Source organism: Tachysurus fulvidraco, chromosome 6 (assembly GCF_022655615.1).
Source record: "Tachysurus fulvidraco isolate hzauxx_2018 chromosome 6, HZAU_PFXX_2.0, whole genome shotgun sequence".
NCBI lineage: Eukaryota > Metazoa > Chordata > Actinopteri > Siluriformes > Bagridae > Tachysurus > Tachysurus fulvidraco.
The window spans coordinates 112,153-182,500 of NC_062523.1; the positions used below are offsets into that span (position 1 = coordinate 112,153).

The 70,348-nt window shown below is 39.9% G+C and overlaps 4 protein-coding genes across 7 annotated transcripts in view; 2 read left to right on the forward strand and 2 right to left on the reverse strand.

Moving 5' to 3' along the window:
• The first annotated feature begins 2,542 nt into the window (after nt 1-2,542).
• On the forward strand, nt 2,543-32,068 carry LOC125141367. 2 transcript variants are annotated; one of them, XM_047814526.1, is made up of 6 exons: nt 2,543-2,674; nt 3,323-3,433; nt 3,587-3,701; nt 6,524-6,628; nt 7,022-7,109; nt 30,289-32,068. In XM_047814526.1, the coding sequence occupies exons 2-6, from the start codon at nt 3,364-3,366 to the stop codon at nt 30,325-30,327; spliced, it is 417 nt and encodes a 138-aa protein (XP_047670482.1). In that variant the 5' UTR covers nt 2,543-2,674; nt 3,323-3,363; the 3' UTR covers nt 30,328-32,068. The 2 variants fall into 2 exon arrangements, with proteins under 2 accessions (XP_047670482.1, XP_047670481.1); XM_047814525.1 differs by lacking the exon at nt 30,289-32,068 and adding an exon at nt 20,256-26,956.
• Nucleotides 32,069-48,392: 16,324 nt separating this feature from the next.
• LOC113636607 lies at nt 48,393-52,467 on the forward strand. Its single transcript, XM_027136808.2, has 9 exons — nt 48,393-48,465; nt 48,616-48,689; nt 48,777-48,808; nt 48,967-49,085; nt 49,181-49,217; nt 49,469-49,662; nt 49,972-51,625; nt 51,804-51,870; nt 52,153-52,467. The coding sequence occupies exons 2-9, from the start codon at nt 48,644-48,646 to the stop codon at nt 52,248-52,250; spliced, it is 2,247 nt and encodes a 748-aa protein (XP_026992609.2). The 5' UTR covers nt 48,393-48,465; nt 48,616-48,643; the 3' UTR covers nt 52,251-52,467.
• Nucleotides 52,468-59,621: 7,154 nt separating this feature from the next.
• On the reverse strand, nt 59,622-65,567 carry LOC113636611 (hatching enzyme 1.2-like). The gene is made up of 6 exons (XM_047815201.1): nt 63,660-65,567; nt 63,254-63,403; nt 63,029-63,146; nt 62,664-62,842; nt 60,958-61,039; nt 59,622-59,863 (listed from the first exon to the last, which is right to left on the reverse strand). Exons 1-6 carry the CDS (start codon nt 63,724-63,726, stop codon nt 59,734-59,736), a joined length of 726 nt encoding a protein of 241 aa, XP_047671157.1. The 5' UTR covers nt 63,727-65,567; the 3' UTR covers nt 59,622-59,733.
• Nucleotides 65,568-66,946: 1,379 nt separating this feature from the next.
• Nucleotides 66,947-70,348, reverse strand: part of glb1l (galactosidase, beta 1-like) — a 12,567-nt gene continuing 9,165 nt past the window's right edge. For all 3 annotated transcript variants that reach the window (XM_047815221.1, XM_047815219.1, XM_047815220.1), the window contains 2 exons: nt 69,391-69,606; nt 66,947-67,450 (listed from right to left, as the gene is read on the reverse strand). In XM_047815221.1, coding sequence (XP_047671177.1) covers nt 67,253-67,450; nt 69,391-69,606 — 414 coding nt within the window. In that variant the 3' untranslated portion in view covers nt 66,947-67,252. The remainder of the gene's footprint in view (nt 67,451-69,390; nt 69,607-70,348) is intronic.

Sequence of the window (70,348 nt, forward strand, 5' to 3'; positions counted from 1 at the left end):
ATTTAGCGGGTATTCTGGTCACTTCACGTGATGTCAAGTGACGTCACATGAAAATTAAAAATTTGCACAACATGGACATGTGACATATCAAAACACTCAGCACATTGAGGGGAACTGCCCCACGGGTATTCTGGTCACGTCACGTGACGTCAGGTGAAAATTAAAAATTTGCACAACATGGACATGTGACATATCAAAACACTCAGCACAATGAGGGGAACTACCTCACAGGTATTCGTATCACATCACATGCTCATGTCCGCTCACCTCCAAAAGTACTGGCACCCTAGCGGTCCAGTAGCTTTCACAATCTTTTTGTCCACTCGCCTCCAAAATGCACCGGCCTTTGCGAATACATGCACCATCAAAGCCAACATCAAAGTTTGTCACAACGAACTTTACAAATCTAGTTATTATTATTATTATTATTATTATTATTATTATTATTATTATTGCTATTACTGTTGATATTGTCACCTTCCTCATACCTCATTTCCCATTTTTTTTCCTTTTCTGGTTAAATTTATTTTATGTATTTTTTTGTTTTGTGTGATGCTACTGTATTACTTTGTATCTTCATCATTATTATTGTAATGAATATTATTTAAATTAATATATTTTCCTCTTTGATATATATATATATATATATATATATATATATATATATATATATATATATATATATATATATATATATATATAATATCTGTTGTACTTCCCTACATGCTCCTTCATTCATATATATCCACTCCCACACACACACGTTTTGTTTTGTTGGTCTTTGTATTTGTATTTTGCATCTAATTTCACTTCTGTAAATATTGTAATTGTTTGTTTGCATAATAACAAAAAAAGACTTTTCTGGTGACAGCAAGTTACTTATGATAACAAACCCTCACTCCAAATTACTGAGTTTAAATATCGATCTTTTTATATGAGACTCGATACTAGAGCAGGAGACGTTGGGATTGTAAATATCGATACTTTAGTATCGATCTGCACATCACTACTAATTATTAGGTTACTTCCAAGGGTCGCAGCAAGATATTATTAACTGAATGTTATTTATCACAGGTTAGCTTCATTTAAACCAATTTATACACCACTGACCTGCAATCCTGTAAAACTCATCTTTGATGACTCTCACTGGTTGGTGCACAGGAAACAACACAAAAATGGTCAGAAATCGCTTGAGTGAGGCACACTTTCCTGACCACTCTGCAAACAGTAGCCTTACTAATTTGTTCTGCATCCCCGATGTTATACACAAAACTACCATTTGCAAAGAAGCATAAGGCAACGCAAAGCATCTGCTCGGATGTAAGAGCACGGCTGCGATGGCTGAAGTTTTTGATGTATGGATGGATGAGGTTATGAATGTATCTAATTGACTGTAAAGAAAAACTGTACAGCTAAAATAAAAATGTATAGGGATATGACAAAACATCCAGTCTGGGCCTCAAAATTCTATCTCGATATAAACGTAACTCCCTACGATTTAATAAAGCCTCTTCATTAACAATATCATCAATAAAAGAACACACCATTTCATTCCCTTTTGTGCTCTCTGTGTAACTGAAATGTGTCCAATGAATGAGGTGTTTAAACATTGCTTCCTCTTTAAAAAGGGAAGGAGACCGACAGAAACTCTGGGTTTACCGAAGAAAACCTGCCCCCGACCAGGTTAGGTTCACAGAGTAAGTTACTATGGTAACTGACTCTGAGTATAAGTTACCTCTCCTTCAGAAACGTGCTTAACTTAACCTGCTTTCTTGGGTTTAACATACCTTCCTTTCTGAAACTGAAAACCCAGAGTTTCCCTCATTTCAGGGTTAACATACTCAGAGTTTTCACTTAACCTCCTTTCTGAAACAGGCCCTTAAATATATATTTGAGGTTAAATCCACTATTGTTTTATACAACAGTGTTGCTTTTTTTTTAAATAGCACTTCCAGTTCTGCTTGTGAGAAATATACAGACTTTTTTTTTTGTCTGACACTGTTGCCATGGTGACTCGTTATATCTGCGCTCCATTGATAATGGCTTTTTCTAGTGCACACGCTTAACTCAGAGTCAGTCAATTTAGAGTTGATAAAACTAACTCATTTCAGCTGTTCTGTAACCGAAATCTCAGGGTTTGTAAACTCAGAGTTCAAGTTTAAACTCAGAGTTGGTTGAACCACCTTTCTGAAACAGGCCCCAGAAACAAAAACTGCCAAAATGTCCCCCTAGTGTCTAGATAGGGAATAGTCCCAGCCATTCCTGATATATACAAACTTTAAAAATTCTGTTCATGGTCCACAATCATCACCAGACTCCCAGATTTGTGATGTACTTATTTTTTTTAAATGATTAAATCAGAAGTTTAGGTCAATATGAAAGCATGTAGCACATGCAAACTACAGTATTTCAGTGTGTGGGGCAGTTTGTTGATTCATCCCGAAATGATTTGGACAATGTCCAGTGAACAAACATGTATACTGAGATAGGGTTAAGTTTAAACTGAATTTCAAGTATAGCTAAGGTCATTAAACTGTATGATCCTGAAAGTGCATCTACAGTATTTTATTAACCCACATTGATCTGTCTGTATACAGCTGGACAGAGACAAAGAGAGAGAGAGAGAGAAATCTTGGTGTAAACATTTCACTGCAGTTCTGTGTTATTCACCCAGGTATGTCCTTAATGCCTCTTATTAGTGAACAGTTTTCATGTTTATCTGTTTTTATATTTAAAGCTTATCTAAAAAAAGATTAAAATGCTGTTGACAATGTAAACCTACCTTAAATATAAGAACTTTCATTAAACTAGGTCAAAATGTTTATTAGGCATGTATATTGTAAATATTAATATATCTATTAATAATTGTCATATATAGTAAAATATAAATCAATACAACAGCCAAATCTGTTTATTTGTTATGTAATGTAGTTTTGGATATGTAGAAATTTGCAGTTTTTTTCAAACAATCCCTAGAGACTGAACACCTGAAACAAAATTTTGTTCAAGAAATCAGAAAAATAAACAACATGCACAGAAAACTAACAGACGTTTCTATATGTGTCATATAAGCAAACTGCTTTTGATTCTTTTACACAAGCTTGTCCTATAATGTTATTTTTGTTAATGTTAACTTTGTTGTCGTTGTGCAGTGTTCAGCTAACAATGAAATGCAGCTACATTTAATTCTAATATCAGCAACATTCAACTTCTGTCATGGCATCAAACTATGAAAGTTTTTCTGCATTCTACACTGATGTGATGGAACAAAGTGTATGAAAATGACTTTATTATTAATAAACATTTGTTGCACTGTCAATAGTTTGAACCAAAGGAAAATCAGGTAACGTAGAAGAAGTGATCATGGCTGCAGTGTGTGGACACCTGTGGGTGGCACTCTGGCTTTGTCTTATTGGCCATATAGCAACTTTCGGTAAGACTGGACTACAGGCAAATAGCGCACACTAATTACATTTAATTTGTGACATTTTCTTAGACAGAACAAATTTAAAACAATGTGTTGCTTTATACATTTTCAGAAAGTAGAGAATAATATTAATAATAATAATTCACTCCATGTCAACAGAGTTGGAAGAGCAGGACTGGGAGTATCTGGGGTCTGATGTGGTCTCACTGCACAGACTGAAGGGACTAGCTCATCGCTTCCAACACCAAACTGTAAAGGTTCAGCATGATCACAGGTATGTACAGTATGTCTCTAAACCAGTGGGGCAGGTGGATGAAATCAGTATGAGATATTATTTGAGATATATGAGTATATAGTATGAATATAGTATAGTATCAGTATGAGATATATATTATTTATTATTGTATTATTGAATGTTATCATGTCATTGAAAACTGAATCTAAACAAGAAACTGCTTCAAATGTCTGTAAAGCTCAATACAGTTGTGTGGACAGGTTAGATAGGTTACACATGTTAGTATATCACTGCAAGCAGCTCTGTGCAAAATTCTGCATATAGAAACCTAAATTTGTTTATTTAACTCTGAAAGGTTGAGAAAATCAGCTGGGAAACAACTGGACTTCGCAGTTTCCATTAAACACTATTACACAATTACACAACTGTTTTCCCCTAATATGGTTTCATGTTAAGGATCAATGACAGTTCCATATCAGGAAACTATAAATAACTGTCTAAATTAATGAAGTCAAGATATTGGATGGTGGAAGATATTTTCAAATTCTAACTCAGGTGTATTACTGCATTACATATAATGCACATATGAAAGGATCACTAAAAAAGACCAATAACTCAAAGTGAACAAAATCAGTCACAGAAATCAGTCATTAACAAGCATCACAAGATGACTTTGTACTTTATCTGTCAAGAAAAAGGTACCTCACAAAAGGTAGGAGAACATGCACAAAGAACATTGAAAATAATAATAATAATAATAATAATAATAATAATAATAATAATAATAATAATAATAATAGCAGCACTACAATAGGCTTAGTTTTTATTAGTTTGATTAGTTTAGCCTAAGGTTTGCAACTAGTTTTGCTTTAGTGTCAGTGGTGGACCTGGCCTCTTACCTAGGGGTGTCTAAACAATCAAAACTCCTACATGCTGCAAAGTAGGTGTGGGGCACAACCTTATCTGTTCTCAAACCAAATGAGCAAGGGTGAACAGGAGAAGGTAACAAGAATTTTGGGTGCTGTTTATAAACAGTTGGCTTCACCCCTTGTTTGAAAGAGAGAAAGAAAGACATGCAAACACAACTTTGCAGACACAAACATATGTGAAATGAAATACAACCCCAATGCATGATCGATCCACTCCCATGCTTAACAGTCAGTGTTATTTTCATGAAAATCTGTGCCCTTTGTTCTCCAAACATACCTTTGCTCATTGCAGCCAAAGAGTTCCATTTTAATCTCAATATTTAACTTCAGTCAACAGGAATTTTTTCAACCGCATCAGGCTTGTGTAACACAGAGTACACAAGGGTTATACATGCAGAAATATAACAATGCATATATTTATATATATAAATGCTTTGGAGTTTAAATTATAATGTAAATAAGTTAAAACTAGTAATTAGTAAAGTTCATAAACTGTCCCTTGTATGGTGTTCGGGTCTGTGGGACCAATTTTCTTTTTTTTATGAACATAAAAATTATATTATCAATTTTTTTTAGACTCGGACTCATTGGCCTTGGCTCATTTTCTGTGAAGAACATATATCAGAACATATTTTCAATGACCACACACTGTACACCCCACCAACATGGATGTGTCATATTTCAAAACACTCAGCACAATGAGGAGAACTGCCTCACGTGTATCATGGTCACGTCACGTGAAAAATCAAAAATTTTTTTTCATTTACATTTACAGCATTTGGCAGACGCCCTTATCCACGAGCGACCTACATAAGTGCTTAAATCTCTAACACTGAATACATTAATGCTGGTTCACTAGGTTACATACTTAAGATACCATTCGCATTTACTTCAGGAAATGTACATTCTAGTTAATTGTGTTTGCAAAGCAACATTTTTATTATCCTGCATACTTATTATTATTAATGGTGCTTGCAAAGCAACATTCTTACTATTGTGCATACTCTTCCGGACAAAACTTCGGCACGTAACGTCCCAAATCGACCGGGTCATTGAGGACAGGTGTGTTATGACTTTTATAAGCGATCGGAATTCTGGAATTCCCAGTACGGAAGCTCAAAGGGGTTTTTTTTCCTATAGACTTGAATGAGGAATTCTTAAAATTCTTCTTTTTTCTATGTATATGTAAAGGAAACTCTCAATACATGTAACTATCAACTCCACATTATCAATCCAATGATTCCAAAATTATTGGCCCCCAGTCAATACATTTACCACACCTCTATCTATCTATCTATCTATCTATCTATCTATCTATCTATCTATCTATCTATCTATCTATCTATCTATCTATCTATCTATCACATGAATTCACATGAAATGTCCAAACCCTAAGTAGCCACTTTTCGGCAAAAGTATTGGCACCCGACCGGGTATTCTGCTGACGGCACTCAACACCACGTCACGTGTAGCCCCGCCCCCAAAATAAGCGAAATCATAAATTTTGCACAACATGAACGTGTCATACATCAAAACACTCAGCCCAATGAGGGGAAGTGCCTCACGTGTGTTCTGATGACGTCACGTGAAAATAAAAAAATTGCACAACATGGACATGTGACATATTAAAACACTCAGCACAATGAGGGAAACTGCCTCACAATGTCAGGTGAAAATAAAAAGTTTGCACAACATGGTAAAGTGACAAAACACTCAGCCCAATGAGGGGAACTTCCTCAAGAGTATTCAGATGAAGTCACATGGTTGTCTCCACTAGCCTCCTAATGTTTTGGCACCCTAGCTTTCTGTCCACTTGCCTCCAAAAGTGACACCCAAAACACCCTGGCAACCGAGTGCTGAGATTTGCCACATGCAAGCACCATTCACATTTTCTTCAAGAAATGTACATTCTAGTTTATTTCACTCTGAAAGGTTGCGGACTCCAAGGGATTCACCTGGCCATTATGAAAACTTCAAGGCAATCAATGAATGGAATAAAGGGACAATCAAGTATTCTAAAACAACCAACCATTCCAGGTAAACACTACTACATGAGTTTTCCACTAATCTGTTTTCATTTTAAGGATCAATGACAGGTCCAGATCAATAAAATCTAAATATTTCAGAAGAATGTAATGTGACTGAGAGCTAAATCAAGATATTGGATGGTAGAAGAAAACTCAAGCTTGTTACTGCACTATGCATACTGCACATATGAAAAGATCACAATTCACTAAAGCTAACAAAATCAGTCACAAAAAACAGAGTCATTAACAACCATCACAAGAAGACTTTAGCTGTCCTTTATTGTTACACTGATGAAAGCATGTTCTCTGAATCAGGATAAATCATTTATGTGAATCATTTTAAAATCATCACATATTTCTTGTGTAATGGATGAAATTTACTGCTTTTTTTTTCCCTGTACAGCCTTGAATGGAACAGCATGGCTAAAGCTATATTTGCAGATCTTAAAAATTGCCTGGATATTGCCAAGTGCATATTACAGAAGCAACAGGTAGGGGGAACACATTAATTCCTTTATATATGGTAATCACTACACTCTCCAGGGAGTTTTTCCACACCAGCCTTGCCTCAGGCTTGTACATTAGGGATAGATATAAATGTATAACTGAATATAAATTAGGGATAGATATAAATGTATAACTGAAATTTGTTGCCTTGGAGTGACTCGACATGTCAGACAGTAAATCACTGTAAGTTAGCTTGAAAGTAAATCATCTACATCACATTTTCTCCAGCTCCTTTGTCTTCAGGAAGCGCTGTGTGTATGTTTGTGTTGATTGTCTGTCCTGTCTGTCTAGTGCAGGAAATAAAAACAAACATACATTATATTATAAATATATATAGAGGGAGAAATATGTTGCCATTAAAGCATTTTAAGAGGTATATCATGGGGACGAGACACACTCTCTCTGCGTTGTTGGTTTGGGAGAAGAGCAATGCCTGGTTGGCTCGTGAGGGAGGCATTGCAAATTCCCAGTATTTGTATTTTCAGTTCCGGCTGCACCTCGTGGTCCGTCGAGGCAGCGCGGCAGCTTAGATCATGAGTATTTTCCTTTCTCTTGACCTCTCCCCCGACACTGTTCACTGCAGAACTTGCACTGTGATTTCTCCCAACACAGAAGAGAGCATGCTGCTTTCCGTGTCAGGCTGTGAGGGGCTTCCCCCCTCTGATCTCCCAAAGTAATCAGTGGCGTCTTCGAGGTGGTGACATGCTGTGTCTGAGTTGAGATTTAGATTGGCCTGAAGAGGAAGTTAATGGTGTCCATTCGAAGCTAGATGACTGCTTTTGACTTCAGGCCACTGGCCGACTTCATGCAGGCGGCTGACATTTTTCCCAGACCTCCTTGACAAGGTGTCAAGATTTTGGGGGATCTTGGGGAAATCCCTTTTCAGCGCGTCTTTTTCCCCCTGCCACGTCTGACTTTTCAGCCATTATAGGGCTTGAAATTCATGGGTATGGGGCGATGCCTGGGATTGAAGAAACGCTTGTGAGCTATCTCTCAACTACAACGCCCACATGGAGGAAGCCTGCCCTTCCACCCAAGCCTTGTAGAGCTACATCAACCCTTGTTGGTAAGGCCTATACGGCCGCAGGCCAAGCAGTTTTGCAGGCCTACCAGGCTGACCTGCTGACAGAGCTCGGCGGCGATGAGGGGTTGGACCCTCAGGTGGTAGCTGAGCTCCTCCGAGCAACGGACCTCACGCTCCATAGGCCTTTCAATGGCTGCCCTGCTTGCCATGGAGAGGCATCTCTGGCTCAACTTAACATGTACTAAAGATAAGGATAAGTCCTTTTTCCTGGACACCACGATTTCACCTCAGGGCTTGTTCGGTGATGCAGTGAGTACTGTTGTGAACAGGCACCAGGAGGTGAAACGCCAGTCAGATGGCTTTAGGGCGTTTCTCCTTCGCCTCAGCGAGCAGCCTGGGCCATCTTTCAGCCACACCCAACTCCCTCCTAGCTCACTCAGAACAGTAAAACAGGTAAATGTGGTGGCCTGTGCCCCCCATCTGCCCCCATCTAAAACTATGGAGGCCGGTCAGTGAGCCCAGATCCATCATACGAGAGGAAACCTTAAGTCCGTCATCTCGGAAAGCCTTGCTAAGAAGGAGTCCTGACGCCCAAGTGCTGAGATTCTTAGGAGCCTCTTTTTCAGGAAGGCTCCCTCTACTGCCTGTCCTGCCGCCTCTGACGTTTTGGGGAGCAGTAGTGTCTATGCCTGCTCTTCTTCCTTGCACTGTCATGTTTTCACAAGACATTTTGAGAACACATCATCTAATGTAGTTTTTTTTTTTTTGTAATCATGTGAAAATCATCCTGCTTGCTCATTCACATTAAACAATACATTGATTTAAAATGTAAAAGACACTTTCTACTTTGAAAGGCCATATACGAAGAGGCATCGACATGCTGTGACTGACAGCTTTGTAGACAATGGGTCGCATAATGAGTTGTGGATTACAGAATGAGCTGTGGATCACTGAGCCAGGATCTGAGTGAGAAGTACAGTGCTACAAGAAAGACTGTGTTTCCTTTGTGGTTTATTTAAAATACACATTAGCAAGGACAGCATTAAAAAGGGAATTGTGTAACAATAAAACAATACAGTACAGTATGTATAAAAATAAAAAAAAGGAGTACAACAAAAACACAATACACTAGAGTAGGGTTCCTCAAATCCTAGCCTGTAGGGCTACAATACTATGCATTAAATAAATTATCTGTATTATTTATGTTTACATTTACAGCATGTGACAGACGCCCTTATCCAGAGCGATGTACATAAGTGCTTAAATCTCTAACATTGAATACATTAATGCTGTTTCACTAGGTTACATACTTAAGATACCATGAGTAAGATACCAGTGTGCTTTAACTCTCTACATTTGATTATATTGTCTTCTGGTAAAGTAGGTTCCTGTCTTTTGTATACTATCTGCTTAACTCACTTTGTTCTAGAGTAGTGTGATTTGAATCGTGTTATATTCTATAGCATTGTTGATTTTTATAGTGTTGGTTTTTGTTGTTCTCTCAGCTGATTAATCAGGAGTAGTTTCAGTCTCCCTTAAGGTGTGAATTGGGGGCAGGGCTTACCTATTTAAATTGAAGGTTTGTTAGTAGCTCTCTCTCTCTCTAACATTAGTGTCTAGTACTGTCTTGATATATTCTACCATACCTTAATTCTCACTCTTGTTTGACTACAAATATGTGCCTTAAACCCATCTCTGTACTCAAGGCCTACTCTCGCAGACGCTCTCATCCACAAAGCAGAGGTCACAATCCCAATAACCTCATCTACCCTCCTCTGTTGTGTAAGTCTCAAACAGTAGTGGTAGGTGGGCTCTGGAATTGTCAGTCTGCGGTAAAGAAAGCTGATTTTATCTCTGCTTTAACTTCCCATTACTCCTTTGATTTTCTTGCTCTAACAGAAACCTGGACGTCCCCACAGAACACCGCTACACCAGCTGCTTTATCCTCTGCCTATGCTTTCTCTCACTCACCACGAGAAACAGGCAGGGGTGGTGGTACAGGTTTATTGTTGTCAAAGAAATGGTGCTTTAAACCTCTACTCTTCTCTAATTTAACCATCTCTTCTTTTGAATTTCATGCCATTTCAGTTACCTCTCCTATCAACCTTGTTATCATTGTTGTCTACCGCCCTCCTGGTCCCCTAGGAAACTTCCTGGAAGAAATGGACTCACTGCTTAGTGCTTTCCCTTCCGATAGCTCCCCCCTGACAGTGCTTGGCGACTTCAACCTCCCCTCTGACAAGCTACATTCTTCTTCCCTCCTGTCTCTTCTCGACTCTTTCTCCCTCACACTCAACAGCTACATCCCCACACACAAAGGAGGCAATGTCCTGGACCTGGTTTTCACCCGTCCTTCTCCAGCTACAGATGTGACTGCTACCCCACTCCACGTCTCTGATCATCACCTGGTATCCTTCACCATCACTCTACCTATCTTACCTAAAACTACCTCTCACCCCCTTGCTCTTACTCGCCGCAACCTTCACTCTGTCTCACCTTCATCTGTAGCTTCTGGCACTCTTTCTTCCCTTCCTGATGCTAAGTCTTTTTCCTCACTACCCTTAGACTCAGCCACAGATACTTTCCTCTCATCTCTTTCCTCAACTATGGACTCCCTCTGCCCTATGTTCACTAAACCCAAGAAAACTTCTTCTTCTGCTCCTTGGCTTTCAGATGTGCTGCGCAACAATCGAAGAGAGCTAAGATCATCAGAGAGAAAGTGGAAGAAATCACAACTTGATGCAGATCTTGATTTTTACAGAACACTTCTTGTCAAGTTCTCCTCAGATGTGACTTCTGCCAAGACTTCCTTCTACAAGGAAAAGCTTGAAGCTTCCTCACATGACCCTCGGAAATTCCACATCATCATCTCTTCTCTGCTCAACCCCCCAGCTCCACCTTCTTCATCCTCCCTGACTGCAGAAGACTTTGCTTCTTTCTACCAGGAGAAGATTGAGGAAATCTGCCGGACCTTCACTTCAGCCCCGACTGCACTTACATCTCAGAGTATGGATTCCCCTACACCTTCGTTGTCACATTTTTCAACTGTGGCAGCAGAAGAGATTTTACAACTCATCCAGTCCTGCAATCCTACCACCTGCCCACTGGATCCACTCCCTACCACTATGCTCCAGACCATCTCACAAGACCTCTTGCCCTTCATTTCCACTATCGTCAATAGATCCATAGCATCTGGTCAGGTACCAACTACTTTCAAGAGAGCAAGGGTTATTCCCATCCTAAAGAAACCTGCTCTGGATCCATCAGACATCAGTAACTACAGACCGGTATCACTTCTCTCATTTCTTTCAAAAATTCTTGAACGCATTGTCTATAATCGACTGTCTGTCTATCTCTCACAGAACAACCTCCAAGATCCCAAACAGTCTGGCTTTAAAGCAGCTCACTCTACAGAGACAGCCCTTTTGGATGTCTCTGAGAAGCTACATACTGCTAGATCAGCCAAACTATCATCCGTCCTTATCCTCCTTGACCTTTCAGCAGCGTTTAATACGGTCAACCACAAGACTCTCTTATCCTCCCTCAAGAGTCTTGGGATTTGCGGATCAGCTTGGGAATGGTTTGCCTCCTACCTGGAAGGACGCTCATATCAAGTAACATGGAGGGAAGTGACATCTGCTCCACGCAGACTCTCCACTGGCGTCCCACAGGGCTCAGTACTTGGTCCTCTTCTTTTCTCCTTGTATACTCACTCTCTTGGTGAAGTTATTTCATCACATGGGTTCTCTTACCACTGCTATGCTGATGATACACAACTTATCTTCTCTTTCCCACCCTCAGATGCCACAGCTTCTGACCGGATCTCAGCATGTCTGGCAGAAATTTCATCATGGATGACTGCTCATCAGTTAAAGCTCAATCCTAGCAAAACTGAACTGCTGTTCATCCCAGGTCACGATCTTGCTATATCCTTGCACAACGATCTGATCTCCCCTTCAGCCACAGCTCGCAACCTTGGGGTAACCATGGACAATCAACTGTCCTTTTCCTCTCATGTTGCAAATGTGACTCGCTCATGTCGGTTTCTTCTCTACAACATTAGAAGGATTCGGCCATTTTTGTCCACACAGACTGCCCAGGTACTTGTTCAGTCTCTTGTCATTTCTAGACTGGATTACTGCAATGCACTGCTGGCAGGTCTACCTATGAACGCAATCCGTCCTCTGCAAATGATCCAAAATGCAGCTGCCCGGCTTGTTTTCAACCTGCCAAAGTTCTCGCATACCACCCCGCTGCTGCGATCCCTCCACTGGCTTCCGGTAGCAGCACGCATCCGGTTCAAAACACTGATGCTGGCCTACAAAGCCAAAAATGGACCAGCCCCCTCTTACCTCAAAGCCCTCATCATTCCTCGCACTGCACCCCGTAACCTCCGATCTACCAGCACTGCTCGACTGGTTCCACCATCTCTCAGGGTAAGAGGCAAGTATACTACAAGACTCTTCTCTGTACTGGCACCAAGGTGGTGGAATGAACTTCCCATAGAGGTCCGGACAGCCGAGTCACTGGCTATTTTCAAGCGGCGGTTGAAGACCTACTTATTCAGGAAGCACTTCAACTAGCACTTCTTTCCTTATCCTTTGCATTTAAAAAAAAAAAAAAAAAAAAAAAAAACCTTTGACACTTTTTCATTGTAACTTTGAACAAATGTTTTAAACTCATGGTATCTTAAGTATATAACCTAGTGAACCAGCATTAATGTATTCAGTGTTAGAGATTTAAGCACTTATGTACGTCGCTCTGGATAAGGGCGTCTGCCAAATGCTGTAAATGTAAATGTAAAATGTAAAGTTTAAAACATTTGTTCAAAGTTACAATGAAAAAGTGTCAAAGGTTGTATTTTTTTAATGCAAAAGATAAGGAAAGAAGTGCTAGTTGAAGTGTTTCCTGAATAAGTAGGTCTTCAACCGCTGCTTGAAAATAGCCAGTGACTCAGCTGTCCGAACCTCTAGGGGAAGTTCATTCCACCACCTTGGTGCCAGAACAGAGAAGAGTCTTGTAATATACTTGCCTCTTACCCTGGCGTGTCGCAGCTCATTATCAAATAATGACCTGGGGTCTCATTTATAAAGCGTGCGTACGCACAAAACGGGGCTGGAAACGTGCGTATGCCAGTTCCCACGCAAAGGTTGTGATCTATAAAAAGCAAACTTGACGGGAGAATTTGCGCACCTTTAAGCGCAATGGTGAGGTTGTGAACTGAAGTTAGATTGTTTAAAATATATGAGAGAAGAACGATTATAAGAATTATTAATTCATTCATTCATTTTCTACCGCTTATCCGAACTTCTCGGGTCACGGGGAGCCTGTGCCTATCTCAGGCATCATCGGGCATCGAGGCAGGATACACCCTGGACGGAGTGCCAACCCATCACAGATTATAAGAATTAATGACATTTAATTTTCACTCCATTTCATACGTTATATCCACATTATCATAAAGATTAAATCCAACAGTGTTATTTGTGCCGATCGTTTTAGATTATACACATCTAATAAAATCCAAACGCAATTCAACATGTATTAAAAATAAAATAATAATAATAATAATCAGCGCTGCCTTACAGCCACATTGTCCACAACGGGAGCGCAGGAGGAGATGGCGTGACTACATGTGATACAGAATAGCATGAAATACCCTTTTATTAGAGAACTGCAGAACACAGTGTACAAACTAAATACATTCCTTAATGTACATATATCATAAAATGTCAAAGTCTGCAAATACAGTCATGAAGCACAATCACAGTCCTAACTATTACGGTGTTCATTACAAAACCGTCATGAAGAAGTATGTGTTCACTGTAACATTTTCATCTTAAATTTTCGCCCACAAATTAATTGCTAGAAACATATAAATCCTCCGGTGACCCTGGTATGTAATGCTTCATGATGGCACTGCTGGCACTGTTGGAGGATTACGCCAATGGGAGAATAAGGAGAGAACGAGTTTTCAGGGACCATGATGATGACTGGCTAATAGATTCCCTAGATTCTAGATTCCCTAGATTCGTGCTCTTGGATCTATGTACTGAATTGGGTCCAGTATTAGAAGGCAACACTCTGGAACCATGCCATCCCAGTCCAAATACAAGTCCTCACCACTCTGGGGTTATTGGCAACCGGCTGTTTCCAGCGGGAATTGGCAGACAGGTAAATTTATTTATATAAAAAAAACTATAAGTAATCCTCAACTTTGCGTCTAAAACCTTTTCGTATATGAAATAATTATATTGGAATCTATCATCTCACCCTATAGGTCTGGTATATCACAGCCATCTCTGAGTGCCATAATATCTGTCGTTTTGAATGGTATACTTAATATGGGTAGTCGATACATCAGGTTCCCCTACACTGTGCGAGAACAGGCCGAAATTAAAATGCAATTTGCAGCAATGTCTGGTTTCCCAAATGTAATCGGCGCAATTGACTGCACTCATATTGCTATAAGGGCACCATCTGAAAATGAATTTGCTTATGTTTAACAATATTAAAAAGTAGAAACTGTAAAAATTATAATATAATTGTTATAATTATAACAATGTTGCTTTCAATATGATTATAACCTGCAGGCGACAGTGGCTACTCCCTGAGACGCTGACTCCTCACCCCATTTTTAAACCTGCAGAGCACAGAGGAAACTCGTTATAAGGAGGTACACTCTTGTGCCCACGCAGTTGTGGAGCGTGTCATGGGCATGTAAAAATGGGCATATACAGGGCAGGATATGAGGCTGGTTCAAGTACACACATCTGCGGGAACATTGATTACAGGTGTGCGTACGCATGGTTTTATAAATCGGAATTTTTTTTGGCGTACGCCATTTTTGGCTTTTGGGCGTGCGTAAACTTTTAGTAGGGATCCTACACACAGATTTATAAATGAGACCCCTGAGCTGCAAATTCTGTGCCTCTAATTGGTTTCACATGATTTATATTCATTGGAATATGTATTTTATTTCACCGGCTTATTCTAAAACTACATACTTTAAGCTGTCGAAATATATTTTTTATTTCTGTGTGTCAGATATTGGCCGAGTTTCAGCGCTTTTTAATGACGTGTTTCTAAACGAAGATCACGCAGACAAAGGGGACAGATGACGCACCCTGATTATTTTATTCATTTAAAAAAAAAAACTTTTTGTTTATAGAGAGCATACACAAATGAAAGTAGACCCTTTACAGATTTAAATGATGTATTACTTTTTACATGTTTGATCAAATATGACGGAGCAGTTTAAGCTCTTTTTGCTGGCATCTAAAAAAAAAAAAGCATGTTTGGGTGCCGGTGACAAATCAGACTCTAGAGGGTTAAAGTAAGTTGCTTAGGTTCGTTGGCGGCAACACGTACCAGTATTGCGTTCCTCCTTTTGGCCTAGCGCTTTCTCTGTGCACATTTACAAAGTATATGGACACTGCCCTGGCACCGTTACATTTCCAGGACACCGATGTACTAAATTACCTGGACGACTGGTTCATTCTGACCCAGCTGAAGGCTATGGCAGCCAGTCATCAAGATGTTGTGCTTGCCCATTTGAGGTCTCTAGGTCTCAGGTTGAACCCGGAAAAGTGTGTGCTTTCTCCTTCTAAAAGAACCACCTTTTTGGGGGTAGTTTGGGACTCCACCACAATGCGAGCACATCGGTCTCCCTCTCGGATCGCTTCAATCTTGTCAACAGTGAAAGCTATTCAGCTATGCTAAGACCTCTCTGTTCAGGCACAAAGGCACAGAGGGAGCTTGGCCTCATGTCAACAGCAGCCAATGTTGTGGTTTTCCCTCTCTCATCCAGCCCCTTTGGGCCTGGATGCCTTTGTTATGGATGTGGCTGAGGCCCCGTCTGTACGCCTTTCCCCTGGTAGCTCTGCTCCTGCAAATCCTAGCCAGAGTGCACCACAACTGAGTCAAGAGACCTAGTTGCTCCTCGTTGGCCCTCTTGAGTTTGGTTCATGGACCTAGTCTTCCTCCTGAACAACACTCCATAGGAGGTTCCTGTCAGGAAGGTCCTCCTCCCTCAGGCAAAGGGGGCCCGAGGGGGACCAGTTCCTAGAGGCAGGCCTCTCATCCGAAGTGACAGAGACTCCACTGAGTCCTAGGGCTCCCTCCACTAGGAAGCTGTATGCTCTGAAGTGGAGGCTTTTTCACATTCTATTCAATTCAATTCAAGTTTATTTGTATAGTGCTTTTTACAATAGACATTGTCTCAAAGCAGCTTTACAGAACATAAACATAGAGCAGAAGGGAAACATAATTAATGATAAAGGAAATAACGAATAATAAAAGTAAAAGAATTGACAGAATAAAAAATTCTAGATTATTATTAGATATATAGTTCACAATGTGTATGTATTTATTCCCCTATGAGCAAGTCTGAGGTGACAGCAGTGGCAAGGAAAAACTCCCTTAAATTGATAAAGGAAGAAACCTTGAGAGGAACCGGACTCAAGGGGGAACCCATCCTCATATGGGTGACACTGGGGGTGTGATTGTAATATACAGTCAGATAAATGTTGTATTGGTGTAAGGATCATGGACTTCAGATCTCCTTAGTATCACAGAGTCTAACTGGAGATGTCTCAGGATTCTTAGAGTCGGCCTCGGCTCAGTGGACGTCCAAAGGCTTCGTCCCACAGAGGACGTTGGGAGCTGGTACAGTGTCTGGATGCCTCAGGATGTGTACAAAGAGAGAAGCAGTAGAAAGGGATTAACATATCTGCTGTTCATAAAAATGTGCAGGTCTGATGTACTGGTGCATGATACTATAGGATGTATTATGTGTACACCTGACTACAGAGATGAGTTTTTAATCTACATTTAAACTGGGAAAGTGTGTCTGAGCCCCGAACAATATCAGGAAGACTATTCCAAAGTTTGGGAGCTAGATAAAAAAACGCTCTACCACCTTTAGTAGACTTAGATATTCTGGGAACTAGCAGAAGTCCTGAGTTTTGTGATCTCAGAGAGCGTGAAGGATTGTAACGTGTTAGAAGACTAGTTAGATACATGGGAGCTAAACCATTAAGAGCCTTGTACGTAAGTAGCAGCAGTTTGTAGTCAATTCTATACTTAACAGGTAGCCAGTGTAGAGATGATAAAATTGGGGTTATATGGTCATACTTTCTTGTCCTAGTGAGAACTCTGGCAGCTGCATTTTGGACTAACTGTAACCTATTTATTAAAGATGCAGGACAACCACCTAGTAATGCATTACAATAGTCCAGTCTAGAGGTCATGAAGGCATGAACTAGCTTCTCAGCATCAGATACAGACAGGATGTTTCTCAGCTTGGTGATATTTCTAAGGTGGAAGAAGGCTGTTTTGGTAGTATGAGCGATATGATTTTTAAAAGACAAGTTGCTGTCTAATATAACACAGAGGTCTTTCACTGTCGAGCTACTAGTAACAGTACATCTCTCTAAATGGAAGTTAAGTTGTGAGAGTTTCTGTGCACTGGTTTTTGGACCTATAAGTAGTATTTGTCTTATTGGAGTTTAACAATAGAAAGTTGCAGCTCATCCAGTCTTTTATCTCTCTAAGGCACTGAGTTAATTTGGACACTGTGGCTATTTCATCTGGTTTTGATGAGATATATAACTGTGTTGTCAGCATAACAATGGAAACTAATCCCATGTCTTCTAATAATGTTCCCTAATGGAAGCATGTATATAGAGAAAAGCAGAGGTCCTAGAACTGATCCTTGAGGGACCCCATAATTAACTGGTAATAAACTGGAGGATTCACCATTTAATTCTACAAAATGGTAACGGTCTGACAGGTAGGATCTAAACCAACTTAAAGCCTGACCATGAATACCTGTGTAATTTTGTAAGCGATCTAGAAGAATGTTGTGGTCTATAGTGTCAAATGCAGCACTAAGGTCAAGTAGAACTAATAAGGACATACAGTCTTGGTCCGAAGCTAAGAACAAGTCATTTGTAACTTTAACAAGTGCAGTTTCTGTGCTATGATGGGGCCTGAAACCTGACTGAAACTCTTCAAGGATGTTGCTCTCCTGTAAGAAGGAGCTCAGTTGAAGAGACACAACCTTTTCAAGTATTTTAGACATAAACGGAAGGTGTGAGATAGGTCTGTAATTTGATAGTTCATTAGGATCTAAGTTAGCTTTTTTGATGAGTGGCCTAATAACTGCCAACTTAAAAGACTTCGGGACGTAACCTAAAGATAATGAGGAGTTAATGATATTAAGAAAATTCATATGTCTGTGAAATGAAAATGTGGAAGATGCGAGAGCTTGTATTAGCGGTAGCCGTGCTAACAGGCTAGTTATGCTAGCTGGCTAAAAGCGGACGCTGCGGGACAAGTAAATACGATGTCAAGAATTAAGGTATAAGTAGGTTAAAGTGTAAACTCAAGATAACTCGGAATTGAATAAAAAAAATACTCAGCCAGGCATATAAATTGGAAGATGCGAGAGCTCCAAGTCTGCTGCTTCCTGTGTGCTCAATAAGCTTTTTGTAAGTTGATGGATTAGTTTATTAACTTTATATCTTTAAGACATGTAAAACATCCACGTTTGCACATAAATGCCTGTACTTGGTGTTTTAGTTGCAAAACCTAAATGTAAGAAACATATTCAACTAAAGTTATGATTACAAAGAACTTTTTAAACACATCTGGTGCAATGAACGCTGTCGGGATATCTTGGGACCTGTCCCCATCTACTTTAATGGTGTATGTGGCCACCATCGCTGCGAGCCATGAACCTGTTCTCAGGGCTTTCATGGGATGACACCCTCTGGTGTCAGGCAGCTGAGGCCGTCCTGTAAACCACACCTTCCTTCCTAGTATGGAGTGGCTGCTGGAAGCTCCCTCTGAGCCCATGGAGTCAGCCTCTGAGAAGTTTATGATCCTGAAGATGGCTCTGCTCCTAGCCTTGGCCTCTCTTAAAAGAGTGGGAGATTTGCTGACCCCGATGATCGTCCCTGCCTGCCCGTGAATTTGCCCCTGGCATGTCCAAGGCTATTCTGCACCCCAGGGTGGGATATGTCCCTAAGGTGCTCAGGATGGTGGGTTGTCCAGTCATCCTGCAGGCCTACTGTCCCCCACCCCATGAGACAGTGGAACAGGAGAGGCTGCATTGGCTTTACCCAGTAAAAGCCTTGAGGACTTATGTCAACTGCTTAAGCTTGTGGCATAACTCCTCCTTTTTTGTCTGTTTTGTGAGCTGGAACAGGGGTAATCTGGTTTCCAAACAGCACCTGGCACACTGGTTAGTCGAGGCCATTACTTAGGCTTATAAGGCATGCCTCTTGGAGGGGAGGACTTATGTTTACTGCTTGAGCTTGTGGCATAACTCCTCCTTTTTTGTTTGTTTTTTGAGCTGTAACAGGGGTAATCTGGTTTCCAAACAGCACCTGGCACACTGGGTAATGGAGGCCATTACTTGGGCTTATGAGGCATGCCTCTCTGCATCAGTGCTCAGGATGAGCACTGGTATAGCCTCATCCAGTGCCCTAGCCAGGGGTGTCCCCCTTGAAGATATGTGTGCTGGTTCAGGTTCTATAACCTAGACCCACTCCAGGGTCCCAGGTCCTGCAGGGCTATTGATGTTCTGTTCTCAGTCTGCTTGTGCTCTCTCGGTCATTGACTGGTGTGTGGCGGCATTGGTAATGGCGTTCCAAAAGCGTCAGCACTGATGCAGCGACCAGGTTACGTATTTTACCCGGTTCCCTGAGAAGGGAACGAGATGCTGTCTCGCTGGCCACGTCCCAGGCATCCGCTCGCACTTTCAGACAAATAGAAGCTGGAGTGATGTGATGTAGATGCCCTTATAGGTACTTACTGGCACATAATCACTTTGTCATGTGTCCTTCTCAAGCCATGAAATTGGTGTGTGCGCGCACACAGAGCCTCAGACAAAACCTCCTCACAGAAGCATTCCCATAGCATCCGCTCTGACGCAGCTTCTTGTTCCCTTCTCAGGGAAGTGGGTTAAACACTTAACCTGGTGTAGTTATTTGGATTTCATTATCTACATTTGCTGATATAATGTCTATAATACCATTTGTTAATTTGTTAAAATGTGTCTAATTACAAATATTAAGTGAAAATTATTTATTGTTTTAAGGAACTGAACATGTTTCTGGAGACGATTGAGAAGAAAAAAACTCATGAACCATTACTTGTTGCATCTGAAGTATTATACAGTTACACGAATAAAGTCATCCTCATTATGGATAATGACCCTGAGACCCTTAGGAAAGCTGATGATGAATACAGTGAAGACCCTTACTATTCGATCAGGGCTGATATGACCTGTTTGTACTCTGACTTATGTTTATCAATGGTTACTACTGGCACGGTTTTAAGGATAATTGGCAGCAACTCAGAAGATGGAAACACACTATCTGGCTACACTGGAAATTCTCTGGCATCTTTGATGACAAAACTTCAAAAAGCTTCACTTTACTCCGTCACTGGAAGCGTCAGCAGTACATTTAGAAATAACTTCTTAAGGGGTTTAACAGACATACTTAACAGCAATGTTGTCTTGGAAACCACCATCCAGAATGAGCATGTCTACCAAATTCTGGATGACACTGGTGCCACTGTTGAATATAAGGTCCCAAAAAGACCTGTGGACCAAACCACCCAGTATGACACACAACATATTCTCATCATGCAGGATGATCCTGTTGTTCGAGATGCTGCCAGATGTCTGTATGAAAAACATCCAACAGTAAGTTCTGTGTACATACTGGAGAATGAGAGACCCAAACTAATCAAAGGAGACCCTGTACCACTTACTGAAAAAAGCCGGCTGGTGCTTGTAGGTCACGGAAGAAGAAACACTGATGGAAAAATGGAACTAGCAGGCTATAATGCTGAGAAGGTGGCAGACATCATTGGACACGTGAACTTAGAAGGAAACCAGATCAAAACTACCAGTGTGGTGGCCTGTGAAGTTGGGTCAGATGAAACCTTCAGAAACACTCTAATCAAGGAGCTTCATGCCAGATCCATAGAAACAGAACTTCACCTGAGGAATTCTTTGCTCCATGTCTCCCACTCTGCACAGAAATACACTGGAGAAATTACACCAAATGGACTGGTCTGGAAACACAATGATGACAGTAAGAAAACAGTAGTAAAGATGGACAGAAATGGTGACGTTGTCACTCAAATTAAGACTAGAAACCATGCAGAAGTTGTTTTTTTGAATGAAAGGGACATTTTGGGGGAAACTTTTATAGATTCCTGGCCAGAAGTGCCAAATAAATTTGTATCTATGGACTTACGTGAAGTCAACACTGATGCACTTGAAGGTTTAACTTGGGCTTTTTTCAAACATCGGAAAAATTCTGAAAAGGAATTGGTGAAAAAAATGAATCCAGATCGGGAAAATAATGATGATTACACAATAATGAAATTAGATTTGAACAGTCGGTCCCAAAATACAAATGGTCATACATGGTATACTCCTGAAAATATTGATAATTTTTTTGAAAAGTTATATGAAATAAAATCTGGTGAAGACATCCTGAATTTGATTACACACTATGCAGCTGTTGGGGAAGAAGAACCCACATATTTAATGCTAAATGACTGGATTTATAAAATCTCAGAAAAGAATCTGTATATATTTCCAGTTGGAAAAAGGCTTCTTGAGGGAGAGGAAACAGTAAATTATATTCAGGAGATTATTATAGGGCAGATTGGTAAACACAACTATCCTGACATTCATAAAGGAATAAAAAATTGTTTAGGAAATGAACATGAATATGCAATATATGCCAAAGCATCTTTACAAGGTGCATATAAAAGATCTAATTTTAATCCACCTTTGAGTCTTGAAAAAGAAGCATGGTATAGCACACTGTTCTTGGCTTTAGTGATTCCTGAGTCTGCAAGAAATTTCAGATCATTTCCCATCACACTGATGGCTATGGACATAGCTCAAAGCCAAAACACTGAAACAGCAAAGGAAGGTCTTTCTTTTTTATGGAAACATCCGATGCAGGGTAGTGGAACCTGGACAAACTCACAACAACGGGGATTTTTTGGGTCAAGCATGGAGTTGATTGTGGATAATAATTCTGTAAGAAATGAAAAGAAAAAAATACAATTTAAAAATAAAAAATTAAAAGAGCTAATACAGAAAGAGAATGCAATTGTAATGCGATGGCTAAAAACCTTTGGAAATGATCATACACAAATTGATACAGAAAACTTAAAAAGCATTCTAAGGTTGGTGTATGGTCAGGACTACTTGAATACACAGAAGTCCTTAATAGAGAATTTTGAGAACTCCTATAAATATTTTATGAAAGAAATACAGTCTCCTCCCCTGACCCCTGGATATTTAGGAGGATCATATGATGGGGCAGCTAAACTACAGGATGTGCATTCAACTGCTGATGTGGAGAGTTCATTAAAACTTTCTTCATATTACTCCAGATCATCTGTCATACTTGCAGAACACATTCAAAGTGAACTGCAGAGAACATTTGGTGAGAAGGTGCAGGAGCTTCATGTGAAATCTGACAGTGTCATGATTCAGGATGGAGAATTCCACTGTGAGCTGGTATTTGGTGAAAAAACAGATGAAAGTACAAAGTGGAAGCTGCAATTGCCAGAAGAAAGTAAAATTCAAATGAAAAAAATGTGGAAAAGCATGAAGAAGGTTTCTGATACGACTACACCACACACAGTGTCTGGTCATTTAGAGAGAGCAGGAATGGCACTAGGAATTTTAGGACTGATGTTGGGGTCACAGGGAGCGGCCCATGCATTTGAACAGGGAGACACAAAAACAGGAATCATAACCAGTCTACAGACATTCAATGGAGTCACAGGAATGACACTGGCAGCAGTTGGAAAAAAGGTTTCTGTTTCTGCAGAAAACAAAGTAGTACAGGCCGTATCAAAGGTTTTAAAAACCCCTGTAGCTAAACGAGCCCTTGCAGCCTTTCCTATTGTTGGAATTGGATTTGGTATTTACAACATTGAAGAGGACCTCAAAAGAGGTGATGCACTGGGTGTGATTGATGCTACTTTTGACACTTTAATGGTTGGATTGGATGTTGTAGAAATTGCACAACCAGAACTAACACCTATCATTATACCATTAAACCTTGCACTAAATGGAATTCGCTTGGTTTTTGATGACTTCTACCTCGACACCCAGGCTGAGTTAAATAAGCTTCCATCAGGTGCTTCAGTTCTTGACAAGATTGGAGCATTTGTCACAGGTCTAGAAAAAGGCATTTTTCACTTTATGTGTGCTGTAGAAAGTTTTTTTGTCACCATTCCTTATCGTGAGATTGAGAATGGGTATAGGCTTGTAGAAGAAATTTCTGATTACCATAAATATTATTCCCAAAGAGAAGTAGAGGCTGGGAGAAAAGCCATTGATTTTACAGCAGGTGATAGTTCCTGGAATGGGGGTAGCATCACATTTTGTCTTTCTGATGACAGATATTCAGAAATGTGTATGTATTATTTTGTGTCTGCTGATGAACAACCTCAGAAAAAGTGCTGGTGTATTGACACTAATGAGACAAATGACATAGTTTTGGGTATTGGGGAGTCACACCAATTAGCACACAGCACTGTACAAATAAAGATCTTTCTGTTTATACCAGTTGGATCAGTAAGTGTAGTGTCTGGTTATGAAGCTCTGACCAATTCCAGATATGGAAAATACAGTGGAAATTCTAAAAAAAACAATTTTTTTGCTGTTCAGACAAATAAGAACAATGATAAAATGGAATTTATGCTAGGCTATTACTATGAGCTTTATGGGAAAGCAGGTGCTGACACATTCTACTTAGGACCTCAGACAAGCTATGTGGAAGGGCAAGGTGACAACGACATTTACATTATTCCAAAAGATGGAGGCAACACGGTCATTAACAACTATGATCCTCACAAAGCAGCAGATCAGCTCATTCTCGGCATAAACTATGATCAAATATCAGTGACCAGATCTGGAAATGATGTTGTTTTACAATTTACTAATGACCATTGTGTAAGGATAAAAGAATGGTTTACTAGTGAGACATACCGTCATATAAACATGATGTCAGCAGATGGAATACTGTTTGATATTTCTACAGCTGTAATTTCCTCTGTGAAGCTTGTTGCCAGAGGAGTGAACATGATGTCAAAGCCTGCAGGCCAGAAAGTGGACACAACTGAGCCCCTTCTTCTCAGTGTAATAAACATCATTGGGTCTCCTTATAATGATCGCCTGATAGGAAATGCACAGAAAAATATGATTAATGGAGGAGGAGGCCAGGACTATATGAAGGGCGGAGAGGAAGAGGATGTTTATGTTGTGAATGAGAAGGAAAATTCTAGCGTGCACATTGAAAACTATTCCAGGGATAAAAAAATGGACATAACAATAATAGAGGCAAATCTCCATGCCATTAAAACTGAAGTACAAGGAAACAATTTAATACTGATACCATTTAGTGATGACAGTCCTATTGTGCTGATAAACTGGTTCCGTTCAGAAGAAGATAGACACTTGCTTGTTGTCACAAAAGATTTAATCACTTTTAGTCTATCTGCAGACAGAACTTTCTGCAGTCAGTCAGATCCAATCCACAGTAAGTGTATCTTGAGCCAAAGCATAGATTACAGTGAGTCCACACTTCCTTTGGTGATCGACCTAGAAACAGACAAGGCTTATCTAAATGTTACTTATTTGCATGGCTCAATTCTAAATGATGATATTAAAGCTAATGCACAAGAGAACACGATAATTCCAGGAAATGGTACAGATTTTCTCCAGGGCCGTGGAGGACAGGACTTGTATGTTGTGACACCAGGTTATGGACTTAAAACCATTGACAACTTTTCACCAGACCTGGCTCTTGATACGCTGTTCATAAAAGAAGATTATAAGTTAATTGCAGTCAAATGTTCTGGTACAAACCTTAAATTATTAATAAATGAACGTGAAGAAGTTCAATTAAAGGACTGGTTTAAGTCAAAGATGTCACAACACCTAGAGGTTCGTACAGCAGATGGAATCATTTTCAATTTGCAATCAAATGTAAACAAATGCATGGATATAAAGCTTCCAAAGTCTGTTGATTACAGAAATAGGATACCAGGACAGATAATGCTGATGAATCTCGGAGAATTTGTTTCTGTGGAGAAAATGTATGGTTCTCCTGGTTTTGACAACATGACAGGGAATGATAAAGGCAACTGGCTGGACCCCTTCACTGGGGGAGGGATAATGATAGGTGGAGAAGGGAATGATACTTATGTTGTAAAGCCAGAATATGGAACTCGTATAGAGATTGATAACTTTGCAAATGATGAAAAGGAAGACACTGTGCTGTTTCAGGCAGAATTTCTGAGCACTCCATTCTTAGTTGAAGGGGAAAATGATGATGTTATAATTTCAGCTAAAAATAAAGGGCAAAACATGATGGTCAGGCTTCATAATTACAGAGCAGGACAAAAACACCAGCACTTAAGCTTCCAGAGTGCTGATGGAGTGCATTTCTGGGTGAGATCTCCGATTACTAATCAGTCTGGAGTCCTTATGGATCCTTGGATTGAGGCTTACAAAGTGATTCTAAAAAACAAACAGTTGGACTGCTGTATAGATTTGAGTTCTCAGAAAAACCTATCTACTGTCTACACAGTTCAGGGTTGCTCTTATCAGTCCAATCACATTCAAGGAAATGATGAGGACAATGCCCTGTTTGGTGGGATGCTGCATGATATTCTGGATGGAGGTGATGGGCATGACATTCTGATTGGTGGACAGGGAAATGACATCTTGCTTGGGAACTCAGGAAATGACACACTGTATGGAGAAGATGGAGATGACACGATGCTGGGAGGTTCAGGCTGGGACAGTTTTATTCCAGGCCCAGGAGCAGACATGATAGATGGAGGCCCAGGGCGAGACACTGTGCTCTATCAGGGGGATCATAAAACAGGTGAAGGTGTTTACGTCAATCTTCTGAGTGGAGAAGGCCACCAGGCCGACGCTGAGGGAGATGTATTGAAAGACTTGGAAAATGTCATTGGCACTATTTACTCTGACATCCTGGTCTCTGGCTATGAACCTGCTATTCTTAAAGGTTCAGATGGAGATGATGTTCTTGTGTCTGTGGCAGAAGGGGACTACCTGATTGGAGGAGAGGGAAGAGATATTTACTTTGTGGTTCCCCACCGTGGCTTGATCACTATTGACAACTGTGCAGAGGACAATGCCATGGACATCTTATACCTGCCTTCTGTGACATATGGTTCCCCTGAGTCCAAAGAGTCTTCTACAGGCATGCACCTGATATTCCCCTTGTTTGATAGCACTTTCATGGATATATTCATTAAAGACTGGATTAGTGATGGCCACAAATGTGGCCATCTAACAGTAATCATGCCTGAGCATGTGATAGTGGAGGAAAAAAAGGGGGAGTACTCAGCAACTAAAAACAGATGTGCTGGATAAAATGTAGATAGCACAAATACAAAATAACAGTAAATTGAGTTTTTATATTGATACATTGATGATTGCATTTTAAAAGATATTTAACACAGAAATAACCATCATAATGTTTATAATATAGTTTAGAGCTTAAAATGACATCATTGTGACATACTTGTCAAAAAGGCTGGACTCACTTTTGTGTCTGGCTCCTCTCAAGATTTGTCTTAGTAAGTTTTTACTCACCACCCTCACCTCTGACTTGCTTGTTCAAGGTAAATTGAAATCTAATACTGACAATACTGGCAACAGAAACAGTTTCTTCATCATGCCCATCCTGTAAAGATAATAAAGTACACTTTATAATACTATTTGTCATAATTTATGGTGTATTGAGTTGGCTACTGTCGGAACTCAGAGAGCCCGCCTCCAAGTGGACATATCGCAGGGTGAAATACACTCTTAGATTTTTAGCCGAATATTAACTATTTAAAGTAAACTTTACTGATAACACTATAATTGATACAAATAAACAATGGGAAGATTTTCCAGACCTGGATGAGAATGAGCAAACTCCTTTATTGCAGTCAATCAGCCAACAGGTCCATTGAGCTCAAGGAGAAATCTCTAAGTCTAAAGCAATCAAATAAAAAAAAAAAAAAAGGCCTGTAACCCAAAAAGGTCTACCTAGTTCAAAAAATTCTAAAAGTTCTCCCTCTCCCCAGAATATCTCCTCAATATATACCCTGGTACCTCTAGGTGATTCCTATACATTCAGGTAATGTCTCATTATTTCCTCATTATATGATTATATAATTGATAGATTATATGATAACTTTATGAGTTTGCATTATGATAAAAAGTCTTATTTATATTGGTTATGTTATACTGCTATTTTTGTTAAGCCCTTGCTGTTTATATTGTTGCTTTGTATGTAAATGGAGTTCTATGTTGACTCCTTAAGCTTGCTAAATTTATGAACTTTGCTATGATCTCAGTCTTGGTTATGTCTAAAGGTCTTGGTTATTTCTAAAAGGCCAGGTTCCCCTTTCCCCTTAGTAATCAAATGAGAATGAACATTTAGACCCATGTCAAAAATGCTGCTGCACTGCTAGACACTGAATGCTATTTACATTTCCATTTTACATTTACAGCATTTGGCAGACGCCCTTATCCAGAGCGACGTACATAAGTGCTTAAATCTCTATCATTGGATGCATTGATGCTGGTTCACTAGGTTACATACTTAAAAAAATTCAATGAGTGTAAAACATTTATTCAAAGTTACAATAAAAAACTGTCAGTTTTTTTTGTTAATAAATGCAATAGATAGGGAAAGAAGTGATCGGCAAAGTGTTTCCTGAATAAGTAGGTCTTCAACCGCCATTTAAAAATAGCCAGTGACTCAGCTGTCTGGACCCCTAGGGGAAGTTCATTCCACCACCTTGGTGCCAGAACAGAGAAGAGTCTTCCAGTATACTTGCCTCTTACCCTGAGGGATGCTGGAACCAATCAAGCAGTGCTGGTAGATCGGAGGGTGCAGTGCGAGAAGTGATAAGGGCTTTGAGGTAAGAGGGAGATGGTACATTTTTGGCTTTGTAGGCCAGCATCAGTGTTTTGAATCTGATGCGTGCAGCTACCGGAATCCAATGGAGGGAACCCAGCAGCGGGGTGGTATGCGAGTACTTTGGTAGGTTGAAGACAAGCCATGCAGCTGCATTTTGGATCATTTGCAGAGGACGAATTGCGTTCATTGGTTGACCTGCCAGCAGTGTGTTACAGTAATCCAGTCTTGAAATGACGAGTACCTGAGCAGAAGAAGGTTACATTAAAAATATACCTTTTAAAATTTGATATTAAATCCACTATTGTTTTATACAGAAGTGTTTTATAGTCTTTAATTAAATTACAATATTTAGATTACTTGATACTTAATTACACCCAATACTGTATAAAAGTAATTAAAATGTAAACTTGCACGTTTCTGCATTTTCATAAACAGTTGCAAAGAAACGTAAGGCAACGCAAAACATCTGCTCGGATGTAAGAGCACAGCCGCGATGGCTGAAGTTTCTGATGTAAGGATGGATGAGATTATGGATGTATCTTGTTGGCTGTAAAGAAAAACGATACCTCTAAAATAAAAATGTATATGGATATGACAAAAATCCACCACCTCAAAATGTTGTTGTTGCCTCCCACCCAATAAAACCACCTTTTAATGTAAGCCCTGCATTTAGGTATATTATTCATTGAAGATACCATCATCTACCTGACAGTATACTCTAATATTAATATTATTCTGTAGGAATAATAATATTCTGTGGGAATTCTAGAATTTTATTATTTCTAAAATGGTAAAATACAACAGTAGCTTAAATACAACAACTTCAACTGTAGCTTGCCTACTCATTCATTCATTTATTGTAATTTTACAATTGTTCATAGAAAACGAAATTGGTATAGTTCACTAGACCTGTTGGCAGACAAACTTTGTCCTTTATTCAGAAATGTATAATATTAATTTGTTATGTTATAAGTCAGGGGCAATTCTAGGGTCAGAGCTTTAGGGGTGCTGAGTACCCAATGAGCCCCACTGCCACCACATACCCTCTTTTCACACAAAAACAAAAAATTTGTCTATTGAAAAATAACTATCATTTTAACATTGATTCATGTCGGAACTGCCCCCCCCTCCAAGTGGACATATCACAGGGGTGAATCACAGCCAAATTAGAATTCGTTAATATTATTAATATTAATCAATCACAATTTAAACTAAACAACTAAACTGTATACTAATACTATAATTGACCTACATAAAGCAATAATAAGAATTTCCAGAACTGGATGAGAATGAGCAAAACGTCTTTATTGGAGCTGATCAGCCACTGCTTTCATTGAGCTCAAGGAAAAAACTTCTAAGTCGAAAGTAATCAAAGAAAAACCGAACTGAACATCCCCATGCCACCAAAAAAGTACCCCACCCTCCCTAGAAAATCTCTTCAATATATACCATGGCACCTCTAGGTGCCGTCTATACCTTCTTGCGTCATAATCCACCTGACCTGTCTGATTCCCCCCCCCCCCTGAGACTTCAGAATCACCCCGTGAACCAAACCCCGTGAGTTTTCCTCTTTTTTTTATGCTTTTTCTGTATATGATTTCCACTGATTATACGCATATATATATATATATATATATATATATATATATATATATATATATATATCTATATATATATATATATATATATATGAATACGATAACCATGACATACACAAACCTATGTATTTGATATCCGCACACACATACATATACCTATGTCAATCACATCTCTCCCTACATATAAAGTGATCGATAAAGATACCTACATTATATGAGTTTTGAATTATGGGATAATTATAAATAGGATATAATTATGACATGAGTTCTTGATCATAGGTTAGGATTATGGGTTTTGATTAAAATAACCTTCTGGTTCAGAATCATCTGGATTTACTATATTTGCTAAGCCTTTGCATTTTATAATATTGTTTTGCATATATGTGGAGGTCTGTTTATGCTGACTCCTTAAGCTTGGTAGACTTATGATCTCAGTCTGTCTTGTTTTTCTAGACTGGACATGCACATGCATTTTTATTTTTAAGCCTTAGTTCCTCTATTTCTCCTAAAGGTTCCCTTTTTCTTGTTTTCTTAGATCGTCAGATTCAGCAGGTTCGTCCGGCTGGTCGACTGATTCGGCCTTCTCGCCCTACACCTTATATGAGGCCTGTGTCAGGTGAACTACTGGCAGGATACCATCGTTTTCAGCTATCACATATAACCCATGAACTTTCCAAGTTCATGGAACAACTCTGTTCTCCTGACCTCCCTGAGCGTCCTTTCACACCGTCCTTCATTGTGAAGAAGCCTCTGACTCACACTTCCTCCACCCAAAACTCCATTGTCTAACCTCGTTGACTAGAGGACTCAGACAGACGGCTGCCCGCATGCTGAACCTTGCTGCCCTGAGCTGGGATCACCTGCCTCTCCTCCAGCATCCTCTCCCTCTGAGTCGTCTGAACCTGGATCTCTAGACTACACTCCTACTTCTCCTAGGCCTGGGCATAGCTACGCCTACTAAGTTTATGATTTCACTAAACACAATAAACCACCTTTTTCTGTTAACACTTGTATCAAGCGTATACTAGTATATAGTATACTATATTATTATCATATAGCTCAATACTATTACAACATCTGGCCTACCCCCATATGTCTTATGACATCAATTGTAATATTTTATATTATATTTTTTATTATATTTTATATCACATTTCAAGATTTTTCCCAACATTCAACTAACTCCAAAATCCAGATTTTTTTCTTTTTTTTTTTTTGAGACCTTTTCAGAACACCAGCTTAATTGAGAGTTCACACAGACAGCCCCCTGTAACAAACACAACCTTCTTCACTCAGCTGGTTTTCCTGACCGTTAACTCCACATGCCTCCTTTTGGAACAACAGTCATCAGATTAGTTTGATTTGATTCAACTTTATTGTCATTGAACAAAGTAACAGGTACTTTGAGGAGGAACAAATTTGTTTTCTCGTCTAGTTTAAATTCATGGCTGCAAAAAACCTGCACCATGAGAGGACTGAATTACATTGACAATTTTAATATCTTCTGGAGTCAAAGGCAACTTTTTAACATATATGGTATCCACCCAAACAAACTAGGTGCTAGGTTGCTTAAAGACAATATCCTTATCTTCCTTCATCATTCATCAGCTGAGTGTGCCAGTCCACTCCTGAGCGGCCTAAATGACCACAGGATTTCACACCAACACCTGGATGGACATTCAGTTGAAAAGGATAAAATGCAGCCACAACAACTACTGTTCACAGACACAGCTCAGATAACAAGATAACACACCCGAACCTCCAGGAACACCAGAATCACAGCTGATGTCATCACACTCTGTCTCCCTCTCTTCAACATCACCACTTCTGTGCTTTTCAGAGAAAATGGAGAAACTGGTATCTGCTGGAACTAAGCTTTCCCACTCTATTGCTGGAGTCCCCAAATACCAACCAAGAAACGGCGGGCTCCACAACCACCAAAGCCTCCGGGCCCAGCCTGCCCTCCCCCTCCATCTGAGAGGGCACTCCGTCCTCTGCCACAACATCAGGGATCACACCAGCCCTCATCTGCAAACAGCACTGGTAACTGATACGTGTTGGGTCCCCGCTATGACAGCAGTAACAATCAGAAATGTTTTCAGAACAAGCGGGAGCACAATGTCCCTTTAGCTTTCCCTATCTCTGTCCTGATATGTGAAAGAAAGACGAAGGCCCTCTCCAGCCGCAGGACAACTCTATCTAATCTACTGCCTTTAAGATGTCATTCTGAGATGGATACAGGGCCAAAACCAGTTACTGTTAAATTAGCACTTCTTATCATCCGTTCATTAAAGAACAAATCATTTTTAGTTAATGATCTTATCACCACTAACAACCTGGACTTCATGTTTCTAAATGAAACCTGGTTAGATGTCAGCTGCAGCGCTACAGTCCTCAATGAATCAGCCCCACCCAACTTTACTGTTATAAGTGTCTGTAGAGCTGTTAGAAGAGGTGGAGGAATAGCTGCTTTATTTAAAGATGCCTTTCAATGCAAGCAAGTGTTACTTGGTGATTACCAGTCTTTTGAATATGTGTGTATTGCTCTAAAAGGTACACCACACATTCTGTTTACAATTATTTATAGGCCTCCCAAATACACCTAACTTTTGTTGATGAATTCACAGAACTTTTATCACCAATCTCCTCTGAATTTGATTATTTTGTTATTGCTGGAGATTTCAACATTCATATAGACAATGCAGAAAACAATACTGCAATTGAACTGTTAAATGTTTTAAACACTTTTGATCTGACCCAGCACGTGCAAGGTCCTACACACAATAGGGGACACACTCTTGATCTGCTCATTAGCAAGGGTCTAAACATTCCATCCACTGTTATCAAGGATGAAGCGCTATCTGACCATTTCTGTGTTTACTTTGATTTATTGATCTGTCCTGCCACTGATGCTAGATCTGTCTATGTCAAAAAAAGGTTCATAAATGAAGACACCAGTGAGGTATTTATGAATGCTATATCGATGTTGCCAAACATATCGGCAGACTCTGTTGATGTTCTCCTTGAAAATTTGAACTTAAAAGTTAAAGATGTTATTGATGGTATAGCTCCAGTAAAGGTCAGGATCATCACTGGCAGACATAAAGCAACTTGGAGAAACACAACAGCGGTACACAGCATGAAAAGAACATGCAGAAAAGCTGAAGGTATGTGGCGGAAAACAAAACTTGTCTTCGTGCTTTCAATGTAGAACTAGGCACAGCTAGACAGATCTTCTTCTCTAACATTATAAACAACAACATAAACAACACTCACACTCTTTTTGCTACTGTAGAGACACTAACAAACCCCCCAAATCAAGTTCCTAGTGAAATGCTCTCTGACAACAAATGCAATGAGTTTGCAACCTTTTTCTCTGAGAAAATCAGTAATATCAGAATGGCAATCAATATGGCCTCATATTGTAATGTGGTCAATCAGACCTCACTACAACAGCCTCAAAAATGTATTTTCTCAGAATTTGACATAATTGATATAAAAACCCTGGAAGAAACAGTACAACATCTTAAAGCATCAACTTGCAGCCTTGACACCACCCCACAGACACACATCCTTTCTCAAAAAAGGTACTTAACTGCTTAGAAACTGACCTCTTAAAAATAGTAAATACCTCTCTGCTCACAGGCACCTTTCCAGAGTCCCTAAAAATGGCAGTTGTTAAGCCTCTCCTAAAAAAAGAGTAACCTATACAAAACCATACTTAGCAACTACAGACCAATCTCTAATCTTCCTTTTATAGGCAAGATCATTAAGAATTTGTTCAGCTGATTGAAAACAACATTTTCAAACACAAATGGCTACCTGGACAATTTTCAATCTGGTTTCCGCCAGCATCATAGCACAGAGACAGTGCTCATAAAGATAATAAATGATATTCGCTTAAACTCTGATTCAGGGTTAGGGTTTTGTTACTGGTTTATAAATCACTTCATGGCTTAGGACCGAAATACATTACAGATATGCTGATTGAATATAAAGCAGACTACTCAGATCATTAGGATCAGGTCAGTTAGACATACCAAGGGTTTACTCAAAACAAGGTGCTTCAGCATTTAGTTATTATGCCACCTATAGGCAGGATCAGCTTCCAGAAGAGGTCAGATGTGCTTCAACAGTAGACACTTTTAAATCAAGATTAAAAACACATCTGTTTAACTCTGCATTTACTGAGTGAGCACTGTTCTGCTTCACACTGACTGTGCTGCTTCACCCTGACTGTGCTGCTTCACACTGACTGCACTTTTTATCCAAATCACTTTTGCTCCTGTTTTATTCTTTTTAACATTTTAAACTGTTTTTATTAAAATCACATTTATTTTCTTTAATTGTTGTTTTTGTTATGATTTTATCGTGTTTCTTATTTTTCATATATATTTTTTTCTCTTTTATAAACTGTTTTCTAATTTCTATGTAAAGCACTTTGAATGACCTCTGTGTATGAAATGTGCTATACAAATAAACTTTCCTTGGACAATAAAATGTAATTCATCGTCTGTAAATTATTTACAAATGGCCATCAAATTAACAATAAAAAAACTTCAACGACAGAGACACACGTACGCACTACACAGATACGCAGATTATATGTCGCACTGCTTTTTTTTGTTTCACGCTCTAGCAGTTAATAAACAGAAAAGCATGCGTCTTTCGTTTATGACTATGGACGAGTCACCCAGGTCATGTGTTACTCCACAGCGGCGGTGACCCGGTGGACTAAAATAGTCCGAAATAAACACTTATGACTCCAGTACTCACCGATATGGTTTCGGAATCAGAACATCTCTAGGTAAAAGGAAAGACGTGTGAGACACAGCTTTGGAGCAACTTAGTTGATTCACAACACTACATAACGGGTTCTCACTCTGCGTGTGTTTAGCGCTGATGTCGGTCGTGCTGAGCGGTGCAGGTACAGAGGAGAAGTAGAAGAAGAGAAGAGGATGACACCATTTGCTAAGGGGGGGATGTTTTCATTTTTTTCCTTAACACATACATTTTAAACCACAAATTACGGAGTACCACTAAAAAGGGACTAGCCTTGCCCATGTTGTAAGTGTTTTTGTTTGTTAGCTGTGCAGCATTTCAGAGCTGTAGTTTTTTGCTGGCTATGCATGCACATCTCTCCAAACATTTCTCTGTAGTTTGCTTTTCTTTTATTACACAGATACTAGCAGAGACATATCCAACATGAATTCCATACCGGATCAGTTGAGTTAACAATGACCAGCACCATTGACTTACAGGGTGCAGAAAGAAATCGGGCTACTGATGGTTGAGGAAGGATAGGAGGGAGAATGGTTCATAGACAGAGAGAGAAGAGGAAAGGCAGGAGTACAGGTCAGAGAATAGGGACTCTTAAAGTTGGTACAATGACAGGGAAATGTAAAGATCCAGTGGACATGATGGACAGAAGGTAAATATACTGTGTGTGCAGGGCACTAGGTAGAAGGAGAGCAAAATATGTAGTATAGGAAGGGAAAAAAATTGATTAATGTTTTAAGGTTAATCAGTTTGAGGTTAGAAATTGGAGGGGTGACATTGAATGTGGTCAGTGGTTATGCTCCACAAGTAGGCTGTGGAAGAGGAGGAGATATTCTGGAGTGAGTTAGATGACATGATGGAGAGTTTTCCTAGATGGGGAGAGTAGTGCCCCTTCTTGAACCGCCACCTTATTGTGGTGGAGGGGTTTGTGTGCCTGAATGATCCTGGGAGCTATGTTGTCTGGGGCTTTCTGCCCCTGGTAGGGTCTCCCAAGGCAAACAGGTCCTAGGTGACAGGCCAGACAAAGAGCGGTTCAAAAACCTCTTATGAAGAATATTAAAGCAAGGTCCGTGACGTCGCCCGGTATGGCGCAACCGGGGCCCCACCCTGGAGCCAGGCCCGGGGTTGGGGCTCGCATGCGAGCGCCTGGTGGCCGGATCTTACCCCACAGTGTCCGGCCGGGCTCAGCCCGAAGGAGTGACATGGGGCCGATCTCCTGTGGGCCCACCACCTGCAGGAGAAACCGTAAGGGGCGGTTGCAATGTGGATTGGGTGGCAGTCAAAGGCGGGAGCCTCGGCGACCCAATCTCCGGACACGGAACCTAACTCTAGGGACATAGAATGTCACCTCGCTGGAGGGGAAGGAGCCTGAGCTGGTGCGGGAGGTCGAGAGATACCGACTAGAGATAGTTGGGCTCACCTCCACGCACAGCTTGGGCTCTGGAACCCAACTCCTCGAGAGAGGCTGGACTCTCTACTACTCTGGAGTTGCCCACGGTGAGAGGCGGCGGGCTGGTGTGGGCTTGCTCATAGCCCCCCAGCTCAGCAGCCATGTGTTGGAGTTTACCCCGGTGAACGAGAGGGTCATTTCCCTGCGCCTTCAGGTCGGGGAGAGGTCTCTCACTGTTATTTGTGCTTATGGGCCAAATGGCAGTGTGGAGTACCCGGCCTTCTTGGTGTCTCTGGGAGGGGTGCTAGAAAGTGCCCCGACCGGGGACTCTGTCGTTCTACTGAGGGACTTTAATGCTCACGTGGGCAGCGACAGTGACACCTGGAGGGGCGTGATTGGGAGGAACGGCCCCCCCAACCTGAACCCAAGTGGTGTTCTGTTATTGGACTTCTGTGATAGTCACAGTTTGTCCATAACGAACACCATGTTCAAGAATAAGGGTGTCCATCAGTACACATGGCACCAGGACACCCTAGGTCGGAAGTCAATGATCGACTTTGTGGTTGTTTCATCTGACCTCTGGCCGTATGTCTTGGACACTCGGGTAAAGAGAGGGGCGGAGCTGCTGTTTGCAGCTTAGTGTGAAGCGGCGGGGATGAGAATCAGCACCTCCACGTCCGAGGCCATGGTTCTCAGCCGGAAAAGGGTGGCTTGCCCCCTTCAGGTTGGTGGAGAGTTCCTGCCTCAAGTGGAGGAGTTTAATGAAAGGAACCTAGAAGGATAGATTTTGGAGGATTTTCTAAGTGTATGGAAATGGCTGTAGTTAACACTTTTCTTAATAAAAAAAAAAAATAAATAAAAAAAAAGCGACTTTAATAAAAGCTCCTTGACTTGACTTATCCTTGATTTAATAAAAGCTCCTTGACTTGGTAGGAGGTAGAGGCCTTCACAGGTCCACTTAGATCTGAAAACCCAAAGTCTGACCCGAGACCCGAGCAGGTTCGGGTCTAAAACTTTCATGTGTGCCTCAGACACTGGTCGGGTATAATAAATTGGGTTAGGTTAGGGGAAAAGAAACATGGTTCTAGGAGTGACCCAGAAACAGCGTTAGGCACGGGCCTGCCACACGGGCCTCATTTTCAACCACCACCATCACGGCGAATGAAAAAACATCGCTTATTTAAAATTAAGAGCTTAAAATGCTCTTCTAGAGTTAGGGGTCAGTCTCAGTTAGGGTCCCGACCTCAGACGACGCCTAAGGTTATGTTTAGGGCTAGAGGTAGGGTTTACGGTTCGAAAAATAGGATTATGACGCACTTCAAAACTCTGATTATGTTTAGGGCTGGGGATTAGGTTTAGGGTTCTAAACATTACGGTTAAGGCTAACGGTTAGGTTTAGGGCTGGGGCTAAAAAACGGTTATATTTAGGGCTTAAATCTGGAAACCTGCGGTTATGTTTTGGGTTCAGGAGTGGAGAACACACTAAATCCTATTTAGGGCTAAGGGTACAGACTAAAATTAAAGCCCTCTTTAGCCCAACAAAATCCTAAATGTTGAGACACGTCATCAGTAGTAAACCATAGAGTCACAGGATGTTTCAGTGACCGTAGGTTGATCACTCCCCGGCCCGTGTCCCAAAGCCAATTGAATAAATAATTAATTAATAAATGTATTTACAAATTTACTGAGATAAAATATAATTATTTGAGAGAATAAATTAATTGTTTACTTTTTAAAATGAAGATAATTTTTTAAGAAAATAATCCTCTTAATTTATTTATTTAAAGATAAATGGTTATATTTAGAGGCCTATTTAATAATAAAAAAATGTTTATTTTAAAGACCTATTTGCAATAATATGTTAGAGCTGCACATTACAATTACCAAACCTGAACCAAGCTAACGATAGCCTTTCGCCTTCAGGGTGGACCAGACCTCTGAGGGTGGCATGAAAATCCATGGGTCATCTTGGCCTTTCTCCTCGGTATCCTGCGTCGAGGGCGGCAGACCCCTAAGCTAGATTCGGGCTAATCCCAAACCGCTCCGGGAACGTAACCAATGACCCTTAAGGCTATCGTGCGCTTACACTTCCACGTCCCTCTTATATCCCTTGCGCTTACGCCCCGGCACCTTTCTGTTCGGCTGCCCATAGAGCACGGATCACCCGTGTCATTCGGCCCGATCGCTACAGCACGCGCTCATGAATAAGCATCGAGAATGTCGCCCCAGCTAATGTGGTGCCTAAGTGGGTGTCTAAATTAAGATATTAAGTTTTGTTTATTTTATTGAGGTTAACAGTTAAAGTTTTTTAACCTCTGCCCACCAGGATCACGCGTCACGTGGAGATGGCTTGGCTTGGCTTGTTCATGGCGAACAAAAAACAAACATCGCTTATTTAAAGTTAGGATTTTAAAACGCTCTTCTAGAGTTAGGGGTCGGGGAGTCGATTGCACATGGTTTGAGCTCGATAGCACCACCAGCAGTGGAGATACGGTATTGCACATTTTCCTATGGGTTTATGTACAAAATTGACATCTATATATACTATTTGGAGGTCGCCGGACACGACTGTGGTTTTTGAGTCGATACGAGCTTCCGTTTTGTTTTGGGTTAGGGGTTAGGGTTAGGGACCCCAGACCGTGGTCTCAGTCAAACTGAGACACACGTTAGGCACGGGCCTGCCTAACATGCCACCCATGATCATCCCACTGTCCCTTCCCAACATGCCCCCCATGGGTTAGGGAACAAGCAAGAAACCGGTACCCCCTCTCGAGGGACCGGAAATGCACGGGCCATCCCCTGTGATTCTGCTCTCCGTCGATCCTCAGGCCCTAGAATTGTGTTCCGGGGAAACTGTCCCCGTCTCCTGTAGCAGACCTCCGTCCACTCTTCCTGAGCTCTGTGGCTCATGGCAATTATCTTTGTCAGTGACAATTAAAAAAACTTTAAAAAAAAAAATGAAAATGTTTTTATTACTTTTTTTTTTTTTTGTTATTTATATATTTTTCTGTTTTTTTTAAATGTTATTTAATCAAAACAAATAATGAAATCAAAACAAATAATGAAATCTTTTTAATTCTCAATTGAAACCCCCCCCCAAAAAAATTATTTTGTACCCAGTCGCGACATTTCGACCTATGCGGTCTTCCTCATGCTAGCGTACAATACACAATAATGAAGAAAAAAACAAAATAAATCACATTGGCTGTAGGCAGAAAGGATGTTGCTCAATGAAAAGTCAAACCCATAATGAGCAGCCTCTGTTCCTCTCCCCTCTTTTATAGGCTCCCTCTCACACACACACACACACACACACACACACACACACACACACACACACACACACACACACACACAAGAGGCCCCTCCCTGTTCCCTCCAAAACTTTTTTCTTTTGCAAAATGTTCTTTCCCCTTCTATTTGTTTTTATCAAATTGTAAGGTTTTATTTATATAAAAAAATATATACAGAGAGAAGGGTGTTGTTAATGTAAAATTATATATATATATATATAATTATATAATTATATATATATATATAATTATATAATTATATATATATATATATATATATATATATATATATAATCTAGTATGTTAATATATAATATACAATCTATATTTAATATAAGATAAATTATCCTATATATAAAAAAGTATTATATAGAAAGAAAATAAATAAGTAGATCAAAATAAATAATTAAATGTACCCAAAGAATTAATAAATAAACTGTGTCCCATGTCCAATCAGAAGCTAACTAATGCTAACGCTAAGTAACTCCTCCGTATGGGTGGAGTCATTGAACTATTTTACCTATTAACCTATTTTATCTATCTATTTATTTGTTTATAATGGGCTCTAATATGTTCTTAAAAGAAGAGAGTGGAAATGAAGGAGAGCAGAATGGGAGAGAACTTATCTTTAACGCTACCATTTTGCTACTGTTATTGTTAACATTATTTGAGTATTATTTCTATCAAAGCACTAACCTGGACATTTTCTAAAATGTAGTGAGGAAAACGGGAAGCTAACATGGTGTGGGTGCAGTGTGGTGCAGTGTGGTGCATGATGTGCTGTCGTGTGGTCGGTGCTAGCCACCAGTAGAAGACTTGGCCCCAATTAAAGTCTGTTGGCCCCAGACCACCGCCCTGCGTGCTGTCCTAGTAGACCCAAGGAGGCCGGCTACAGACCTTACCCAGCCAAGAATGTCAACACCGCAAGGTTTCCCAAGACATTCTGGCAGGGTCGACAAACAGGTCCGCGAACGAGTCCAACGCTGTCCTAGTAGACCCACGGAGGCCAAAAAAACTCACCTTGGAGGCCGTATACTCACCTAGGGTCTGAGAACTGGATCGACGCATCCGGGAAGCGTTGCAGGGGCACTAGCCAAGCACCTCTTCGTTAACACCGCAAGGTATCCAAGATGCTCGGTTCGTTCCCTTTTCCTAGCTAAACCAGGGGTCCAGAGTACAATGCAAAAAGCATCACCCCCAGATGGCCCTGGGTGGGTAGCAACCCAGCGGATGGCTTCCTTACCAATTCCAAAATGAAATTTTGGAATACATCAAGCTTCTACTAGGTTGGGTCCCCAAGGGTTAAGCGTACATCAGCGGATTCTTCCCTACGTTATTCCAAGGCTGTCACCGATGGAATAGTTTCGGGAAAAATCAGGCTTCTACTGATGTAGCCGCCCCCCAGCTCGAATCTCTATGGATCAAGCTGAAACTGTGCCTAAAATGAACCTTTTTCACCAGGACGGTAGAAATTTAAAATTTCTCGTGTGCTTTCAACTTTGGTGTCATCAGACACAGTAGAACATGATGCACATGGCAAAAAAAATAGCATGTCGATAGCTCGAATGGTTGCTGAGATATTAGCCTTTGATTCTGTTCCCAGAATCCTCTCTGTGCATTTAGGCGGAGCTTATGCAAAAACGGCCTAATCTGCAGTATTAATTATGCAAATCGGATTTTTTTCTGATATAATTAATGTAAATACATAAGTAAACATAATTCTGAGTGAAATATTTGATTTATATTGATTTAGGGTTCTAATATTGAGTTATAACGGGCGAAATTAAAATTTTTCGTGCCCTTTTAATTTTGATGTCATTTAAAACAGTAGATTATGCTGAACATGGCAAAAAAACAGCATGTTGATAGCTCGAGGTTGCTGAGATATTCGCGTTTAATTCTGCTCTTTTTACAAGACCCAGAATCCTTTGCTGTGCATGAGAAATTAGGCGCGGCCCATCGACGAATGTCGCCATCTGCTGCATTAACTAGGTAATTTCATGCATTTTGGATTAGTTATAAAGAATATAGGTATATTTATAATTATAAATGTATAAATAGGTAAATATAAATATATAAAATTTAACAAATATTTTTTATATATAAAGTCCAAATTGGATTAATCCCAATTAGGTTAGATTCATTTTAAATCAATTAAAGCTTAATTACTTAACTAAACAATCAATACTAAATTAAATTAATCTGACAATTTATTTTAATTAATTAATGTAATTAAATTTTTAATTCAACCAATTTAATTAACTAATTTGGTTCAATTTAGGAAATCAAGCTTTAAGGTATTAGGCCTATTTTTGATTTTAGGGTTAAGATTTAAAGCCTTTTGGTTCCAATTCAAGTTGTCTTTTTTTGGGGTTAATCTCCACAGTTATCATTAGTGAGAGATACGTTTAAAATTTGATTTTAGGTTTTAGAGCCAAATCGTAACGTTTAGGGAATTTTGGGGCCAAGATTGGTTAAGTTTAGGGTTTGGAAGTCGGATTAGCGCAGCGGTCCGAATTGGAGGTTATCGGTTAAGGTTAGGGTGAAGGTTAGGTTTAGGGCTAAGTTTTAGGGTTAGGTTTAAGATAAAGGTTAAGTTTAGGGCTAGGTTTTAGAATTAGGCTAGGGTTAATTGTTAGAGTTAGGGCTAGGTTTTAGGATTAGGCGACGGTTAGGTTTTAAAGCTAGGTTTTAGGCGACGGTTAGGTTTAGGGCTAAGTTTTGAGATTAGGTTACAGTTAGGTTTAGAGCTAGGTTTTAGACGACGGTTAGGTTTAGGGTTTGAGGTTAGGTTTGGGGCTAGGATTTTGAGATTAGGTTATGGTTAGGTTTAGAGCTAGGCTTTAGGATTAGGCGAAGGTTAGGTTTAGGGTTTGAGGTTAGGTTTAGGGCTAGGTTTAGGGTTAGGTTTAGAGTTGGGGTTAGGGTTGGGGTTAGCGGTTAGGGTTGGGTTAAGGTTAGGTTTAGGAGTGGGTTAGGGTTCTGGGGATGGAGTTAGGAGTGGGTTATGGTTAGGATTAGGAATGGGTTATGGTTAGAATTAGGAGTGGGTTAGTGGGTTATGGTTAGGATCAGGAGTGGGGGTTATGGTTAGGATTAGGAGTGGGGGTTATGGTTAGGATTAGGAGTGGGGGTTATGGTTAGTATTAGGGGTGGGTTATGGTTAGGATAGGGGTAGGTCAGGGTTGGGTTGGGTTAGGGGGTAATAGGGATAAATGCGAAAGTGCACCCCCCTGCATCAGGGGGTGCACTTCGTTTCTATAGGTCCTAGGAGGCTGAAATTTGGTATATATATACTAATTAGGGGGCGGGAAGTCGATTGCACATGGTTTCAGCTCGATAGCGCCACCACCAGTCGAGATACAGTATTGCACATTATTTTCCTATGTGTTTATGTACAAAATTAGGGTTATGTGTTTATGTACAAAATTAGGGTTATGTGTTTATGTACAAAATTAGGGTTAGGGTTTGGTTTTTGAAAGAGTACAATGACTCCCCCCATCACAGGGTCTTAACCTGCGTGGTTAGATAGGGAGACAAGGGAAAGGCACTGGCCGACGCATGTTATTGCTACAGCTATCGCTCTGTCAGAACTTTGTATGTATTTAGGTCCCAAATGGGCTTTGAGGAACAAGGAGGTGAGCCACTGAGTTGAGTGAGTCAGTCTCCAAGTTTTAGGATTTTCCTAAGAAAGGGGGTGTGTTCATTTATTTAATTAATTAATTAATTAATTATTCATTCATTCATTCATTCACACATTCATTCAATTATTTATTTATTATTTAAAAAGAATTAATTTTATAATTAATGGTTTATTTAAGGTTGTTAAACAAACATTTTAAGAATTTCAGGACACATCAGCAGTGCACCTCAGGCTCAACGGGTGTTTCGGCCTTTGATCACTGAACACCCTCCTCTGAGGCGGCCAGCCGTAGGTGGATCAAGCCTCGGCTTGTGTCCCATGTCCAATCAGAGGCTAACTAATGCTAATGCTAAGTAACTCCTCCGTATGGGTGGAGTCATTGAACTATTTTGCCTATTAACCTATTTTATCTATCTATTTATTTGTCTATAATGGGCTCTAATTTGCTCTTAAAAGAAGAGAGTGGAAGTGAAGGAGAGCAGAATGGGAGAGAACTTGTCTCTCTCTTTAACGCTACCATTTTGCTACTGTTATTATTATTATTATTATTATTATTATTATTAGTGTAGAGTATTATTTCTATCAAAGTGCAAAACAAGTGAAATTGGGAAGCTAACATGGTGTGGGTGCAGTGTGGTGCATGATGTGCTGTCGTGTGGTCGGTGCTAGCCACCAGTAGAAGACTCGGCCCCATTTAAGGTCTGTTGGCCCCAGACCACCGCCCTGTCCTAGTGGACCCAGGGAGGCCGGCTACAAACCTCACCCAGCCAAGAATGTCACTTGTTAACACCGCAAGGTTTCCCGAGACATTCTGGCAGGGTCGACGAACAGGTCCGCGAACGAGTCCAACGCTGTCCTAGTAGACCCACGGAGGCCAAAAACTCACCTTGGAGGCCGTATACTCACCTAGGGTCTGAGAACTGCCCAACGGCCCAATCTGCAGTATTAATTATGCAAATTGGATTTTTTTCTGATTAAATTAATGTAAATACATAAGTAAACATAATTCTGAGTGAAATATTTGATTTATATTGATTTAGGGATCTAATATTGAGTTAAAACGGGCAAAATTAAAATTTTTCGTGCCCTTTTAATTTTGATGTCATTTAAAACAGTAGATTATGCTGAACACGGCAAAAAAAAAAAACGACATGTCGATAGCCCAAACGGTTGCTGAGATATTCACGTTTAATTCTGCTCTTTCACACTAGTACACCAAAGTTTAGTGAAGATGCAGCCCCGTATCCACTGACATGCTTTACAGCTGTACCTTCAAACCATGGTGGTCATTTTGTATTTAAAATTATGATAATATTGAAGTTACTAAATGGTTGCTTGCTCTTTACTCATGATGATACTCCAAGCCACAAGTGAAATGATCCAACCACCATGTCTCTATGATGTTCTGATGCAGAGATGTTTTGCTAATGGTTGTTAGGGTGCCTCTGCTTGGTTGCTCAGTGTTTATACTTATAAAAATATACTAATATATGCTGTAATAAAGGCATTGCTCATTGTTAGTTCATGTTAGTTAACACATTAACTAATGTTTACAAATGACACCATATTGTTAAGTGTTACCAAATTAATAAATGAAGTATTGTTAATTTTTAATATATGTTAGCTAATGCGTTAACTAATGTTGACAAATACAACCTTACTGTTACCAATAGCTTATACAGAATAGTACATATGCCATAAAAATCTGTGAAAATAATTAATCATTCAAGGTCACCTTAGTTGATGTTGTCTGGATGTAAGGCAGTCGTTGCTGGTTATGCCTGTATTCTGCTAAGATGTCTTGCATGAAGAGGGTTAGATAAAATTCTCTACCATGTTCCACTCTGACCTGATCCCACATCCCATGGGAAAGGACAGCATTTCTAAGAAAATAAAATATAATCAAACTTTGAAGTTATCATTGAGTGTGGCAGAAATATGGTAATATTAGAGTAGAAAATTTTAGTCTTACTTGTACACCTCTTCATAAATTGTTAAATTGTTTTTTATTGGCATGGTGGAATGTCCAACAATTTTTTTGCTGAAGCCATCAATGGCTATGACATGGGTCACACCAAACATGCAAAGCTTTTCATTCTGGTCCATATGCAGTTTGTGACCCACATACTCTGCATTATATGGAACAGGGTTTAAATTACATGCACCCTGAAACAAAACAAGGGTTAATTAGGTTACATATAGAAAGTATTCAGCCCTTAGTTTTAGAAGAACTGGTGTAGAGAGACTATGGGGCAGTTTCCCCAGACAGGGTGTAAGTGTAGTCCCAGACTAAAATGCATGTTTAAGCTATCTTAACTGAAAACAGCTTGCACTGAGATAGTTAAAAATATATCAGTGCCATTGTTTTGTCTCACCAGTAAGTATGTTTGTAAAAACTACTTAAAAATCCAAATATATCTACGGTCTTGTCCGGGCTTAATCTAAAACTTGTCCAGAAAACCTTCAGGAAATGGCCCTATACCTACCCTTTGCCTATGTCATTTTCAACTGTTTGTTTTATACATCTACTTTGAAAAGTAAAATGCTAAGCTAAATACACACTGATGTATGATTATGTAATTTTTAATAATGAAGGTACTAACACATGATGATTATGTATGCTTGTGATAAATAATGTACATTGGCACATAAGTGTACCTGGCATCGAGCCTGGTGATATGGTTCATGCATCTGTGCCAATGTCTGCCCCACTCGAACCTCTGATGCATGAACTCCTTGTGCAGCAAGGTAGCTTGTCATCATTTTACGTCCATAATATGGTCCAGTCTGTACACACCAAAAAGTCAAATCTAACACGTACATTTAAACAGGATAACAGCACATAATGAATATGTAAACCTTTCTTTGGTTTTACCTACATAACTTATTTGGAAAAACCATTGTGAACCATGTAATAAACATAAGGTCTTGTTTATAAGACTATTATATGACAGAGGATGCCAAACTAAAGTGGTTCACTCAGTACAATCTAAAAAAGTAAACTATTACTTTAATATGATTGTATAAGCCAGTATTTTATCACTACAGTATCATACAGTTAATAATTTATTTATTAAATATTATGTGTCATTTTGATTCAGTTCTTACAGTATCAAGTTTTGACAGTGTACAGTAAGTTACCTACATAAATGTTTAAAAATTAACGTTATACAGTAGATATGGTAGTAACTTACTATGTGTAACTTACATTGATCACGTGTTTGACACTAGGTTAGGCAATAGATCTGGATAATTAAGTTAGTGATTTAGAAATTACCATAGTACTTCTGTGACTATTGTACATTACAGCACTGTATCATAATGCAGCATTTTTATGGTTGTTCATGTACAATAACAACTTTTAAATGAACGACTATCTGTAGCAGGAGGTTTAAATAATTGTAAACAAATAAAAAACATTCTCAACTCTACAACAGCTTGCGAAACTGCCAACTCAAGTTCATCTTCGGAGATACATTTTCTTGGCCTCTTTCAGAGCGGAATTTACCTATATTACGCTCTGAATTCCCCCTTTGCATGCCAAGCTCTGATAAACGATCTGATATTTCCATATCTGTGTGTCCATCTTCATACATGCTTGTTATAATATTTTCATAAGCTAATAAACTTATGGTTCAGACTGAGCAGTTAAAAATGCGTAAAAATTCAAATTGCACGGTTATTACGTTTGACCAATCATATGCGGACTGTTGAGAGAAATACTAATACGAAACGTAATTAATTATTTTTCAGCATTAATTTACTTGTTTTTGTGATACCATTTTCACACAAATGGATTTATGTAACACAAACAGAAAAATAATAAAATAAATAAATAAATAAAAGGGCACAAAAATAAATTTAATTTAATCTGACAGGTGTGGTAGGTGTGTAAAATAATCTTTTATTTTGATTATTTTGACATTCATGATGCTCACTTTGATGAGAATATTAAACATAGAAGAGGATGCATGTTTATAACACTGAATTTTGCTAAATAGAGCATAAATATTTGACTGAAACCTGTCTATTAATATCTGTTTGCATGAACTTTAAGTTTGAAATTTTGTAACTGTTTCCCCGCCTCTTACACCCTGGAGCCTCGTACTTTTAATTCATTTCTATGGTGTTGTGCTGCGTAAACAGAAGGAACGTTGTGCTTAGTGAGTTGGTAAACGGCGTGTGCTACAGTCTGCTATGCTGATTGCGAACCGTTTGTCAGGATATACCCTGACCCCTGACCCTACTCCACAGCGGCGGCAACTCGCTGAACTAAAGTAGTCCGAAAATGTCCATGTCCATTTTAAACCGCAAACTACGGAGTATGTTTTGGACATTATTTAACCTTGTAAAAGACTAACAAAAATTTTAGAATAATAACATTTCTTACTCCATGTTTTGGGGTGCTGAGGCTGAGCTCCTTTTTAGGGGTGCTGAAGCTGAAGCAATCCTATGGGGCTAGCCTCGCCCATGTTGTAGACTACTGAGTGGATAAAATATAGAAATCCTTTTAATTAAATATATATATATATATAAACCCCTCCCCCCATCATTCAGAGGCGATGCTTTGAAAAGTGTATTGCGAGAACTCTCTCTGAACTGCACGCGCGCAACACACACACACACACACACACACACACACACACACACACACACACACACACACGTGTCCAGCTACAATAATGTATCATATTAATTTGAAACAGCAACCCAGAATATTTGTCACAAGCACTGATTAAAACAATGATGACAATAATCACATGAAAAAAAACGACTTAATTTCTGGACCTTTGGCAGTGGGGGTGGGGGTGGGGATTTGTTCGAACCCCCCCACCACCACCACCACCCCCCACCCCCCCGCTGCGGGCTTGTTTAAATATATCTAATATATTAATCTTGAACTTTGTATTATATTAATCTTTATATTATTCTTTATAATAGCCTTTGGTTCTATGATTATGTTCTGTAAAGCCGTTTTGAGACAATGTCTACTGTAAAAAGCGCTACACAAATAATCTTGAATTAAATGAATTAAAAAGCTGTCGGTCAGATTCATATATACTATTAAAAGATAATGGCTGCATTTGTCTCTGTTGTATTGACCATTTGACCGTAGTGGGCCTGAACATGCTGTGGTGTAACTGGGCTGTAAACTGAGCTCTGTTGTGTTTCATTTCTTACTGAATAATAGCCCACACTGAACAGATATGATGTTATGACCTAAGAGTACTCAGACAACTCAAACTGTAAAAGGTTCATGGTGATGATTAATTTCTACTTTAAAAGTCAGTGATTTTTTACACTAATATAGTTCGGAGTTTCGCTCATTACAGCTGCGGCTATAAACTGCCTCTCGCTTCAGCAGCGTTAGTCACAGATGACAGTGTACGTGATTGGCTGACGGTGCAGTAAAGTCGTAACGTGATTGGCTCTCGCGCCAAATGATTGACGGACGTCTCCGCTTTCGATTTATATTTTGATATATAACCTATAGTGCTAGTGACGTCACTGGGGTGAACGCGATAGAATCACGTGAGGAGATTCGACTAAATTCGACTTCTAATTCTACTCACGTCATTTTACTGTGTTACACAAATCGCTTGACAGGTAAACTACAATCCTCATTATTATTATTATTATTATTATTATTATTATTATTATTATTATTATTATTATTATTATTGTTGTTATTATTATTATTATTATTATTTGAAGGCAGCTCTTCTTCATGTTAATATTTTCTTATTTGCTCAAAAGATCATTTAGAAGCTTGTTGGTCTAAAACATGTTTAAAAGGAGACGAGGCGAGTCCAGACCTGAGCATAAACATGGTATGTTAATGAAGCCACTCGAACACTTTACTTTACTTCACTTTACCCCCATTGTGTGTTCAAACAGATCTGTTTGTGTTTTTGTAGATAAAGCAACTCAGGAGAAAATTCATACCCAGGTATGAAGTCAGGTTCATGTGAATCAGTGCGAGCGTAAACTGGATGTTAATCCATTTGATTCTAGGACTAAAAAAGGATGAGTGCTAATATTTACGGTGGCTGGTGTAATTATTAAAAACTCTAAGTTAAAGCACTGACACTGATGTGCTCTTTATAGATGATTGAGAAGAAGAGACAAACTGGAGCAGGTGGAGGGTCCACAATGAGCACCTCATCTGACCAGAGACCAAAATGTTTCAGGGACATTATGGACCTGGTTCTTCGTCTGAGTGATGAGTATGATCGAACTCTGACTCTTTAACATTTTATTCAGTTTATTTACACTTGAATAAATGATTAGATGCTGATTTACACTTTGTGTGTGTTTAAAGGGAATGGAAGGCTCTGAGCAGGGGCATGTCGAAGAAGGTGAGTGGAGAATATCGAATAACAAATGGGTTGTAAATATGAGAACGAGCTGATATGTTCTGGCCAATGAAGAGATGAATCAGTGTAATGTGTAATATTTTATTTACTTTATTAATGCCAGAAACAGTTATTTGCTGTTATATGAAGTGTTAACTGATGATGTTGTAATCACAACATCAACCACAGCAGAGTTAAACACCATTTGGTTAAACACTGATCATGTTTCATATTTATTTCTTTTACCTTAAAAGGTCACAAGGTTGGAGTTTGCTGCCACGTGCACTAAAATTGTGACGGCGGTCTCTTCTGCTGTTGTACGGCGTTTATTGAAGCCTCTCAGCAAAAGCTTCGGGATCAAAGCGATTCTCGAGGCGAACGACAAACTGAAGAAGATGGCCAAGTCAAAATCAAGCATGTGCCCTGCCTCAGACGCCTCGGCTCAAAGGTAAACTTTATCTACCTGCTGCTCAGATTTTACTCTTAATATTCACAAGGATCAATAATTTACTGTTTAATCAACACCAGAGTAATCAGGATCCAGGATTCAAGAGCGTTGTGTTAGAAGGATAATCACACTGGTTTTCTGTGTTTTGGATCAGTTGGGTGTTTAAAAAGAGAAAATGAATTTAACATTGTGCTATTTTACTTGCATTTATTTATTTCAGTTCATATGTGCATTGACATGATTAATATTATTTATAAATATAAATATTAATTCCTTTTACTGTTCCCTCTTCCCTGTGTGTGTATAAAGATCCCCTATGCAGGTGTCTGATTTTATCTGTCATCTTGGTCAGAGAATTGTCATTGAAATTAAAGGTGCGATGCTGGAAGCGATCCGGAGTACGGCAGCAGGACAGAAGCCGAGCTGCTCTGAAAGTGCGTCATCACCTGCAGAAGATCCGATCACACAGATAGATGATCTCAGTGTTTCATGCACTAATGAGATCTGTGATAGGATCCTATCCCTGTATCACTCTGAAGCACTCCACAGGCCTGGAGGAGAGACATCAGTAATGTCGTTAAAGTCTCTCCTGGAAGTCCATAAAATAATGAAGGGCTTGGAAAAAGTTGTCTCCACCACTAGGTCTTCTTCGTGGTTTACCGTATCCACGACTTCTGACTCCAGCTCCATGACAACTGAAGTGGAGACTCCAAGCTGTGGTTCAGAACCTCCACAAACTGAGAGTCCTTTCAGTGATCAGTTTATGAGCAAAGCCTCACATGTGGTCAGTGAAGTTCTTCTGGAAACGGAGCAAAAAATCGCTGCCTCAGTGTCGTCTCAAACTTCTGTCCCTGCCGCCATTGAGACAGAACCGAATTTCCTGATGGAGCTGGCCAAGAGCACAGCCATGGAAATTCTACAGAAATTATTTTGTATACTTGTCAGTTGCAGCGATGCTGACCAGTCTGGTCCAGAACATGAGCAGAAGTTCCTCTCTTTTGCTCAAAGGATCCACATGGACATCCACAAGCGGGTGTTTACGTTCATCTGTGAGCGGAAGCAAGCAATTTCAGAGAAAAGCAAGACGCTCTTGGACGTCTGTACCGAAACTGACGCTGAGCGCGACATCATCACGGAGAACATAAAGAAATCTGCTGATGTTGAACAGTTCCTTGGTAAAGCCACTCAAGTTGCGAGCGATATCCTGGTAAAGAGATTAACTTCACACATTTCCACAGGTTTAATCGGTACAAAAGCCACAGGTAAAAGCACAATGCCATCATCAACAGCAGCAGTAGATCTGGATCACATAGCTTCTGGTAGCATAAACAAGGTGATCAGTGGAGTAGCTCAGGAGATCGGAATATCTGACACAGAAAACGGATTGGAAGCTCAGGTAGGTGAAGCTCATGTCAGTGATGTTAATGCTCCCTACACAAAGAGCTACTCAGACTTTTCCCCAAATCTCCAGAGTCTGCCAGGTCTGGAAGAGAGCATTATAGATTTAGAGAGCGAGTCTCTGCCTTCGAGCCAGAAGAGTCCGTACGTTCCTCTGCACCTTTTCACTGTGGTGCGCAATCAGCTGAAGTCTTTCTTCACTTCCTTCAATAAAAGTGCTGCTGATGATAAAAGGACAGATGCATCAGCACTCTCGGAGAGCGATGAGGACAGTGCCGTTCCCATCCACATCAGTGAGGAAAGCTCCGTTCACAAGCTGGACATTGGCCGGAGTTTCTCAGATTCTCTTCTGTTGAGAAGGAACAGCATGTTACACTATGTGCAGTTTCCCTCTGAGCTTGTTTACAGGTTTGTAGAGGAGTCCACCAAGGCTTTACTGCAGAATGTGCTAAATGTCATCGATATAACTGAAGAACGCTCCGAACATGCAGCTGAGGATCAGGAGAAGAAAAGGAGGTCTAGAGTTCGCTTTGTGGTGAAGACGAGCAGGACCATAGTCGTTAAGGTACGCAGGACCCTAAATGTTTTATCTGGTTCTAGGATTTTATTTCTGTTATTGATAATTTAATGGTTTATTGTAAACATCAGTGACTTTTACAGCATTAATCACATTCTTACTGAACGTCATTAATCATCCTAGTCGTACGTTTCCTACTTTGTCTTTTTATCTTCATAATTCTCAGCATCCCAAGAAGCAGAAGAAGCGGCGCAGAGTTCCAAGCCCTTCTGCTTCTGCAAATCTCCAGGACGGTAAGTTGTTAAAACAAAATGAACCTGTTATTTTTAACCAGATTTACACCACTTGTCTTTTTAGTGTAAAACACATATTTTGACCTTCATCAGCATCCTGTATCTTGTGGTTTAAATTGGAACTAATGATGATAACGATCGTGTTTGTTTATGACATTAACTGATGATTTTTAATGTGCGTAATGATCATGTTTAAGGGTTTTAGTTCTCATCTGTTCCTGATAATCAGATTAAGCAGCAGGTTTTGTCATTTTGCTGAAAACTGCTTTTTCTACTTTCCAGCTTCACACAAGAACCTGGTCTTCAAGAAAGCTCGCAGGATGCTGGGCAGGTTCTTGTCTGACTTCTCCAAGACCTTCTTCAACTCTTCAACCCACTGAAGAAACTGGTCAGTGTAGACCTGTGCCTGGTGACTGTAAACCAGGTTACCATAGTAACCGATGGCGGAGACAGAAAATAGAAACAAATGTAAATAACCCCAAAACGAAATATATCAAATTAAAAACAATTTAAAACTCAAACAGAAAAAAGAACTAAACAAAAATATCCCAGACACATTTACAACAAATAACTAAAAACAAACAATAAATAAATCAATAATGAAACAACTGGCTTTGTGTATATTGGATTATTATAATAATGTGTTTTTCTGGGTTTTATCTAACTTTTATCCTTTCATTCTACATTCTATTCTACACATTTTGAAATCACTTTATACAGATTTGTAAGACTTCACATCTATTAGTTCATTTTGCTGTGTTTAGTAGTAGTAGTAGTAGCCTTTATTGTCACAGGAACCAGCGAAATTAGCCATCAACCTGTCCATACATACAATACATACAATATGACAAGGGGGGGACAGGACAGGAAGACAGGGACGGCGCTGGTCACAGACCCGCTTGTCAGACTGGCTGTACAAAGCGGCGAAGGCCTGGGATGGGGGTGAGGGGTGAATGCATATCTTTGAACATGTGCGTGTGTGTATGTATGTAAGTGTGTAGGCCTGGAGAGTCGTTGCTCCCGGCATCAAATCTCGGTGCCTCAGTCCGCAAGATTGTCATAGCGATACACAGCAAGTTGCCATAGAGACAGCCTTGATCAGGTCCCAGACCGAGTCAACAATCAGCCGAAAGCAGATAAGATTGGGATTGTTTGGGGCAAGTAGACGCATTCCAATTTACACGACTACACTCTTAGCCCATTCTCTCCAAATTGATCCATTGTTCTTTCCAAAGCAGTGAGCTTCCGGTGATGTTATCTAAAGCAGTGAGCCTCATCGTGATGTTCTCCATATTGCGATTAATAGTCCCAGCCTCAGTGCTGACCGCTCGCCCACTGCATCAATCATGACGGGCAGCCTTGGGAGGTTTTGGACAGCTGTCACCGTTTTCTGATTTCCTCGATAAACCAGGGCAATTCCTAATCCAATCAGCAGAACTCCTGTTATCATGGTTCCCATTAGGTAGATATCTTCAATGTCCTCCACGGAAAGAGCCGCCAGACACACGACCCGCCACCTCTCCCACCCGTCCATCGTAGTATAGCCAGCTGTGAACGTTCCGGCAGGGCAGTAAGGTTCCCCCGAACGCAAGCTTCTCGTTGAGAAGATGGTGTCAATTGTGTTGAGAGACCAGTTTATAAATCCATATTCATATTTTAGTTTGGAGCGCTGTGTGGAGAGAGTCTCAAAGTATAAAACAATAGATAAGACGAGAGAAGCGAAGCAGGTTAAAGCAAGGGGGAGGGAGAGGGAGAGAAAATGCGACTGCCTTCATTGAGAGCCAGAAGATAAGAGAGTTTATTTGTGAATAGTTATAAAGCGTGTACATTTATTAGGAACCACTGTCCACTTTATTAGGAACACGTGTCCTCTTGCACATTTATACAGTAATCCAATCAGCCAATCACGTGGCAGCAGCCAATGCAATGCACTCATGCAGGTGCCGCTTCAGAGCTCGAGTTAGTTTTCACATCAGAATGAGGAAAGTCTGACCTGAAAAAAATTATTGTGTAAACACATGTACAATGATTTTACAACCAAATATCCAGCTTGATTTACGAGGCCCGTTATTTATACAAACTGAATGAAGGTTTTTGCCCCAGGGTAAGATTGAAGAGTAAAGATGATCTTGCTGATTATTTCTTGTCCAGCTGAAGAGAAAATGAATCAAGTCAAGAAGCTTTTATTGTCATTACAACCATATATAACTGTTACAGTACACAGTGACATGAGACGACTTTTCTCCAGGATCAGGGAGCTACATAAAACACACACAGAGCTATAAGGACTTAGTAAGCCCTATATACATAAAGTGCAACTGTGCAACCTGGTGCAAACAGGACAAGACAAAGACAGACAAGAGACAGTGCAGGACAAGACAAAGACAGACAAGAGACAGTGCAGGACAAAAGATAGTGTGCAAAAAAACTGTGCAAGACAGCATGTAAACAGCTTGATGACTGTACAATGGACGAGTGTGTAATTGGTGTAGCAAGTGTTCTGACTCTGATCAAGAGTAATTGATTTCCATAAGGCTGGGAAGGGTCTGGAAAAGAATCTCAAAATGTTTAGACATTCATCAGTCAACAGTTAGACAAATTGTCTATAAATGGAAACTGTACTTTTCCTAGAAGTGGGCCAAGATGACTCCTAAAGCATAATGGAAATACGCAATGAGGTAAAGAAGAACCCTCAAGTAACAACTACAGGCTATCCACAGTGCTACTAGGGAAATGTTTTATGGACTTATGAAACAAAAGAATTGTTCAGAAAGAATACTCAGCAGTATGCATGGCCCAAAAGGGCACAGCTTTCCAGCATCAAAACATCATCCCAATGGTGAAGTATGTCGGAGGGAAGATCATGATTTGGGCTTGCTTCACTGCATCAGGGCATGAAACACTTAGCACAAAAAAGTCTGCATAATTCTCACCAGCAGAACTGGAAATGCTTATGCAAGCATATGGAGAATATGAACACGTATTTAAAAACAATAAACAATAAAACAATAGTGTATTTAAAAAAATTTATATATATATATATAATTGTATTTTTATATATATATATATATAATTGTAGATTCACACTGACGGCATCAAAACTATGAATGAACACGTGTGGAATTATATACATACATAACAAAGAAGTGTGAAACTACTGAACATATGTCATATTCTAGGTTCTTCAAAGTCGCCACCTTTTGATTTGATTACTGCTTCGCACACTCTGGGCATTCTCTTGATGAGTTTCAAGAGGTCGTCACCTGAAATGGTCTTCCAACAGTCTTGAAGGAGTTCCCAGAGATGCTTAGCACTTGTTGGCCCTTTTGCCTTCACTCTGAGGTCCAGCTCACCCCAAACCATCTCGATCGGGTTCAGGTCCGGTGACTGTGGAGGCCGGGTCATCTGGTGCAGCACCCCATCACTCTCCTTCATGGTCAAATAGCCCTTACACAGCCTGGGGTCTGTTTGGGGTCATTGTCCTGTTGAAAAGGTGGTGTGTCCAAACAAACTTTTGGAAGGTGTGTCCAAACTTTTGGTCTGTACTATATATATATATATATATATCACAGTAAATTACTGCTCCAGAGCGGTGTGTGGCATTCCACAGACTAAAATAACTCAAATAACTCAAAAGAATGGAGAAAAGCCATAGATGAAGAAATCCAGTCTCTAAACGAGAACAAAACGTTTACCCCGACAACACTGCCAATAGGCAAGGAAACAGTGGGGGTAGATGGGTTTACTCTATCAAGACTGATGTAGATGGAAAAGACAAATACAAAGCAGGGTTTGTGGCCAAGGGTTACAATCAGAGAATGAGAATAGACTATGGGGAGACTTTTTCACCCACTGCAGATTTAACGATTGTAAGGAGCAGAAAGCAGCACAGGAAAATTTACTCCTGCATCAAATAAACATGAAAACAGCGAACTTGCACGCTCCCATAGACTATGAGATCTACATCAATCCACCAGAAGGTTACCAAGAGAAAGAGGGTATAGTTTACAAGCTAGAGAATCACTTTACCGTTTGAAACAATTCAATTCAATTCAAGTTTATTTGTATAGCGCTTTTTACAATAGACTTTGTCTCAAAGCAGCTTTACAGAACATAAACATAGAGCAGAAGGTAAACATAATTAATGATAAAGGAAATAACGAATAATAAAAGTAAAAGAATTGACAGAATAAAAAATTCTAGATTATTATTAGATATAAATAGTTCACAATGTGTATGTATTTATTCCCCTATGAGCAAGTCTGAGGTGACTCAGGCAGCAGTGGCAAGGAAAAACTGCCTTAAATTGGTAAAGGAAGAAACCTTGAGAGGAACCGGACTCAAGGGGGAACCCATCCTCATATGGGTGACACTGGGGGTGTGATTGTAATATACAGTCAGTTAAATGTTGTATTGGTGTGAGGTTCAAGGACTTCTGATCTTCTGAGTACCACAGAGTCTAACTGGAGATGTCTCAGGATTCTTAGAGTCGGCCTCGGCTCAGTGGACGTCCAAAGGCTTCGTCCCACAGAGGCCGTTGGGAGCTGGTACAGTGTCTGGATGCCTCGGGATGGGTACAAAGAGAGAAGCAGTGGAAAGGGATTAACATATCTGCTATTCATAAAAATGTGCTGGTCTGATGTACTGGTGCATGATATTATGGGATGTATTATGTGTACGCCTGACTGAAGAGATGAGTTTTTAATCTACATTTAAACTGGGAAAGTGTGTCTGAGCCCCGAACACTATCAGGAAGACTATTCCAAAGTTTGGGAGCTAAATAAGAAAACGCTCTACCACCTTTAGTAGACTTAGATATTCTGGGAACTAGCAGAAGTCCTGAGTTTTGTGATCTCAGAGAGCGTGAAGGATTGTAACGTGTTAGAAGACTAGTTAGATACATGGGAGCTAAACCATTAAGAGCCTTGTACGTAAGTAGCAGCAGTTTGTAATCAGTTCTAAACTTAACAGGTAGCCAGTGTAGAGATGATAACATTGGGGTTAAAGGTCATACTTTCTTGTCCTAGTGAGAACTCTGGCAGCTGCATTTTGGACTAACTGTAACCTATTTATTAAAGATGCAGGACAACCACCTAGTAATGCATTACAATAGTCCAGTCTAGAGGTCATGAAGGCATGAACTAGCTTCTCAGCATCAGATACAGACAGGATGTTTCTCAGCTTGGCAATGTTTCTAAGGTGAAGAAGGCTGTTTTGGTAGTATGGGCGATATGATTTTTAAAAGACAAGTTACTGTCTAATAAACACCGAGGTCTTTCACTGTCGAGCTACTAGTAACAGTACATCCCTCTAAATGGGAGTTAAGTTGTGAGAGTTTCTGTGCACTGGTTTTTGGACCTATGAGTAGTATTTCTGTCTTATCGGAGTTTAACAATAGAAAGTTGCAGCTCATCCAGTCTTTTATCTCTCTAAGGCATTGAGTTAATTTGGACACTGTGGCTATTTCATCTGGTTTTGATGAGATATGTAACTGTGTGTCATCAGCATAACAATGGAAACTAATCCCATGTCTTCTAATAATGTTCCCTAATGGAAGCATGTATATAGAGAAAAGCAGGGGTCCTAGAACTGATCCTTGAGGGACCCCATAATTAACTGGTAATAAACTGAAGGATTCACCATTTAATTTTACAAAATGGTATCGATCAGACAGGTAGGATCTAAACCAGCTTAAAGCCTGACCATGAATACCTGTGTAATATTGTAAGCGATCTAGAAGAATGTTGTGATCTATAGTGTCGAATGCAGCACTAAGGTCAAGTAGAACTAATAGTGACATACAGTCTTGGTCCGAAGCTAAGACCAAGTCGTTTGTAACTTTAACAAGTGCAGTTTCTGTGCTATGATGGGGCCTGAAACCTGACTGAAACTCTTCAAGGATGTTGTTCTCCTGTAAGAAGGAGCTCAGTTGAACAGACACAACCTTTTCTAGTATTTTAGACATAAACAGAAGGTGTGAGATAGGTCTGTAATTTGATAGTTCATTAGGACCTAAGTTAGGTTTTTCGATGAGTGGCCTAATGACTGCCAACTAAAAAGACTTTGGGACGTAACCTAAGGAAACCTGGGCGAAACTGGAATAAGATTTTGCACGATTGTCTTTCTGAGAATTAATTCACACAAAACCCAGCCGACCACTGTGTTTATGCTAAAGAGTCAAAAGCAGAAAAAGTGATCATAATTACATGGGTCGATGATTTAATTATTGCAGCAAGCAATCAAGACAGACTGAAAGAAGTGAAAGAGAAAAGTTTAAAATTAAAGACCTGGGTAAACTGAAACATTTCCTGGGTATTGATTTCAGATCAGATGGGTGTGTAAAAATGACACAAAAAAGGATACTAACAAGATACTACAGTGTTTTGATATGCAAGACTGTAGGATCAGAGAAACACCATGTGAACAAAAGTTAGAGTAAAATGAAAATGCAGTAAAAACGAAGGATGTCAAAATGTACAGAGAAGCTGTGGGAAGTCTTATATACCTGACTGTTTGCACCAGACCAGATTTGAGTTTTGTAGTGAGAAAGTTATCACAGTATTTTTCTGAACCTACAGAAGAACAGTGGGTCACTGTGAAGCATGTGTTTCGTTATCTCAAAGGTACAGCAGATGGTAAGGGTTAAGTTTTAGAAGAAATGACTGTGAGAAATTAGGTATACAAGACTACAGTGATGCTGACTGGGCAGCTGATACCAGTGACCGACGCAGTACTACCGGATACTGTGTGAGTTTAAGCCAAAACATCTCTCTGGTATCATGGAAGACCAGAACGCAGCCAACTGTGGTGCTTTCCACATGTGAAGCAGAATACATGGCACTTGCTTCAACCATACAGTACATGAGTGTTTATACCTAGAGCAGTTACTGGGAGGTATAGATAGAACTACAAGTACACACAAATGAGGACATGAAGACAATCAGGAACAATTGCTCTCGCCAAAAACCCTGTAAACAGACAGAGATGTAAACACATAGACATAAAGTATCACTTTATCAGGTCTATTGTAAATGGGGGAAGGTTAACTTTGATGTATTGTGCTACTGATAACATGATTGCTGATGTAATGAATAAAATAGGTGACGCTCAACGTATGAACTAGTGAAAAACTAGTGACCCAGTCTCACTTAAGGCTCTACACACACAACTACACAGCTTTACAAGTACAGGACAGGAAGAGTTAGATAAACTTGTTACTACAGCTAAATCAACAACATGTTCACTAGACCCCATTCACACTAAACTACTGAAAGAAGTGTTACATAAAGCTGGTGAGCCTCTTCTTAATATCATTAACTCCTCGTTATCTTTAGGTTACATCCCGAAGTCTTTTATGTTGGCAGTTATTAGGCCACTCATCAAAAAACCTAACTTAGACCCTAATGAACTATCAAATTACAGACCTATCTCACACCTTCTGTTTATGTCTAAAATACTAGAAAAGGTTGTGTCTGTTCAACTGAGCTCCTTCTTACAGGAGAGCAACATCCTTGAAGAGTTTAAACACAACTGAACACAACTGCTGAGGCTTTAGTTCACTGACAGATAAACTACTAGAGTGATATTTATATTGTGATGTTTTAGAGTAAATCTTACTATTTCTGCTTTTTACAAACTAAACTATAACCTTATAGAACAGAATAAAAACAATTTATTAATTTATAATAAAGAATGTATATTTATTTGTAATTATTCCAAAGTTAATACATGCTTCATCAGTGAACTATGTTAATATATAATAAAGAATTTAAAAGATGTGTTTTTGATGCGCTTTATTTATAAGAGCGTCTGCCAAATGCTGTAAATGTTTACATTGTTTATCATATAGATTTAATTACAATACTAAGCACATTCATAGAGTTTATTGATTTTCATAACATCAATTTTACTTGGACCAAATCGCTGTCCCAGTTTAATGTTCCAGCTTCGTTTTGGAACAATGGTAGGATCACCGTTTTCAGAGTAGGCGTATCTGAAAAGACAGAAAAAAAATTCAGATGTATATTACAATCATCTGTGTATTATATCTTTGCAAAACAAAGAAGCTCCTCATGGCCTTCAGGTCACGTGCACGTACACCACATCCCCATTCAGGTCACGTGCACGTACACCACATCCCCATTCAGGTCACGTGCACGTACTTCCCATCCACATCACCGAGCTGCAAGTTTAACATGTCTCCAGCTTCAAGTTCCTGGGATCCACATATCTCATGGACCACCAACACCTCCAGCCTGGTCAAGAAAGGTCACCAACACCTTATCTTGATGAGGACACTAAACATCACCTGTCTTCAGCCATCCTGGTGCAATTTTATTGCTGTGTGATTGGGAGCCTTCACAGTCTGGTACAGGAAGTATGCAGTCGCAAGGCACTGCAACGGGTGGTGAAAACTGCTCAGCGCATCACAGGAACACTACTTCCATCCATTGAGAATGTCCAAAGGAAACGCTGTCTGCCTCACAGCATTCTAAAAGACTCCTCTCACCCTGACCATAGACTGTTTGTCTTCCTTCCATCTGGTAGTCACTTCATTAGCCTCCATAACAGTAGACTGAGGAACAGCTTTTTCCCTAAAGCTGTCACCTTACTGAACTGCGTCCCGGTGACAACCCACCTCTGTGCATTATGCCAATATCACATTTATATTTGTGGATTCATATTATAAATACTGTACTCATGGTGTAAATATTGTACATCTTGCACTTGGAGCTTATTGCACTTCTGGTTAGATGCCAAACTGCATTTCGTTACCTTGTACTTGGACATGTGTAATGACAAAGTAACACAACTACTGCATGGTAATGAAAGTTAATGTCAGTTTGTGGGTGTTATTAAACTTGTGTCAAACCTACAGTAGGCTGAACTGCAGTAAAAGCACAGTGTGATTAGTGTAATTCTACACACGTGTACAATTTCGAGGCACTGTTTTCAACATCATTTTGTCATATTGCGTTCTTTAATTATCGCTATTATGTTGAAAATGATGTGCGGCCAACAAATTTAATTCTGTACAAGTGCAGTAAGTTGTACACATGACTGAAAGACACTATTTAAATGACATACTTTCCAAAGTGCATGATGGAGCCATAGTCATAAGGCATGTCTATGTTGTTCATCTTAAACTTCTCAAAGTTCCTTACATGATCTGCAAAACACAAACATATCACTTGAGCCTAGAATATATCACCGCAGAAATCTTCTTAACTGTAAGGATCACTTTATTTATTTATTTATTTATTTATTTATTTATTTAACCTTAAATAGCAATGTGTGCATGGAATATAGACAATTTTACCACATTTTTATTTTGATTATTAAATTTTATAAAATGTGAGAAAAACATGCTTTGGTTCAAAATGAGACTAAGGGTTAGGTCACAACATGCTTCTGTGCATCATTTAGATCTGCGTCATTTTCTTCCATAACTTGACAAAACGCTTCTTACTTCATCTCTTACAGCTATTGGTTTTAGTGGTGAACACTAAAAGATAAAAACCGGGTCCAATTTGGGTTTGATTAAATATCAGGTTGATGATGTGAACCTCCAGCTTCTCTTTTCTATAATGAGATGAAAGATTAACAGATTCTAACAGTGATGAATTGTGTAACGTCCTAAATGAAGTGAACAGTGTTGACTAATGATGTGAGCTAATAACTACGGAAGCTGAATACCTGTGTATATGCAGTGGGGTGTCAGATGACATCACTTCATGTGTGTGTTTAACAATACGGCGCTGTGCGCTTAACACTTCACTAGTTTGTGGAAAAGTTCAACTTCAAGTTCAAAGCATTTTTTTCTTTTACATTTTTTACATATGTTTGCTAAAAATGTGTGGTCTTGCTTTCTGGATAAAACATACAGGTTTACATTATTTACCTATAGAAGAGAAGTTAGGGGCAGGTGGGGAATGTTATACCATAAGCATGTGACACATTTAAATCCCCTACCACGATATATTGTCAGAAAACCCATTTAACCATGAAGTTGCTTTATTTACATATTTATAATGATCTGTCTGTAAAGGCCATCTATAAATTAATTATGTATGAATTAGGTAAACATGCTTTCACTGGTATATCCACTGTGTTGTACACAAGCTGTAGTACTTGCAGATGCTGTATAAATGTACTGAGTACTTTAAGTCGAGGTATCTACTGATGACTGGAGAAACCCACAGCGCTGTTCTCCATCGTTCCTGCCCAATCTTTTTATTTATCTTTAGTGTCAGAAAATAAATCATAAATTTGAATTGCGGATTAGATATTTTTGTAATATCAGTGTAAGGTTTTTAACGCAGCGTTAGAACATTCCCCTTGTGTATTTCTGAGATTCTGATCTGATTACTCAATTAAGTTAAAGCCTTTTTTTTACACAAATTGTTGGTCTGATAATCAGTAAATACAGAAAGCTTCATCATACCAGTGTACGATAATCTGAAAGGAAATCTCAGCTATAAACTGTTTATGGGCCATATTCAGAAAGGAAATTGTCCAACTCAGTTTTCCTCAATTCTAATCTTGAAGCTAAGCACATTTTCTTGTGAGATACAGTTTGAGAGAGGAGCAGTTTTAAATCCTGTGCCACATTCTGACAGTCTGAAGTCATGATGAAATGTGTTTATTTGTTTGGACACAAAGCTTTCATAGTAATCATAGTCCTGGGCCATCAGAGAAAACAATCACATCAATGAAGAGTTACCACTTCACCTGTGTGTGTGTGTGTGTGTGTGTGTGTGTGTGTGTGTGTGTGTGTGTGTGTGTGTGTGTACCTTTCTGAATTTTTGACCACTTGATGGTGATGTATTTATCACGATCAGCACGTGACTGTTCATGTACAAATCCAAGCACATGCATGAGCTGATGAGAAACAACTCCAGAGCTCACACACTCTGGACTTTGTAAGGAAAGAGTCTGTCTGCCGCCGCTGGAGCCCAAATATGACCAACACCTAAAATAAACACACAATCCAACTTCTTCACTCTTCACTTGTGGGTTCATATACAGTTTATTCAAAATGTATTAACAATTACTTTCAGTTTATTTGACTTCTATGCAGATTTTATTTCCTCATGTTTGTTAATTTTGCATTGTATAATAACAATGCATGCATTTAAAAAACAATACATTTTCATACCCAGTTTTAGGCTGAATGTCCAGGAAGTCTCTCTGGTGTGTTCTGGGTACAAAGCGCACACACGTGTTTCTCTCAATCAGATTCATCCCTTGTTTTATAGTTCGGCGATCCACTTCAGCTGAAGGATGGGAATGTAGGAGAGAGTTGTAGTGTGTGTGTGTGTGTGTGTGTGTGTGTGTGTGTGTGTGTGTGTGTTTATGTGAGAAAGATGTAAATATATCTTACTGTACTCAGGTGAGAGTGTGTATGCGATGTAAACATGCCCATCTACAGATTTGGACCATAAACAGCTTTGGGCGAAACAACTTTTCTCAGTTCTGCTGGAGACGGCAATATCTCCCTCTCTGAGTTTCACTCCATCTTTCACATCCACTGCTACATTAAAAGGAAAAAACAACACACTCTTATTTCCCTGATATATTTAATGGAGACGCACCAATCATGACAGAAAAGCTTTTATAAATCTAACCATAAACTACAATAAAATCTCACTATAATCGCTGTAGGACCACTTAATGATATACAGATACATTAATGTGGAATTATTATTATTATTATTATTATTATTATTATTATTATTATTATTATTATTATTATCTTATAAACATTATTAAACAAATAATTAATGTACCTTCATAGTCATTGATGTCCATAATTGTGTCCACCGCAGTTCTTTCGTTCTCTTGTAAGTAACTCATAATAGATTCTAATAAACCAGAACATGACAAAATACAGTGACTTTTTATATTTAACTTCACTTCATAAATCTGTTCAGCATTAAATCCAAACCTACATCTAGTCTATTTTTACTTGCACTATACAAATAAAAATAAACTAAATGTCAGTATTTTAAAAAATGTGATGCTGAAACACAGAAACCTTCAACCTGGGTTTGATGCTTATTGTAAATTGCAGTAAAATTATCATTACAGACCTGATGGTTAATAATGTGGTAAAACTGTGTTTACCTGCGTAACTACTTCTGTATCTCACATTTCTGAACTCAGATCCGATGGAATGCTGTAACGTACAAACCATCGCTCACTCCAGTGAATAACAAAGCGTACAAACAATAAGATAGTAACTAATGTATAAATAAATCCTGTACCTGGAACAGCAGAGTAAAGCAGTGGAAAAGGAGGACGAGGAGCTCAGTTTGTCTCATGCTGACTACAGATCCAAATGTGCAGCTTCACTAAGCTCTGCTTTAATAGGTTTTTACTGCGACCTGATTATTAAGGTCATGATGTCACTAATAACCTGCCATTAGTGTGTCTGTATTTCCAGAACTTTCCGTAAACATACACCTAACACCAAGCACTCCATAAATATCTGGAGAAAATAACAATCTTGCACTTAAGAGTTACGTGTTAAAGTGTAATATTCCATGCGGCTGTAGAATTCTGCTTACTGCTTAAAGATGCTGATTAATGTTCTGTAACAAGAGCTCAGGTTTATATTAATGCACTTGTTCTCAAAGATTATCGCTTCTGTTGTAACAAACTCAATCAACATCATTCAACAGCCCAATTACTTGACTGATACAACTTTGTCTTGTTTTGATTATTCCTTTGTCTTCATTAAGCTGTGTGTTCATACTGTATAGGTTCTCTAACAATCGCTGGGTTCTTCGAGGAACAAATGTATTTATGCTGAGAACAGGTAACATTTATAAGCTAGCTTTTACTTGTAGATGTGATTCTTTCACTGTGGATGATCAGGAAGAGGGTAGAATATTTACACATGCATGTAAATGAATTACTTATATAGAGAAGCTGAAAAAAGTACAAGTTCTGCATTTGACTGTAGGAATTAATAATAAAAGATAACCCAGACATTGTGATGCATTGGGAGGAGAAAGGGATCGATTATAAACTGAGTAAATTTGGACTGTAAGTGTTTCTGAAGTGTTTTGAGCGTATCTGTACATCTACATCTCCTACACTGTGTGTTAATCAGGATAGTAAAGTGTGATCCTTAAACCTTTATAAAATCTCTCACTTTATATATTTCTATCAGCACAATATCATGATTATATGTTCTACAGGAATGTGATCGTATCGCTGTGTGTGATGAGAAGCTTGCTGGAGTTCATTTATAGTGTTTAGTGAAACAGTTTATTCACCTATCGCTGTGCAGTGAGTGTTTTTTTTCACAGAGGTGTTTATTAAAGACTCAGGACTGAGAAACAAACAGTGAATCTGCTGACACTGAGATTTAACAATAATACCTTCTGTCACAAGCTGTTTTAAACTTTTTAACATACCAGACTTCAGAAAGCAGCAAATTCAGATCACAAGCTTGTCTAAGATAAAAAGTAAAATAAATAAATAAACAAACAAATAAATAAATACATTTAGAAACCCTTCACATTCAAATTAAATTTATTTCTATTGCACTTTAAACAATTCCCATTGAAGAGAGAGAAGAGAGGAAAAATAAATACATTAATATATAATAGTAATAATAAGAAAAAATAAATAAATGAATACATACGATTTTAAGATTAAAATTAATTTAAAAATATTAATAATAGTAAACTAGAATAAAATCTATCCCTATCCCTAATGAGCAAGCCAAAGGAGACGGGAAAGGAAAGAACTCCCTGAGATGATATGAGGAAGAAACCTTGAATCCTCATTGGGTGACACTGGACAGGAGATTATGTCAGTGTAAATAATGTAAATGTAAATAATGTTCTTTCTACAACAGTTTATAATGCAGTTATAATTTATTATAGTGCATCTGAGAGCTCCTGAGGAATTAATGGGTCATCACAAACCTAACACTAATTCCTTTCTGTCAAAGACTTCAGATGATCTCTGGACCAGACCTTACAGCTGACTGACACAACATTGGATTAAAAGAAGGCATGACAGTCTCCAGCCGGCTCCATCAACAGCAATTCCATTAGCCACTGGCTGAACATGCAGATCCCTGGCAAGGTGACCACCAGGAGACGAGACTCCAACCTGGGGTAGAACATCAGGATTGATGAAATAAAAATTCATAAAAAGCTAAACTAAACAAATCCCTACAACACAATCTTCAGTCTTATTAATCTGGTGTCTCACATCTGACTGAGCTGAAACATGTAGCTGTGTGTCATCAGTGTAACACTGGAAGCCAATACCATGTTTACGAATAATTGCACCAAGGGATAACACATATAGGGATAAAAGCAATGGGCCTAAAACAGAACCTTGCGGAACACCGAACATTACCTTAGTTTGTTTAAAGTAGTCACCATTTAGATCTACAAACTGATAACAATCTGTCAAATAAGACCTGATCCAGGAGAGAGCTGTCACTTTAACCACAACATGTTCTAGTCTATCAAGTACAATAACATGGTCAATATCAGAAGCTGCACTAAGATCAAGTCACACCAGCAATGAGACACACAACACCGATGAGACACGCAGCACCGATGAGACACGCAACGCCGATGAGACACGCAGCACCGATGAGACACGCAACACCGATGAGACACGCAACGCCGATGAGACACGCAGCACCGATGAGACACGCAGCACCGATGAGACACGCAACACCGATGAGACACGCAGCACCGATGAGACACGCAGCACCGATGAGACACACAACACCGATGAGACACGCAGCACCGATGAGACACGCAGCACCGATGAGACACGCAACACCGATGAGACACGCAGCACCGATGAGACACGCAGCACCGATGAGACACACAACACCGATGAGACACACAACACACAGGCAGCCACTGTGCACTAGCACGTTTCTTCATGCCACATTACCCATGATCCCCTTTGGTGTATCATGCCACATTACCCATGATCCCCTTTGGTGTATCATGCCACATTACCCATGATCCCCTTTGGTGTATAATGCCACAAACAGGTGTTAATTCAGAAGTATAACTCTACACACACAATATATCAGTATCAGAATACTTTATTTAACCCCAGGGGGGAATTGGGTTCAATATACATATACACACACATTATAATTATGTCATCCCCCCCCCCCCCCACACACACACACACCAAAAAGAGCAGAGGGTCACTTTTCTAATTTTGTAGCTCTTTCAAAAATGGTGTAAGGATATTAATATATCGTGTAGGTAAGTGTGTGTGTGTGTGTGTGTTTGTGTGTGGTTTTGTGTGTGTGTTTGTGTGTGGTTTTGTGTGTGTGTGTGTGTGTGTGTGTGTGTGTGTGTGGTTGTGTGTTTGTGTGGTTGCTTTACACAGCCACATTGTCAAGTTGTGGGCGGTCCGTAAACACCACTCGTCTGTGATTGGCTGCTCTCTCCAGCTCTAGCACAGTGATGTTGTTGGTTACTGTGGCACTGATTAATGATGCAGGAACATACAGTGTGTGCTGAGGACCACGTTCTGGCCAGAACCGACCCACATTAACACCATTAATGAACACCTGACCCTGAAACAGACACAAACACATAAATAAATTAGAATAGATTGTTGATTTGTTGGCTGTAGACTTGTGATGACATTATATACTGAATCGAACATAAAAAACACACGTTACTAGCTACATGCATTGGAGTACAAGGCTGCGTCTTACAATGTGTGCAGTGCGGTGAAGGAAGCAAAGCGGCGCTACGGGAGGAAACTAGAGTCACAGATCAAACATGGTGGCTCTAGGGGCCTGTGGCAGGGACTAAGGAACATTACGGACTGTAGAACACCAGCTTCTGGAATGGGGAATGCGGACGCTTCTCTGGCTGACGATTGCATTGTTTACGCTCACATTGAGGCTGCAGCTAACGGCACAAACAGCACGCACGCTGAGAGAGCTGGAGACGTAAACACGTTCACCATCTCGGAGCATGACGTGAGGAGGGCGTTCAGGGCAGCAGGACCAGACGGCATCACAGGTCGGGTTCTGAAAGCCTGCGCTGACCGGCTTGCACCAGTGTTCACTGAGATATTCAACCTCTCACTGGAACTGTCTGTTGTCCCCTCATGCTTCAAACAGTCCACCATTGTTCCTGTCCTGAAGAAACCCCAGCCCACCTGCCTCAACGATTACCGCCCTGTAGCTCGAGAGGTGCTTCGAGAGACTGGTCAGAGACTCCATCACTGCTTCACTACCAGACACACTGGATCCACTACAGTTCGTGTACCACCAGAACCGCTCTACTGAGGACTCCATCGCTCACCTTCTCCACCCCCGATGAGCCACCTGGACTGCAGAAAAGGGAATTATGCAATAATGCTGTTTGTGGACCACAGTTCAGCGTTTAACACCATAATTCCCTCTACGCTCCCCTCTAAGTTGGAGGTCCTGGGACTCCGCCTGCCGCTGTGTCAGTGGACCTCCAACTTCCTGACAGACCAACCACAAGCCGTGCGGGTGGACAAACACACCTCATCCACCCTCACCCTCAGCACTGGAGCTCCCCAGGGTTGTGTTCTGAGCCCCCTGCTGTACTCACTGTACACTTATGACTGTGTGGCCACTTCCAACTTCAACACCCTGGTGAAGGCCCGGCAGCGTCTGTACCACCTGAGACGCTTAAGGGACTACAAACTACCCTCTCAGGTGCTAAAGACTTTCTACACCTGCACCACCGAGAGCGTCCTGACAAGTAGCATCACTTCCTGGTTGGGGAACAGCTCCATGCAGGACAGGCGAGCCCTCCAGAGGGTGGTGCGGTCAGCTGAATGTAGCATCCACACCGAGCCCCCTGACCTGCAGGACATCTACAGCACGTGGTGCAGGACCAGGGCCAGGAAGATTGTAAAGGATCATTCAGGCCATTCGGAGTTTAAACCAGGAAATGACCAGGATCTAGTTCTGGACCTCTTCCTCCATCTACACTGATTTTATGTGCACCTTCTTTTACACTGACACTTTAACTCTGGACTTGTACAGCCACTTTATACTCTATACACACACCATACTGCACATGCACACTTTAAGGATAATCATTAAAAAACATACACATTTATGTATATACATTATTTTTCACATATATTTGTGAGAAGAGAAGAAGAAGAGAAGAAGAAGAGAGAGAGCATATACAGTGGGGCAGTAAGAGGAACCCAACAGGAACAGGGTTAGTATGTTAACAGTCCCATTTAAACACTGCACCATTTACACTCCAAACCTTGTCCTTAACAGACCCAACACTGAGACCCAACACTGAGACCCAACACTGAGAGCCAACACTGAGACCCAACACTGAGACCCAACACTGAGACCCAACACTGAGAGCCAACACTGAGAGCCAACACTGAGAGCCAACACTGAGACCCAACACTGAGACCCAACACTGAGAGCTAGCGTTATTTATAATGTGTAAAGTGATAATCCTGAGCTGCTGCTGCTGCTGAACATGAGAGGATTTACTGCACCTTGGTCCAGCCAGTAAGTTTGATGAAGGTGTCTCTGGAGATTCCGTTGGGTTTTAAAGTGCCAGAATAGAAACATGGTCCAACGTCTCCTTCATTCCCATCTGCCTCCCATCCTGACTGCAGCCAGCCATTTGCAATGACACCATCAATATCCAGAGGGAAAATCAGCCAATCAGAAAGCACGTCATTACCCAGGATCAGATTTCCCAAGATGCCCTGTTTGTGTACACACAGACAGAAGGTAACTAACACACACACACACACATTACCACACCGTACACACTAACACACACACATTACCACACCATAAACACTAACACACCGTACACACTAACACACACACATTACCACACCATACACACTAACACACACACATTACCACACCATACACACTAACACACCGTACACACTAACACACACACATTACCACACCGTACACACTAACACACACACATTACCACACCATACACACTAACACACACACATTACCACACCGTACACACTAACACACACTCATTACCACACTGTACACACTAACACACACACACATTACCACACCATACACACTAACACACACACATTACCATACCATACACACTAACACACACATTACCACACCATACACACTAACACACACATTACCACACCATACACACTAACACACACACACATTACCACACCGTACACACTAACACACACACACATTACCACACCGTACACACTAACACACACACACATTACCACACCGTACACACTAACACACACACATTACCACACCATACACACTAACACACACACATTACCACACCATACACACTAACACACACACATTACCACACCATACACACTAACACACACACATTACCACACCATACACACTAACACACCGTACACACTAACACACACACATTACCACACCATACACACTAACACACACACACATTACCACACCATACAC

Bases quoted from the DNA above. Each gene is read 5' to 3' on its own strand.
- LOC113636611 (XM_047815201.1), bottom strand. From the start codon at position 63,726: ATGAGTTACTTACAAGAGAACGAAAGAACTGCGGTGGACACAATTATG. The intron at 63,147-63,253 runs GTAAGATATATT...CCCATCCTTCAG, and splicing joins CACACTCTCACCTGAGTACA to CTGAAGTGGATCGCCGAACT. The intron at 61,040-62,663 runs GTACACACACAC...TGTGTTTTGCAG, and splicing joins GTGGTCAAAAATTCAGAAAG to ATCATGTAAGGAACTTTGAG.
- LOC113636607 (XM_027136808.2), top strand. From the start codon at position 48,644: ATGTTTAAAAGGAGACGAGGCGAGTCCAGACCTGAGCATAAACATG. The intron at 49,663-49,971 runs GTAAACTTTATC...GTGTGTATAAAG, and splicing joins TCAGACGCCTCGGCTCAAAG to ATCCCCTATGCAGGTGTCTG. The intron at 51,871-52,152 runs GTAAGTTGTTAA...TCTACTTTCCAG, and splicing joins TTCTGCAAATCTCCAGGACG to CTTCACACAAGAACCTGGTC.
- LOC125141367 (XM_047814525.1), top strand. From the start codon at position 3,364: ATGGCTGCAGTGTGTGGACACCTGTGGGTGGCACTCTGGCTTTGTCTT. The intron at 6,629-7,021 runs GTAAACACTACT...TTCCCTGTACAG, and splicing joins AAAACAACCAACCATTCCAG to CCTTGAATGGAACAGCATGG. The intron at 7,110-20,255 runs GTAGGGGGAACA...TATTGTTTTAAG, and splicing joins GCATATTACAGAAGCAACAG to GAACTGAACATGTTTCTGGA.